The 52,060-nt window shown below is 38.2% G+C and overlaps 1 protein-coding gene across 2 annotated transcripts; it reads right to left on the bottom strand.

Annotated features, from left to right (window-relative positions):
• Nucleotides 1-21,255: 21,255 nt before the first annotated feature.
• PIK3CG (phosphatidylinositol-4,5-bisphosphate 3-kinase catalytic subunit gamma) lies at nt 21,256-47,548 on the bottom strand. Of its 2 annotated transcripts, XM_085298032.1 has the most exons (11): nt 47,330-47,548; nt 44,021-46,036; nt 39,613-39,678; nt 39,276-39,501; nt 35,710-35,813; nt 34,353-34,499; nt 33,532-33,622; nt 29,362-29,492; nt 28,706-28,817; nt 26,683-26,840; nt 21,256-21,628 (listed from the first exon to the last, which is right to left on the bottom strand). In XM_085298032.1, the coding sequence occupies exons 2-11, from the start codon at nt 46,022-46,024 to the stop codon at nt 21,347-21,349; spliced, it is 3,321 nt and encodes a 1,106-aa protein (XP_085154158.1). In that variant the 5' UTR covers nt 46,025-46,036; nt 47,330-47,548; the 3' UTR covers nt 21,256-21,346. The 2 variants fall into 2 exon arrangements, with proteins under 2 accessions (XP_085154158.1, XP_085154149.1); XM_085298023.1 differs by lacking the exon at nt 47,330-47,548 and having other exon boundaries at nt 44,021-46,257.
• Between the last annotated feature and the right edge of the window lie 4,512 nt (nt 47,549-52,060).

Here is a 52,060-nt window from a genome sequence, read left to right on the forward strand (position 1 = left end):
AAAAAAAAAAAAAAAAAAAAAGCAATGAAGCCCAGCGTGAAGTTTGCAGTGCGGCAGCGCTCGGCGCGAACCCTTTCTGCTCGTGCTGCAGCGCGCACCTCGGGCTCTCGTACTCCGTGCTGCTTGTCGATACTGGTCAGCTCAATTTTTTTAAGTAAACAGCAATTATGGATGCTGTGCKTCTCCGTAAGGCTCTGCTAGACACTTCCTGAGAGCAAGGTGCTTGGAATGCGCGAAGAGGGAATCGCTCCGTAGCTGCTGGTCGCTKTTGAAAATTTGGCCTATGTTTGGAGGGTTCAGAAGTTTCTATTGGAGTCTTCTTTCTGTGCACCAAGAGAATTATCTCCTAAAAAGTCTAAGGTTGAAACTACTTTCAAAAATTGATTTCACTAAGCATTCAGGATTACTCAAATTGCCTCAAAATATATTTCATCTGGGCTTGGGGTAGGATAAGCAGTCAAAATTTGAGTTCGTAATGACAGGGAGCTAGTGAAAGATCTTGGTGGCAATCTCTGCCAAGCTTTTCATGCAGCTCAGGATCTCCAGCCCCTTTTAAACGGTGTTAGTGTCCAAACAGAACCCGCTGCTCCCCGCAGAAGMAATTCCAGATGGAGCCTCTTTGGTAAGCTGGATCTCCAAACCTTTCTAGACCTGGCGAACTAGTGAAGAGAGCGATCCGTTCACGCACGGTGCTCGTGCTGCTGTGTCCTGGGCAGGACGTACCCCTCGCGAGGGAGCTGTGGACTACCTCTGAGCAACATCTCGCGGCCGGCCCTGCCTGCCCTTGCGGAGCCCCCGGGGGTGCTGCGGGCAGGAGCCAAGTGCGGCAGGAGAGCTGAGACCTGCGCGTTACAGACGGTTGCACGCCTCGGTCTTTCTCAAGGGTGCTTCAGGTAGAGGTACCAAACTGGATTTTGTTTAGAGATGTCTATCGGAACAAAGCATTTCTCGTTCTTAGTTTAAGTCTTGTTCTTGAAAGATTTCTGAAACTTCTGCTGTGCGTGTGACTTGGGCGGAAGGCTGCCACTAGCCTGCTTCCAAAACCTTTGCTCCAGAACAGTTTTTTTTTCTTGAAAAAGAAGAATTACAAAGTGCTCTAAGATCTGTAAGGATACTGAGATTGTTCTGAGGTGCCTTCACAGAGGGAAAGGTAAAAATTTGAGGTCTTTCAGCAACAGGATTAGACCATTGATGGAGCATCTGGTTTTAATATGCAACTGTTGTCCTGTTAGTGGTCGCAGTGTTAGTATGCAAAATTGGGATAATTAGAATAAGAGAGTCCTAATAAGTGGTRCTCTAAAGAATGTTTGTTCGTTTATTTGTTTTGATTTTCAAAATAGCCTAAAATGCACGTGTTTTGTGAGAGTTATCTTGTGTTTTGGAGTATCTCCAAGAATGACAGTGAACTTTGTGGCTCACATTGATGTCGTTTGGTTTCCTTAGAAACTTTTGGATCCAAGGAGTTGGGATGGAAAGAACTCACCCTAGAAAACAGATTAGTGGTAAAGTCTTGTAAATGAAATAGCTCCTGGTGTTTGTGGTACCCATTCACAATCAGTCCAACCTGACTGAGAGTTTTTTCCCCACCAAAAAGGCAACGCTGCCAGCCCTCGAGCCCAGGACGTACGGGCTCCGCGGCAGACAGCAAACTCTGCGTGCAGCTGGTACAGCTCGCAGGCTGAACATCCATTGATTTCTGTCAAAACCTATCGGTTTGTTGTGCTTTGTACTCAAAATCTGCTGCATGCTGTTTCTTAGAAAACCAGTCCCCTTTGTGTTCCTCAACTTGGGCACTCAGAATCACCTGCAATTTCAGAAAATTTTGACTAGAATTTTTAAAGTCATTACAGAGAGYGTGGAATTCGCCATTAGAACTAATCTTGTTTTAAAGGTAATGAGATCAGATGGCAGCATAGATGTAGGAAACTTACACTATGTGAAGGATTTTATTTTATTTTATGCCATGTCCTCCTCTGTTTACAAAAATGGCATTGTACATTGTCAGTGCAACCTGTTAAATGGCTAACGGAGACATCTCTGCAAACAGCTGACAACAGAAAATCATCGTATAATGGAGATGTTCCCCAGGAAATGACAGGAGGCTGTTCCCATTCGACATCTTCTGCAATCATTTGGAAATAAAATACAGAGCAGTCTGGATAACTTGTCCATTTAAATAAATGTAATTTAAATAAATTTTTCTTAATGCAGGCTTAATACGTAGATATTAGGTTGTTCACTTTGGAACAAAGAATGCAATATATTTCTACAGAATAGGAGGGTTTTATCTTGGAAAGCAGTGCCTCTGCAAAGATTCAGGGATCAAAATGGAGAAACAGCTCAGCTTGGACTCCCAGTATAATTCCGTACAGAAAGGAGCTAATGGGATTCTTGGGTGTTTGAAGAGGAATATCCTCTTGATAATAAGAGGATAATAGTAAGAATGGGGGATAAATATAAATAAATAAGAATGGGGGATTTTCCCTTTGTAAAGCACTAATAAGACCACTATCAGAGTATGGCATGTAGTTCTGGTGTTCACATTTTCAAAAGAATATTAAAAAGTAGGAAATGTGCAGAAAGAGACACAGGAATTATTCATAAGCTGAAGAAAATGCCTTAAGGTGAAATGAGAAAGTTTGGTATTTTTATCAAAAGGAAGACTGAAATTTGACTTGATTATAAGGCATAAATGCCTCTAAAGGAGGAAAACACCAGGTATGGGAGGTTTTTGAAAGTAGCTAAGAAACACAGCAGGAAGCAATGGTTGGAAATTGAAGTGCCCACACTTCAATTACCAACCATAATCATTGAGTCTTACATATTGAACAGAAAATATTTAAAAAGTGGAATCGGAGGTGCACGAGAAGTGGTAGGTAGATGCCCTACCTCCTGACATCAGCTTTGTATTCCTGTTTGGAAAACAGCTTCTATCCAAACAGTTGTTATTACACTCCATAGAAGAGGCTTATATTGAATGATCTGAGTGATAAAAAGTTGTCAGACTAGATAGTCTAGTGGTTCCTTCTGGTTCCTTGGGGCAATGAATGTGTAGATCGTTCTTGATCATCAGAAACAGCTGAATATCTTCTCTTGAAAAATCAAATTCTTTCATGTCTCTAGAGGAACATTCAAAATCATCAGTGATCTACTGAAAATAACATCTGTATTTTTCAAAACTCAGTGTAACAAGCTTTTCTACTATTAGTGCAAATAAAAATGGTGCAATAATTGATATGAGATATATGACATAGGAGTGGCTGTATCAAACAGCAAATTACTGATCTCTCTGAGGTGAAAGGAAATGCACAAATCCCAAAACAGTAAGTTGTTAGATCTCATGAAATATCAAGTAATAGTAAGAAAATTATGATAAAAATGTGTTTTAAAAGTTGCCACTGTGGATGCTAGGATATTATTTAAACTCTAAATAGCTTGTAATGAGTGGATAGTTTTGCTTTTCATTTTCCTTGAGAGAGCTCRGGAATCTCATGATTTGTGAAAAAATAACTCTCCCTGCAAATCTTCTTCTCTTACTACTCRTGGACTTAGTTTCAAAATCTTCAAATCTTCTGCTATGTGGCAAAAACAGGGAGCAAAGGAGTAAAAATGCATGTTGGATGGAAAAAGAGCCTATAATGCATGCTCTGTGTTATGTCTCATTAGCTCCCAGCACTCCTCCAAACAAGTCTATTATAGGACTTATTTTAAATGAYTTCTTGGAGGTGACTTCCAGAAGGAAAGGCTCAGAGCTGCAGAGTCTGACATTATAGCTAATACTTTCCCCTAGGGAAAAGAGAACTTTTTCAGTGGATATATTTTTTGTTTGTTTTGTTTGTTTTTTGTTTTTTTTCAGAGAAATTTAATTGCTACTCATTATTTTCTTGAAGACATTAGTATGTATTCTTGGCAAGAGGAATAAAGCTTAAGTATCAGTTCAGCAGGACATATAAGCACTGGGTGAAATATTTTCCTGAGTTTGAACCTCAATGTGCTGGCAGTGTTCCTTGCATCATATGAAAACTGGCAATGGTATTAGTGAGTGAAAATATTCTTCTACTCTAAACCTGATTAAGGATGTTTTTCTTCTGCACTCGCTTTGAGYGTCTCTACCCACCTCTGCCCAGCTTGTGTTCTGGCGGGTGGACAGACACTGAGCTGCAGGACAGACAGCTTTTGTGCATTAACTGGTGTGAGAGGAGCCCAGGTATTGCCTTGCCTACTGGGAAAGATGTGTGCCTCTACTTGGAAGAGTTATTTTTGATGGAAGAATCACAACTCAGTTCAAAACAGCAGACTTTAAAGGACAAATGTGGATGCTTCAGAGCTGTGCACAGGGGTGCCAAGTCTGCATTTGTTTACAAGTTCTTATAAGAACTTGTAAATGTGGATTTGATTAAAAAATAATCTAAATGTAATGACCTTTTCAGATTCTGGAAGAGAAACGCTGTCTTTCCATCTCTTTTCTCATATAAATATATGTGTGTGCGTGTGTAAATAAACACACACACACACACACACACACAAGCATGCATATAGGTCTGTATATGACATTGCTATTTCTATTTTGGCAAAATAGAAATCATATTAATCACTCTACAAATGCAATGTAAGTATCTTAACTTTGTTGACCTGTAGTTAATAAAGACTAACTATTTAATGCAGATTTGTGACCATCAAAAAAGCACGGGATTATTTTTGATAAAACACAGAAATATTTACATTTTTTAAGTAAAATTCATAATTCCACCACCCTTTCCATATTCCAACTTTATCCCCAAGAGTGGAGTATAAACACTGCCAAACATGCATTCCCGTGAGCTTTTTATCGTTGTTTTCAGCAAGGCCTATTTTTATTCAATTCTATGGGAAATGCACACACTTTGCGCAGTTGCCAGAACGTGATTTCCCAATGCCCCTTATTTATTTCCAAGTGTGCCTTTTTCAGACTCRAGTACTTTTGCAGCAGCACTGTTTTATGTTTGATCCTGCGAGTTATCCTTGCTCGTACTGAACCCATTTGCTGAGGACAGTACTTACACAGGCAGAGCCGAAGGGCCGACCGCACGAGTTAACGGAGGTCTCCCGCAGCTGACACTAGCAGTAGGTTTGTCCTTTCTCGAGGCCTGCTGTCATCCGCGCTCGTTCCACCTAAAGGCAGCGCGCAGGCAGCCCCGTCGGGAGCCAGTGCCGCCGAGTCTTTGCTTTGTTCGGATTCTGCTGAGCGTAGCAGAGCAGGGTGATGGCTGGGAGAYGATGCTTCGCTGAAAACCTCTCTGGGCCTACATTGTAGGACAATTTGGAGGCTGCCCAAATTTGTGTCAGATTAATCCATAGGAACGATCCGTCAGCTGGGGCAAGGCAGAGCACAACAGGCTTCAGCTTGATTCACAGCGTCGCAGCTGCAAAAGGAGCTAGAGAGGTGCGGAGGTTAAAGCTGATCATACATCCGTTTTACGAGATCATACATCAGCTACAGAACCTGCCCCAAAAGGACAACCTACATGAGCGAGAGAGGACACGGTCCTCAGTCAGCATATTGACTCAAATTTGTGTGGTGCTGTTGAGGTCAGCACCGTTCTCTGCCATAAGATCGCTTTCACTTTGTGAACATTTTTCTGATTGCCCTAAGGGCTTATTTGCCTGCTAAAATCAATCTCTCTGTGTAGTTACATTTGTACAAACCATGCTGTTAAAGCATTACCATTAGGCCTAATGGTCTCTCTCGTGTTGGGGGGCCCAGCTGCAGTCACAGCATGGTCCTTTACAGAGCTCCAAGAGTGCCCCAGCCATGTCCAGACTGGATACAAATGGGGCACCACTGGAGCAGAGCTCTCACAAACTCCTTCGCAGGATGCCATCTAAAGGTCAGTTTAATACCTGCCCCAACCCCAGCTCGTCTGCACGGCACCACAAACCCCACACCATTGCATCCTCTCTAAAGGTCCTATCCTTGTCACATCATTATCCAGCAGAGCCTTCCAGCAAACGGGGAAAGAGAGAGACATGGTCTAGAGGCCAGATACGTAGGCCAGTAGTCTTTCCCACTTCTTCTGTGGGGTCTGCCTGGATTTGTACCCAGTAGCCGAAATGTGATTTTGTTCCAAGAGGTTTGGTCTGTCTGAATGMTTGCACAGAGGGTTGTACTTTTCCTCCGCATCATATATAGTAAGGATCTGGGGCCAGGGTGGTCCCCTGGCCTTGTGGCATCCTCCATCAGCCCCCTGATGTCTAAGCTGGTGCAGATACTTTTTCTCTGAGGTACCTGGACCAGACGCAGCTGGGTTCAGTAGTGACTGGCAAGGCACAAGGGCTGCCAARAGGAGAGAAGGCGAGAAGAAGCTTCTCCTTGGACTGGAGTTAATGAATACGTGACAGGGGTGTGGGAATAGGTTTTGAAACTATGCTCTGCTGCCATAGCAATGAGTCAGGAGGCAAGATTGAGAGCTGCAAGTCATGCACACTATATCCTTAGCAAGCCCCTAAACTGTTATTGTTGTCCAGGCCTTTCAACTCATGCAGACACTAGGCAAAAAGTAACTCTTGCAAGGTCTGTCAATGTCGAAGTTTTCCAGAGCTGTAAAACCTGCAAAAGRAGGAGGAGAAATATTCTGAAATATGACACTTATGTGGAGCCAAATCTCCAAGGACAGGCACTGAAACAGAGATTTGGAAACAGGCACCATCAAGAGGAGCCTCCAGTGACAGGCCCTTCCACAGAATTAATCATGCCAACAACGCCTTTCCACGAAAAGCTAAGAACCCCCATGGTGGAAAGATGCAAAAATAACTGTCCTTCCTGGTCAGCCTTCAAAGCAACCATTTTCAAAGATGGTCCACAYGATCAGCTGGCCCAAAGAAATCTACATTAGACATCTACTGCAGAATGCCTCCTCCCTCCTGAAAGAACTAAAAAACCAGCACAGCCAAGAACCTTAAGGGCTTGCAGGCTTGTCCCTAGCCACCTCTCTGGCCCGTGAGAYGTTTTTAAATTTTTGCCTCTGAACRCCTCAGAGGACTGTGTCTGGCTTTGATATAAGACAGGCCTTTTTTCATRCATTTTGTATAGACTGTAACAAACAGTTGGCTCTGGAGCTCAAATGACTCTCTACAGACAGGAAAAAATCCAAATTTGTTATAGATCTAAGGATGCTTCTCAAAACTGTATCACCTCCTTTTTCTGAGTGTGTAGGTGCAAAAGACACAAATCTCTCTTAGCAGGGTCCATGTAGGGTACTTTGGAGTAGGGAACACTAATATAGACTTCAAAACAAAACCTGGCTGCGTTTTCTGTAAGAAAGGAAGGGGAGTGAAAGGGCCTCCGAGCAGTAATTTTCAAAGCCAAGAGAAGAAAAGTAAGGAGAGGTCTTTCAAATGCTGATAGTAGGGAAGGTTTTGTTGTAGACAAATTAGTAAGCACTAAAATTGATTGATTGTCTTTTAAAATGCCTACTACCTAGTAAAGCATTAAACGTTATTTAATTTTAAACCTGTGCAGCATTTAAGCCTTTAACTTTTAAAACATGTAAACATTTAATAATTATTCCATTGTATAAACAAATCCTTGTTTAGGAGGATTTTATGAAAAAAGACATCAGACTTGTACAGAAAAAAATGACATAATTTAATCGATGACTTTAATTTCTGTTTTTGTGTCTCAGTCATTGGCATACTGCAGTTTAGATGTCAACATTTCTTCTATGCCTGGAAGCTGAATAAAAATAGTTACGTTATAAAAAGGGGTGGTGCCCCTTTGGAGGGTGAAAAGTCCTGGTCCTGCAAGTTCTTACTCAAATGGAAAGTCAGTGGGACTATTTGGGTAAGGAGGAATTATTCACCCATCAGAAATTACAGAATGAGGCCAAGCTTCTCTACTAAAATGGAAGTAATTCAGACATGGAAAAGATTATTCACTTTCTCATGCAATAGGACAAGCAGGAGTGTAAAAAAAATCTGTGATTTGAAAACATGTGACCACAACTGAAACACACTGGGAATCTTCATTTTGAAAACAGATGAGAATCTCATACTRAATGGTTAGATTGCGGAGTTCTCTTAATATCTGGAAAGTGTTTTTAGAGTTCTTATATTCARTATAGATGAGCCACAGTGATTACAGTATGGTTTGGAAGCCAAGTGTTATTAACAATGCCTTAGGCTAGACAGAAAGTTTGAAAACTATGTATTAACATAATTAAAAATCACTATATTTTTGGATTTACTTCATTCTGTGGCCATAAAAAGAGTATCCTTGGCACAGTGAGGTGATCTGATCATTGAAAAAAACATGTGGTATGGCAGAAATATCTTTATCTCTACCATGAAGAAGGGTCATGGCACAGTGGGGCAGAAAGCCCACGTTTATTCCAAGCATTCCGGATCTCACATACGAAACCTGAAGAGAATGAACACGTCACGGCACCACGATACTGATTGCCGGACTCCTGAGATAAGGCTAAGTGCCTAATAGCTGTTTTCCAGACAAAGAGTACTCAGCTAAAAACCAGGGTATGTGTCGAGGAGATTTTAAAGCTGAATATTACTCACAGCTCGACAGTGATTAAAGAATGTTGAAATMGGACACAGACCTCTCTCTTCTTTCAGTACTCCAAGCAAAGGGGGGAAAAAAGCCTCCTCCAAACTATACAGCCTCTCTTCTCTGGCCTTCTTTTACCTGAACACCACCTCTTCTAATTCGAGCACTTCTGAACTGATCTGCACCTTAAGGCTGCTAGGAGAGGTGGCCCCCACTTCTGTGATTTAAGGACAGCACAGATGATGCGACTGTGTCCTGCGTGAGGACTCTTCGACACGTGACCAGTTTGAGTAGCCATTAGTAGCAAAAGATGTTTACTGCAGAGAAGGATCTACAATTCTGAATTCAGTTAAAGTAAAYTAAAACTAGTAGTTCTCAACCTGTGAAAGGGCACCTAACCTTTTAAAGTGCTGGTTCTTTGGAGCTCTTTGCTCCTTTTGTGGTATTTCTCATTTTACTTCTGAAAGATAAGGAATCCATGAATAATTACTTCCTAACTTGCTTCTTATCTCTTGATRTGGCAAATGCTCCCTAGCTGTAGAGTAGAAATGAAAAAAAATCTCCAGACACAAAACTCTTTGATTAGGACATCTTGGTGGTTCATGGAGAAGTTTACAKGCAATACACAATCCTTTTTATTGTCCCAGTACAATTGATTCCTCTTTTCCTCAACCTTTTCAATTTGAATAATGCTTCTTTGAACACATCCAGGGTAGTTCCTTTTATGGGAAATGATATACAATCCTCTTGTTGTGTACGTATAGTCAATGCTGAGTTCTTTCCTTAGTTCTGATGATCTCTGAACATATTTGTTGTATTTGGAATTACAAAGCAATTTCCTTTCCAAATCTGAGTTGTTTSTCAGTCTTGATCTTGTAACTAGATTTGTGCGTATGGACTTTTTTGTCTGATAAGTGAAAAGATCARGGGTTCTGAAAAAGATGGAAATTTTTGGGTCAGTTTAAAGTCTATTCTTGGACCTTGCTAATGACTAAGTTACTAGTCATCTGGACCAGTCTTACYCAATTTACTAGGATATAATCCATGAGAAGATATTCATAAAGAAGTGTTTCCATTTAACATGATTAGCTCCTGAGAAAAATGATCCCAGACATTACATTAAGTAGACATTCCACAATTTATCATTTATTAGACATCCTCTTTTTTGTAGAATAAGCCAATTGCTTCTCAAATGCTCCTTCTTCTCTGACCCAGTCCGAGAGCTGTGACAATGTTTGTTACAGAGTTTAATACAAACTAATTTATATTTTAAAAATAGCTGGAAGTAGAGCATTCTCATTTGTGGGCTTAGAACCTTAAAACACAGTTTGAAGAGTCACCAGGTTACTCTCTGTTTTTTAAGCAATGCTTTAAGGCATTACTTTTCAACTTTGCATTTCAATGAGTTCTCATACGAGAGTGACTCTTATATACAGAAAAAAAAACCCACTACCCTGAAATTTCCTGGTTATTCTCTAATAATACGTTGGAGTGAGAACACATCAGGCTGAGGCAGGTATGAATTCACCATTCTGAGGTGAATTGTTTCTGGCTTGGTACTATATGCCTAATGATGCCACATATTATCTCAGGAAGGACAAATCACTCTCCGTCATGTTTGGTAGCTCCTGTTGGCATGCCAAAGAGGCCTATATTTAGTGCTGGTACAGTTTAGCCAACAAGTTGGGGAAAATGTCATTTTGATGCAACTAAAGATTTACTGAATCTTTTTTCCAAGAGCTGAAGAAGACATGGTTGAAGTTAGCTTTCACATTCCAGCTCTGAATCTCGTTGTTGCTATTTTCTACTAGTACAGAACATCCCACTCCCAAGTACAGACTTGGCTTACTACAGAGCTGCAGCTAGAACTAGAGTTTATTTACTCTGTGATTTTGCACTGATTCTTACAAAACTAGCTACAGCTGGCTATAGCTTAATACCCCCAGATTTACTCTCCTTCTGTTGAAACCTGGCTGCAGCTTCCTCCTTCCTTGCTACTCCAGCTGCTCTTGCTTCTCTGGCACCATAGAACAGTCATGCTTCCACGTGGGTTGATAGGAGAGATCCAGAGAGCAACAGCGATTCTCCTSCTCACACCTTCTTTGCCTGACATTGGTGGTCTGCAGTGGGCATATGTCCTACCTACTGTTCAAAAAGTAGCTGAGATTGAAGGCCGCATGAGCCCAAATGCTCACCGTGTAGGAGTTTCCCCCCCACCGTTCTTTCCCCTCTTCAAACAGTGGCATCAATGGCCGTGAAGTGGGGTGATAACATGAGTAATCTTATTTCCACTCAAAACTGACCACAGGGACATCCATTGTTCAGTGAAAGCATYCGCAGTTCCTTCTCCCAGAAGGCCATTTCTATGGAAATGATCAYCATACTGAGATGAATAAATTCATACTGTTCTGAATACATGCTATTTGTATTTAAATTACATTTTCAACTAAGACTTACTCCATACTTCAGCTTTGCTGATATAGCAGCATTAGCAGGCATGAAAAAAATACTTCTTGACAAAAAAGGCAAAAATCTCAATGTAAACAAAATTTATTGGGTTTTTTTAGACTGTGCAAATAAATGGAGATCCATATGGGTGAGCTAAACTAAACAGGCTTTTTGTTAAAAGAAACTTTTCAAACACGCTGTGCTCACAGCAGCTCTGTTCTAGGTATTCTAGGTGTTCTAGGTACATGAAAAAGATGAAGGAGGAGTACTCTAATTTCCTTTTCCTTGCCAAAAAATCCAATGTACACATCAGACTACTTGTTTGTGTCTTGCAACACATTCTCATAAGCAAAGGAAGTTTGGAGGTGTTCTTAAAAAGTTGTGAAGACGTAYTGTAATCCTTCACTTTGGAGTTTAAATCTTCACCTTCATCTGAAGCCAGGGCTGCTTTTTGTTCTTGCAGATATGGCCAAATCAACAGTTAACTGTGCTGGAGCTGGTTGTAATGTAGTTTTCTCTTCTATATACTATGCGGGAGGTTCCAGGGGCTGTTAATGTTGCATGTGTTCTCCTCATTTGCTCTTTCAGTACTACCGACAGCATGCTGCGCTACTAACAGCAGTTCTAAGGGGGCTATGGTTTTCTCTGTAAGTTCCTTCTTTGTGCATAAAAATAAGGTTGTTCTGCTGATTTAATTACAGTGAGGACAGATCGTCTTCTTAGGTTTCTCATCATAGTAACACCGACTTTCCTGTCGAAATTTTAAGTGATACGACACTTTTTTTTAATCATAATATCCATCTCTTCTTCTAGTGAACAAATGTTGATTAATAACTCTTGGCATTAGAAATGATTCACAGCTTTTGCTTATTTTCAGTGATTTAGTAAACTGAGGAAAGGCCTTGACCATCTTAATTTGCTTTGATTAGTAGCTGATTGACTATTTTTGTGTCTTTCTCAGCTTTCTATCCATTGGCCAAGAATAATACAGAAAGCTGGTTGTGCATGTCTGAAACATCCATCCTTCACAAAACTGTTAAATCCTTCAGATGCTTGTTGCTGTCTATTACACAAATGAGTTCACTGCAAATCCCCTATCCAGCAAATCCTGCCACGCTGTGATTCATGGGCAGGAACATTCTCCAAGTCATGCTACATCTCTAGTCCACTTGGCTGCAAAGAAGGTATTTGCTTGCATCTTCCATAGGAGCTTTCTTTCCGTGAATGAAATAGCTTAATGAAAATTGCAAACCACAAACCAGTTGCTGGAGAGTAGGTGTTCAAGAGTAAACTAATGCACGCTCCTATGCTTGAAAGAATAGTTCTGCTATTTTCCTTGAGGACTGTGCTTATTTGGAGTAAGTGCTAATGAAAAGAATGACTCGCATTTTATTTTGGCAAATCCCTCAAGAAACTAAATTTCAGCAGGCAACGTTCAGCCCTATTCTCAGCTGSCAGGGCCTTGCTGTCACTTGCATTGAAAGTGGATTCCAGCAAGAAGTTGTCCCATTGTACCTGCTCTGTCAACTATCTCTTCCTTATAGGCCTTTTTAATCAAGAAACCATTGAGCACAAATGATCTGCTGGAGTAGATCCTGCCACAAAATTTTGAGACTAGTGACAGACATCATTTATTTCTTGCATTTATTCATACTCAATTCAGCAAGTCATTACGTGTTGGTTTTAGGCATTGGTGAAAATGCCAGAGAAGCATTTTGCAAGTTGGTTTCTAGAGCAGGCAGCTTGACTTTGAGTGTTGCAAATACGGAGTGTGTGCATGGGGGTGGATTCTTGCACTGGACTTAGCACTTCCACCATGGTTTCTGAGCTCACCCATTCTATGTCAGACAGTTCCCTTAGCTTAGGACAAGTCTTTGAAAAGCATAGATTTTAGGTAAAAGCATACAAACAGCCAATTACAAGATACATCTTGCTCCCAGCAATTTATAGAGACTAAATGTGACATACAAACATGGAAATGTATTGAAGGTTGAAAGTTCTCATATTGCACACCTTCTGCCCCTCAAACCTACCAACTTTATGGGGTTCTGCCACAGTGTGGCTTGCTGTATTGCTGGCTCCCAGGTTGTTTGACTGAATTTGAATTTGAAAAATTACTACAGTAATCACTATCAGCAGGTAATGCTTGCCYCTGAGATGAAAAAAGAGCAACTGTCAACTCCTACTATGCTCTGTTGGATGCATCAGACGTTGTTATCAGGTTCCTTCCAGTTCTAGACCTGGTGTTTTGCACAAAGGAAATGGTCTCTAAGTACTCGTGATCGTTCTTGCTGGGGAAGTACTCAGCCACCTTTCCCTTTGTGTACTATTCAAAGAGGTTCCCTGAGTATCATTTTCAGAACTATTTAAGTATTCTAATTATAATGTTTGTTTTCATAGACCATGCTGTATAGTCAATTGTGTTTTTTCATTCCAAAAATCTTTGGTAGCCAAGGAAACAGTCATTCTGCAAGCTAGCCAGACTTCAATAATTCTCCAAAAGATTTATTGTTGCCTTGATCTCTTTTTCTCATTATTTCTGGTAGACACCATGAAGTCTCTGTTCCTCCAAATGTTCTTTGTTCAGCCATCCAAACATATGACACAGGATTTTTTCTTTTGGAATTATATTTATTTTCTTGTCATACTTTTTGTCTTTTAAATTATGGCTTTTATGGATTTGTGAAATTTCTAACTTCTACAAATAYTTCCTTTTCTATTTGAGTGGAAACATTACTACATGAACTTCTGTGCTCTAGTCTGCACTCATGGAGCTTCTCTGCATTGCAGCGCTGCTCTAACGGACATCGGCAAATTGTCTACTTGTACTGAGCGTGATGTCTCCGTTTGCCCTGTGGCATTTTAAATTTTGTTTCAAGGGCTGTGGTATCCTTTGTGCCCGTGGGAGGTCTTGCTGTAATCTCTTTCTCTGTTATTTGCTTCATTTCAACCCTGACAGGTAGCTTCCACTTGTAGTGTGGTTTCCACAACTTTTTGAGGAGATGGTGCTTTTAATTGCTTCACTGTGAATCAGTTTCAGAATATATTCTCTTGATCTTATAAATAGCAATGATAGGTATTTCTTGTGCTTTATCTCTGATGCTGTTTTAAATTAGGATGTTGCCTTGATAAAGCACTCTTCCACGAATCTTTTTAAGCAGCTGATCTCTTGTGAAGATGATATACTAAGGGCATTCTCTGAACTATTCCCTTCCAGGCAGTACTGAAAGTAGCTAATTTGCTTCTCAACACTTCCAGTCGTTGATGCCACTAGCTAGAATGACTACAGTACTGGACAGGATGTGTGATGATACCAGTTAGTATAACTGGACTGTGGTAGTCCTGCCTTACTACTTTTTTTGCAGTCTTGGTGATACTGGAGAAGGGCTCTTTGATTTGGGTATTATTTTTGTGTATCCATATTACTCCTACAACTACTGCATTAACTGCATTAAGATTTCTCTACTTTTTCAGAAAGAAATATTTATTCATTATGATGCTCCRTCTCCACCTTGAGCCATATGGGCTGTATGCAGGAGGATGTATATGATGCTTCTTCTCCACCTTGAGCCGTATGAGATGCATTCAGGAGGATGCACACAGAGCATTTCACCTGGGGGACGCTTTCTTTTGCTGTCACTTTCCCTTTCTAAAGCAATTGCACTGGTTTAGCAAGTTTATGCCATTGCAGGTTTTGCTAGCATGTCTGTCATGTAGTTACCCAGATTTTTGACCCTTGATTCTTTTGCAAACATTTAACTGTGCATTTCCTGGCTATGAAAAGTGGATAGTCTATTTTTAGTTTTAGAAGTTCAAGCACAGGCAAGAAGAGAATAGAACTGAAGAAGTGGTGAGAAGCTCTTGAGTAGCAGGGAATAATCATTCACAATAATGACTTTATCTACTGGTAAAAAGAAATGCAAGTTGATGCTTTGCAAGCTGTATTAATTCTCATTGGAGAGTTCTCATCAGTAAAAGTTTTGCACTGAATTAAAGAATACGCTGCTTGGGTTGGGTATTTCCCAGTATTTATGTGGGACTCAGTGAGACTTGAGCAGAAAGTCCTCCAAAGCGATGCAGCCCTCCAAACCCCTTACAGGAGCATTTAACTAACCATTTAGTTAACTAATTGCAGTTGTATACAGCAGTTGTATGAGTCCTGTGAAAGTATTTGTTACTTACGGTAAAGCAGCTTATCTGCCACGGGAATGGTTTAAGCCCTGCTACTGTTGCCTTCAAGGGTTGCATATGGTTTCCATCCCTCCACAGACAGCAGGGTCAGTAGTCCACCGCTCTTTTCAGAAAACCCTGAGTTCCCAGGGCTCATCTCTGTCATATAAAATGGCTTTAGTCTGGCCTTTGACACAACATACCTCAGAGCCCCAGAGCAAGGTCGCTCCCCCAGCTCCTAAGGGCTCCTCTACTTAGACGCTGACTTCCAACCACCTCCTGCCAGGCCACTGCTGCAGGATCCTTGGCAGCCTGGMAAGAGGCAGCTTCACCCAGTGGCCACCCGCTCCCAGGAGCTGGCTTCAGTCTCCCCGCACCCGCCTGCCTCCAGGCATCCCAGAAGCCACTCTTCATGCTCTGTCCGATGTGCCACCATAATGACAGGTTCCCGAAGGCTGTACTCCAAAAAATTAACTCATTTAGCCTCTTCACATCCCCCCAGAATGCAAGGACCGCAGCTGTGGCATGAAGAAGAACTGCCTGTCTTTGCATGCAGCATCATTTTGAACCTTGGGGACCCTGCCTAGGGTGTTTCAATCCTGGGTGGACATCCAGTCTGCTTTAAACTTACTGCCATCGCTAGATATTTTTCTCGCTAAGCAGTCASAATTACTATTTTATAAGGTTTTATAAGGTTTGTAAAATGCATCATATTCTGTTGGAAAGAAAGAGGTTTGTAAAACAGAGAAGCTGCCATGAACTTCATCAAAATGAGGGATAACTTTGGCTGGAAGGAGAGCATTTCCCGAAGAGACCTGTTTACCTCCCTGCGATGCTCGTGTGTGGAGACATCTGGCAGATGATGCCATCCTGCACCAGCACCAGAGTCTGTCCAGTTCGGTATCTGGTCTCCAACAGGGACCAGCTTCAAATGCTTCCGAGAAAAACGCATTTTCACCCTCACAGGAAAGCATATGCTCATGTGATGAGTTCAGTGCCAATCCCAGACACTTGCTTGTTGATTTGGGAGCAGAAACACAAGATTGACTGTTCCTATTTTTTTTTTTAATCACAGATAATTTAACTGTAAAGACTCTTYGCAAAATTCAGCTTTGGCCATGTTTTGAATTGTTAATGAATGCTTTGTCACGAAAGCACACTGTGGCAGCAGATTTCTCAGGCTACTAAACTAGAATAACCTCTCCTAACCTTTTGCAAGATAATTGGTTTAGTCTAGATAAAGCAAGATATCTTCACAGGCAAAGCAAGATCTGGAACAAAATCTGAACTGTAATATTGAACTTACTTGGCCCTATAGGCCATTTACACATTTCTCATGGCTTTTTTCCCCCTCTTTTCAGGCATCTTGCCTGGCTATTCTTCATTACATTAGGTTTTACCCTCTTTTTTTGTGTGCGTGTCTATTCACAACTAATATTTATCTTTTCAAGAAATCTATCTTTTCTACAGATGAATGTTTTCCTGTTTGTCTCTTCATGCACCTACTGTCAGATTATCAGTAAACTCTTAAGACCACAGACACTACAGCTCTGAGCGTGTGATCAGTATTTGCAAACTCCTAATGCAGAGTATCAGGGAGATTGCACTAAGAGTGCGATGTACTCGTACTTACTAGATACCACTTACACCAAACGCAGGTCTCTTGTTATCTAAAATTAATTGGCATGTTTTTCTGGCAYTATGCTGCTTCTGTTTCCAAAGTGACGGCTGCTTCTTCTGCACTCCCAGGAGATGCCAGGAGTAGCCAATGCTATGTCTTTTTCTGAACGCTTTTTCTAAATACTCCCTGCATGTCTTTCCCAGGAAAGACACTATCAGCACTTCCAAAATGTGCAGCTCCCCTTCCCAGRGCTTCCCATCAGGTGCATGCTTGTTCATTATCAACGGGCCGACACCAACCTTTCTCTGGATGGGTAAAAGAGACTCACTGCTGCTGGGCTGCTTTCAGAATCTTTTTTTTTCATTCTTTATTGTACAAAGCAACGAAAAAAACACATCCCTCTGATTGCCTCTCTCTGCTGTACTAGAWCCAGTCACTGGTGCCTCTTTCCTCTAATGATTTAGGATGTATGCTTTAACTTCACATGGTTATAACCACGTCACTTACATCCTTTGATTAGTTCTTGTTGTTAATGGTGTAACCGCAGACAAATTGCTTCCTCTTCTCCAGCACAAACCTCGTATCTGTAGACTTGCAACAAAGTTCTAAAATATACTTTTTTTGACCAGTTCTGCCTCCAAACTGTGGGACAGGGTGAGCATCGTGGAAACCTCCTCTTGCAGACCTCTGTCCAGGGGAGTAGTTGAGTTCAGGAGTGCTATTGCCAACATGCATTGTACAAGCTACAATTAGAAGACTCATGAAAGCACACTGGTGTTTTTCAGTTACTTACTAGGATACTCTAAGGGCTCACTTTGTTAGAGAGATACTGTGAGAAAAACCTTGCAAATAGTTAACAAGACTCAAGGACAAGGGAGAGAGAAAAACAGTACTGCAAAGGATAACCAGCTCCGGCTAAATAACCTTGATGAAACCACAGCGCTTTGAAGAATGTGAGGGGTAGGTWAGACAAAAACAGCAGAATAATCCAGAAGTGACCTTCGTTTATTAAGGCTTATTAACATATTAAACTACACACCCCTAAATGAATAATGAGATGGAAATGACATGATAATGATGTTACCGCCTCTTCTTYGCTTCCTATGCTAATTAACAAGAATGTGAAAGCGCAAGCGCAGAGCAATTACCTGATGTAACGAAACTGTAACCAATAGAAAGATTTGTATAAAATACTCCCTGAAAAGTGTGTATAAATCAAGAATGAGAGGGGGAGAAGGTGTGCTAGCTTTGTGGATTTACCACCCAGCACCCATCTCTGCGCAGAAATGAAATAAACAAATATCTCGGCCCTGTGTGTCTRTTGGGCGCTTGCWCAYCAGGTAACAGAACCCAGATTTTGGACAACAGTTTGGCACCCCAGATGGGACTTGCCAGAAGGCCTTGCCCAGATCATCTTGCCGTTCCCAACAGCGGACTGGATCAGATCGGGCTCCAGCGCGCACCGACCTGTTGATCGGGGAGTCCTCCGACCTCCCTCCGAAGTCGGGACGACAAGAGACTCAAAGGTGCAACGCCAACCAGAGATATTGGACAACAACTTGACCCTGTAGACATTTTGGTATCCTAGACTTTCATTTAGAGAATTTCTTATCTGTGAGACTTTACACATAAACAGAACAAGAAACCCCATAGCACCATTTCCAGTCTATAAATCTGGGACTACTCATGTGGATTTGCAAAATGCTGCCGTAAAAACAGTTTATTGAAAAATATTCTATAAAACACCTATAGTTTCATTCATGTTCATGTTCATCATGTTCATGTTCAGAGAGTTCCCTCATATTCAGACACATAAATAGAATAATGTTGCAYACCTTCCAACTTCTCCTCCTGTCCTGGAACATAACTAGGTTGGAGCCAAGGGAACACATTCACCACTAACCAACAGCCTTTATGATCTTTTAGTGAAGCCTAAGTACATGTTAAGTTGCAACTGACTCTGAGGCACTTACTCAAGAACAGATTCAAGTTTCCGCTGTTAGGTGTAGTAATCATTTAATTTGAGCTTATTAAGAAAATGTAATATATCTTAAAAATAAATTCCTGAAAAATAATTTCTTAAAATCTTTAAAAAATAATCTTAGGGATAACAGGAGRAAAGGATATTAAAAGATCTACTCAAAAATTTAGTAACTGAGTCTCTCTGCATGCTATATTAGAGCCTGTGAAMAATGTGTTTAGTGACTAATTTACATTTCCTGTTGTATAGCCATTATAGAAAGGCTAGAACATTGTGAATACTGGGTGTACTTAGAATGTGTTTGTGCACTGGGCTCAAACTCTGCACAACATTAGGCTCAAACTCAGGAAACTGTGGTTCAGCTCCTTGCTCTGCTAGCAGCAGTTGTCCTAAAGTTACAGCTTGCAAGACCTTGGGCACGTAACTGCCACTGCACGGAGCAAAGCCCCTCTTCTGCACGCTTCTTCCTGATACCAACTGCTGCAGGAATACGGATTGGGAGAGGAGGACATGTACCCGCGCCCAAACTCCAGGGTGCCCCAGCCACCATCTCACCCGAAATGCAGTTCCGTTTTATTCATCAAACAGGAATAAAACGGTCCTATGAAGTGGTAATGTTCTTTGCATGCTTTACAATTATAATAACTGGAGTTCTAAAATAACAGACTCTTAAAATTTAAGATATCTCACTAATTCTACAGAGTTATTAATATGGAACTAAAACAATTCCTCTGAGTGAGACTTTGAATATAATTCCTTAATGAGATTACATAGTCTTTGAATAACTGGGTAAAAACATATTTACATGTATTTTGGGAAAAAATGCTTATTCATAAATGATAATCAAATGCATAGAACAGACCAATTTATTTCAGACCTACAAAACACATATCTAGAAATATTATTTTACAGCCAATATTCACCATTTAGTTTATATTTTAGTATCGTCTTAGGTCTATCTTGCACAGAATAATTAYGTAACCAAACAACAAAATATTCAACATTTTAAAATTTTAGACTTCTTTATCTAACTCTACATCAAAACGTTGTTGGCATAGTAACAAATTAAACATCTACATTTCAAAAAAGGATTGGATGTATCTCATAACTGAGACACCAATTACAGTACATTTATTAAAAATCCTTCAAGAACACACTCAGTAGTAACAGTGGTAGCAGTAGTTAAAATCTTAACAGTTCTCTGAAATGATCAAAGCAATGATAACAGAATTAAAAAATTCAGTTAATCACTTAAATGTAATGTAAAACCCATGTAAAACTATAATGAAAGATGAAAATACATGGGCGCAGGTGCAAAAAAGCAATACTGTAAGTCATCATCTCTCTTTGGTAAAAATCAATTAGCAGGAAGTATACCATAATAATTCAAGTCAAAAACTAATTCTGGCTGTATATTTTTTTTCTTTTTCCTACCATAGGCAGACTTGATTATTTGCAGGTATCCTACAGTAGAGAAGAAGGTAAAATTCTACTTAATACTACCCATTTTTTTCCTCTTTAAGTTTAAATATTGAAACTAAGAATAACAATTCTTTTTCTTTCATAAATAACTTTTCAGTAGTATAGTCTCTTAAACAATTTTAAAATAAATAGCAAAATATACACAATTTCAAAGATTACATTTAATTTCTGATAGGTATATCCTGAAAAATATATCATCAAAGAATAAATAACCTTTGGGTTTCTCAATATTTGGTAGAATATCAATTACTCTTATATAAGGAGTTTTCTCTGATGAAAAAGGAATTACCATTGCTTTTTCTACAGAGCTTTCACTATACAGGTGGAATTGCAGTAACTTTACAGTAAGACTATAACCTGTAATATAATATGGATAGTCCTCATTAAAAAGTACAGTATAAAAYTTTCAAAATTAAACCCTTCAAATTTGAGGTTCAAACCTGAGGAACTTCCAGGTAACCAYGAAGTTCTGCCATAGAGACAGTCAAACACAGTTGCGCATGTCAGGAGGCTACAGAAACAGTAACATAATTTCCTCTAGCAGTGGAGTCAGAGCTGCTTTCTACTGATAACATTATTAAAAATCAGAAAGAATAAAGTGTTATGGAAGGGACAAAAGGGAAGGATGTGTGCTACTTGAGAGTAAGCCCTCCTGAAAAAGAAAAGAAATTTCCTAMAGGGATTTCAATGTGACCATAAATAGACACTTCTCCACTTGAAGGGCTTGACTCTCATGAACTTATTAAGACAGTGTCACAGGAATCTCTATTTCAGTTGGGAGGTTACCATCTTACTCCAGTTCCTTTTTTCATATTTATCTGAAATTATTACTACAGAAAAAAGAAAACTGCAGGCCACATAAGCAAAGCAACTTGTTAACAGAATCCAGCAATTTTCAGTGTCATTAGACATTAAAAACAAAATCTTAACTACAGGAAGATCTCCTGGAGGGGCAAGCAAAATATCTATCTTGCCTTTTTAGAAGATCCRTTTCAGCTGCCAGCAAAGTAAAGGCAATTTTGACTGCTCATTTATTAGGAATGCATAAATAATAACATATAGATTCACTAAATCCCTATTCACAGCTACAGCTAATTTACATAAAATGTTAAGCAGAGTGCTTTTCTACTCCTTGCTTGATTCCAAGCACAAGATGCAAAAACCAGTTAAATTGCACAGTCCAGCCCTTATCTCTGCAAACCTCTATCTGATCAAGAAAATGCTTTTTAGCATCTTCTTCGCTCTTCCCTACTGTCAGTGCATCACGAATATATTCAATATCTTCTTTGCTGGTTAATTGGGGCATTCCAGTCATTAGCATCATGGAGAACAGGATGATCAGCAGGTTTGTGTGATGTCGAAGAGCTAAATAAGCCTTCACACACACGTCCTGTAAGAGAGAAGGAATGTTTTGTTAATTGATGAGGTGAACTGAAAGGGATGGTTTTAGGAAGTTCATAGGAACTGAGGAATGAACTATTCTCACTAACCAACCATATAAAGTTACTAATATATGTCAGAAAGAGGGAGATCCAATAGAACTGTTTATGCGAGCAGAAACATTAAGCTGACTTCTGCATCTGTTGCTCATTATGACTCCATTTATTAACATATCTTGGGGCACGAAGTACTGTTTTGGTGTAAAAACGAAAGACTTTTTAATAATATTATATGAATTATTAAAGCRTAAAACCTTGGCTTCATAAAGATTTCAAATTAATTTCCCTGTCATATAATCTCTTTCTGTGACTGTTAAAGAGACAGCAATAATTCATTATCTTCCTTTATGACTGGTATATTCCCATTTGAAGACACTGGCGTATCAGTGAGAGCAGCACCTCCAGGGGACTATTTCTTCATTTTCTATATGTATGTGTCTATAAACTTTGCAGAGGTGATGGCTTAATGAAGAAGATTTTTCAGGCTTGTCCTTCTGAGAAATTTTATCCAGTTCTATTTTTAAGGCATGCTGCCTCGCTGTAGGACAGCAATGTTTATGCACAGTCGTTCTRGATTCAACGGATTATTGGTTTTGTTATTGCTTTATCACTTCCATTTGTAAGTAACTTGTGCTTAACAAGATGAACTTTAGAAGAATGAAATTTCTACAGCTTGAAAAAACCTACGATGCCTTTTAAAAGAATATTTAATRGTAAATGACTAATACATAAACTAAAATCATCATTTACTATATTAAATTTGTTAGTCATTTGCTTTTAGAAATAACATTTTAAGGGAAAGAATGCAATGAAGAAATGAATTGAATAATAGAATGTTAAATTGGGCCTGTAATACAGTAATGTAAACAGATGAAAAATATTTCCAAGAAAGTTGCTGCTATTAAAACCGAAACTAAGCAATGTTGACTTTCACCCAATTAAATATTCAGATTAAGCTTTCAAAAAAATTACATGAATTCATTTAAAAATTCTAGAAATGCAACTTTTCTCATATAAAATTATACCAAATCTCATTAGTGTTGTACAGCTAGGTTTATTTCTGRTGAGCTGCGTGCTATTTTTCTTCCTTAGTAAGAATTGCACAAATAATGTTAATATCTATCCCAGTTCACATCAGCAATATCAGGATAAACAGAAAAGTCAGGAAGATACTGCTGAAGCAAGATGGTATGTTGGAAATCTGTCTATAGGGTTTCTTTTTCCCCTTCTTTTTCCTGGGCCCTTATATCTTTCACTCTACATTTCCAAATAAATCTTGCCCTAAATAAGACCACACTTACAAAACCTAATGTTAGTATAGCTCTGGCAAAGCAGAAGATGAATTGCAATGGTCAAAGCACAACTTAMAATGGAAAACACCTTCATCTCTATATAGGGATTACTTTCTCTCCGTAATACCAGAGAAAAAGAAATTCTGCTACATATATCAACTTCAAACAGTGAAATCTTGTCACAGAAGTTAGTGTGTATTTTGTTCCTCTTGAAAGAGATGAAAGCTCTTTATAGTTATATCAAAGAAGGTTCTACATTTCTGTCGGATGATATAGCTCACTGCTGCTGGGGTCTGAGACAAGAACAATTATGCAGTCAAGAAACTGGCATGCCTACATCTCAAAAGCAGTTYAAGGACTCAAAGAATTTAAAAATCTGCATCTACTTGTTACAGTTATTTATTSACGCAGGAACAGAACGGAATTTTGAATTAACACCTTGCAAGAAAACTCATTTTTACACTTCTGAGAGAGGCAGAGTGAACCAAAAATAATGCATACATATGTGTCAAGAGTAGATGTTTACCATGGGATTAGGAAGCAAACTGCTAACTAATCCGAGGTCATAGGCAAAATGAGGAGAGTTGAGGACTCGAAATCCCCTTGTGTAATAGGCAACAGAGAATAATTGCTTATTTTGAGATCCTGAAACTGTCGTAAGTATTAGACTCCTAAAGATCAGGCATTTTTATAATAGAAACCATCCAAGTTCACTTACGTATTACTTCCCAATACAGTATACTACAAAAAGTATTTTTCGATGATCAACTGTACACTCTTCTTTCTGTCACCTTTGAGAATCATATACATGGGCTTTTGTAGGTACTACCACAAGAAATTATTTGATTAGTACTGAAAATAAAGATCTCTGTATTATCAAGTCAGTAAAGCAATGAAAAATTAATGAATCAAAGAATAGATTCAAAATTCAGTGGAAACACTACCAAAGAAAAAATTTAGGTTAACTAATAATAACTAGGTATACAAAGCTCAAAAGGATAACAAGATATAAAATAGAACTCTCACAAGGGTTTCTACAAAAGAAAAGTAAAAATGTTGCATGTATATACTGSTAAAAGAGTTGCATGGATTCCAACCAAAGACTGGAAAGAAAATATATTTGACGCTTAAAATAAGAGAATTTTGGAAACTACGACAACAGCTGTAAAATTCACTGACRGGACAGAAAAATATTTGTCTTTTCAGATTAAGTCATGCTCCACTTAAATAAATTTTTGCAATTAGGAGAGAGGGCCATCAAATACTGCTTTCTATTAAATATTTCTGTAATGTCATTAATAGCCTTTGGCATCTGAATTTCATTAAACCATCATGAGGAAAAAAAACAAAAAGGGAAGCAAATTTCAGACTAAGAGCTAATAGAAATGAACTTTATTGCTAGATTAAGAACAATTGCTGTGCCACTGACAGTTTTAAAAGTTCACTGATAAGTAACTATATTGCAATGGTCGTTAATCAAAGTTACTTGTGTAGCTAGTTTCCTCTGACATATGCAATAGTTTTATGACTATAACATCTGTATGGACTATATCCGATAGGTGAAACCAAACAAAACCACAGATATTTTAAGAAAGTAAAACCACTAAAGCATGTAAAAATAAAGGAGTCCTCTAAAGTACAATATATTTTAACACAGCTGAAGTACAAATTAATGAGAGATGCTCTTAAAATTAATGACAGATAAATTATGAGACTTTTCCATTAATACTTGAATGAGTCAGCAGGCACAATGAATGAAATCCTCATTACTACGGAACATGATAAAATCAGCCAGTTGAAATGTAAAATTATCATTTTGCTTATTTTTGAACTCCAATCATATAAATAAAACAATTTTTTACAGCAAAATATCTTGCTCAATGTTACTACTTTAATTGTTTGGATACATTTTACTTTTAACTTTCTTTTTATTCGTCTTTGAGACAGCCTTTTAATGTACTATCAGAATAGCAGTTTATAAACAGTACCTACTGTTGCAGAACTGTACATTAACATATATTTTTCTGTCATTATTACTGTTGTCTGGACCAGGTTACACACCATGGTCATGAATGGAAAAAGTAAAGCACATCATCACATTTCATCTGGTTAATGGAACTAGTGGCAATGATACTTGCACTATCATGCCATTCCTAAAATGCCTGTATGAGTGGGATGGGAGCAGTATTTATTTTGGGAATTTATTCCAGAGTGATAAAATTTTGTATTCAAACTCAGCACTTGCTGCTATATTATGAAGGTATAGCTTATTGGAGAGAGGTTAAGACCAAGATCTCTTCCTATTGTTTTTGGTATTTGGGCTATGAAGTAAAGGTCAGATATTCTCTAAAAAGCTTCATGATCCATATCTACTAACATGACTTAACCTCACTGAAGACATGAGGGAGTTACTAGTCTTCCAATCCTTTATTAGCACACTTTCATATTTTCAACTGCTTTCTAATTCCAGACCGGAGGTCTTCTGTGAAATTACATATCTGAGGTTCAGTGTTTCAGCCTCCCACTTTCACACGGCCTACAGCTCTCACAAACTTCTTTAAGAACAGGGGCTTTGCATTTCTGTTTTCCACAGCAATAAACACCTCGCTTTTGATTTGTTTGAGCTACAACCCCCCTTGATAATATTAGCACTGTGATAAAGCTGATCCTTGTGCAAAATAAAGACTMAAAAATAGCAGCTGGTTGTTTACAGAATTTCAGAAGTTTGGGTAAGGGGATGGCAATTGCTTCATTACTTTCTGTATGATTATGTATATGTTCAGAGATACACATGTTCAAAGGGATGTTTTCACTGTCCAAGAATAAGAACCTTAACTAGGTACTTAGGTTAGAAAACCAGACTACTTACCAGGACAGGAGATTAGCTGATCTGCAGGGAGTTCAAAACATCTAAATTAGGACTCTGCTCTGACTCAGTCTAGAGGAGACTTTTCCTTCTGATAACTCAGGGAATGTACTTTCTAAATCAGATGCAAATTTAAAGCCCCTAAAGATGAGCACAGGAGTACCACCCCAGACCTCTGTCCAGCCATACTCTTAGCCATTCCGTTAAACCTAGTAAGTGGCATTTTGCTTTGTTCCCCAATCCCCTACAGAATCTTGCAAAAACATAAATATTTTTGAGGGGCTCACTTTCAAGTAGAAATTACAGTAGAATAAATTTTTAACATCATTCTGTTCTTTCAGAGGATAAGTCCATCTGTATCACACACCCAAATCTGATGCAGTAGGATAACAGCAAATTTTTATTCAAAAGCAGCAGGCTGAGTCCCAGAAAAAYAGGGCAGGATCAGGAGAGACACCACTGGCATAGCCATCTGTGGTATGCCTAACATCTGCTCATACTACACAGAAGACTCTGGTCAAGTCTGCTCTAACTTCCCAGGTACTGAAGTCCTCTACAAAGTWTTTTTCAATCAAAACAAGAAACAAAAGGACTGCCCATCTGGTGTGCTGCTAGCTGAAGCTTTTTGAAGTGGTTTTGTGGATGTCTGAATTCTAGTTCCCATAATGTTATAGATAATTTTTGCTCTTAGCTGGGTCTAAAATATCTCAGAATTGTATTATGATTCAGTGAAATTCTATTAACATAATCCTCAGAGCCTAGACCTTTGAAGACTAAGGCACTAATGTTCATCTCAGAGAGTAAAAACACTACTTAATTGATTTACAGCTAAGTATTAACTCTTTACCTGAAATTTATGGAAATGGAGGCTTGTCTTCTTTCCCGAAGTCCCCATGACAAACAGAAAATCTGGAGTTAGCACAAACGGAACTCTTTCCTTATTAATTCCAAGGAAGCTTTTATAATTCCCAAGAATATGTCCAAAATCAATATGAAAAAGGTTACCTTGATAAAGAAGAAGAGAAGTTAAGCTTATGCTGAAATAAAACAAACTTGCAGTAACATTTACTTGTATTCACAACACTAACAACAAACTGTTTTTGGTATACGTGCTCAGTCTTTACTTTTTTACATATATAACTCTGTTTCCTTGGCAAAGTTACTTCTATTTATCTTTGTCAGCCTTTAATAGGCTGGCAGAACTGCTGTATTTTCTAAACATACACAAACAACTTCTCAAGAATCAGTGAAGTAAAGCTTGTACATCCAATCCACAACAATACAGATCCCAGCACATAAGTATATGGAAAAAACTTGTGGATTATGTTACAAACTCCCTTAGGATTCTGGTACTATCCTGCTCCTGGGACTCAGGTGAATCATAAGAACATGCTTCTTTCTCACATTATCCATTTCTAAACCATCTTGTATATGCAGAATAAGTTTGTACTGTCACCCTTTGGATAACCTGGAGAGTCTAGTAGGTCATTAGGTTCCAAGAAAGTGACAAAAAATCCCATTTTAAGGATCACTACATGTACAGAAATGGAGCGCGAATTACTTTACTACTTTCATTGGCAGACAAAATGCAAGGATTTGCATTTGCACAGATTTGCAATAATGTATACTAAAACATCAAATGATATAAGCATATAGTTAATAGTGAATCTTAGATGAAACATCCCAAAATGTTCCACCATTTCAGACAGTTTCTCAGTCCTCAAAATATACCCTAAAACTAACACACACTGCAGAGTTGCATCCTTCTTTCTTCTATGGTTCAAGACACCTCTTTTGAGGACATTGTGGTAACCTGCTCCTGCTCATGACAGAATGACCTTTCTTTTTCTCTCTCCCTTCCTACTGACCTGTCCCCTATTCTCTGCAAGAGGGCACTGACATTATATAATGTAGTATATGTAATGCTATATGCAGTTACATTGATATTAAATCATTTTTTGGTCTTCTTTTCCTCAAAGACTTCCRGTGAGCTTTTGTATTGCAGTCTTCAATTAGCTCATTTCTGCCTTCAGGCTACTTTCTTCTCTCCAGCCTTCAAAGCACAACTAGTAAAACTTTTAACGATTCATATGATTAATATTAAGCATACAGTCTTCTCACTAAATTCAAAACCATTTTCTGTCTCTTAGCRTTATGTAAAGACTAATCACAAATTATCAAGATCAAGAAACTGGAAGAGAGTATCTTAGGCTAAATAAAACTCCCCAAGTACTGCTCATTCTTGGTCCTTTCTGGGGATTCCATAGATATAACTAGGGATAAAACAATGTGCAGCCACGGAAATAACTCCTCAAGTTTGCAATACAAAAAATAATCAGGTTCTTTCAAGAGGCTTTGCACCATCCCACAGACTTTAGTAGCAAAACACTACACTTCTAGGGTTTTCTATAAGGGTATATAAAACATTAATGTTCTTTGGAGGTGAAAATATTCCAGTAACATCTAAATTCTGACATCAGATACAAGTCCACTGAACACAGTCAGAGCCACATCCATACTCCAGATGGGTGAGTAACTGTCATTACATCTGGCTTTTACATTTTTTTGGCTTTTAGATCTTATATCTAGGTGAAAAACGAGTTTTACATTCCATGTAACAAACTCGCCCTTAGAAAATAATCACCGTAATGATAAATATCTAGAGCCTATTTGAAGGCCAAAAGGGGTGACAGTAGGTTTCAATGCCACAGGAGGACTTGAACTTCTAAGTAAGGCTGACAGAATTAGATTGTGTCCTTTCATTAATTGTTAAATTCATTATTTATAAATTAAAAAGTATACCTATGAAGTACAGCCAGCCCCCAATTGTTGTATGTAATTCTTGAAACAAGAAAGAAGAAAAAACTCACCTGCTTCTGTAATCATAATGTTGTCATTGTGTCTGTCTCCTATCCCAAGTACAAAGGTTGCTACACAGTAACCAGCACAAGAATAAACAAATCTTTCCACAGCTGCCTGGAACTAAAAAAAAMCCCCAAACTTAGAGATGTTTAATGTTTCAATGTTAAAAACTAACACTCCTTCAAAGTCATACACCTTTCTACATGTATTATATAAGAGAGTTGTCTAACTTCTGATTGATACACTTGCACAACAGAGATTAATATCACTACGCCACATCACACCTTATATGCTGCAACAAACAGCTGGCTCTACCCTTTAACAAAGATAAAGTAAGCATACAGAAGTTGCGGGTACCCAAGCCTGCACTTACATTCCCTACACCACACTGCCTTTCAGTGTTCCTAGACGTTCTCTGAATTTGCTCCCCATGTATCACTTGTAAATACCATTGACAAAAGAGTCAAAAAATTTTAAAGCATTTTGTTACTGACTAACAGCTGGATGCAGAAGGCTTTTTCACAGAAACTCACATCTGGGTACAGGGAAAAAGAATGAGTTTTTCAAATTCCTGTAGGTAACTCAAACACAACCTTATGGGTGCTGTGCTCCTGAATTCCTTTGGTGCATTTGAAAATCCTGCTTAAGAATTCAAACAACACACCTTTTCTTCAATCACACATTTTTCTTTGAGCCACTGGTTTAGTATTTCATCCTTAAATGCACCAGTGTTGCCAACTGTGCTCTGTTGAATTTTGGCAATTGTTGTAGCATCTTTCACAATTTCGATCATTCCTATAGAAAACAAGGAAGAAATAAAAATTTGTATTAAAGCATTTCAAAAATATGGAAAATTACATTTCAAACAGTGGGTTTTTTAAAACAAGCTGCACAATTTCATAGATTGCAGGCAGATATTTATTTTGCAAGCAACAGTTGTTTGTGACCATTCCCACTTGAAGCCAGCCAGCGTTCATAACTAACTTGGCAATCCTGAACTCTTCACTGACAATGTAAAACCTTTTAAATTGAAAAGAATCACATGATGAGGTAGGACCAGCTGAATGAGGCTTTTCCTGAGTACATTAACTACCTCTCCTACCCTGATCCCTTGCATGAGCCCAGGTACCATTCACGTTTCCAGCAGCTTCTCTCCAACTTCATAAATCTGGCTGCAGGAAAACTGAGGAGCTGAAGAGACACTGCAGCATTACATGTGTTGCCAGAGTTGTGGCAGAGGAGTAGAGCTGGAGGTACACAGAGAGATGTACCAGTGAGACTGTTGGTGGAAATCTCTGGCTTTTGCAACTCAGAGGTCAGGAAGAGTCAGTACGAACACACTGTTCTTCATCAGGAGAGAAACACAATCAAATAACCAGCCCATTCCCACTAGGCAAGGGTTGGTGAACAGTAGGCAAGTGTGAAAGTCGCTAAACTGAACAGATCCTCACAGAGGCAGCTCAGCACCTCCCAGCAACATGGTTTCAGAAACAAGGACTTACACTGTTCATGCTAACAAGGCATGCGATGAAGAAGCTGGAGAGAGAAAGCAGAAACTCTCCTCTGCAGACAGACTAGCAAATGCAGAGTGCCCTTGTGTTGGGCATGCCACTGCGAGGGAAGGTCACTTTTCAGCTCAATTGATCTGGGAACTGGAAATATGTTCTCCTTCTCAGGATTAAGTTCAACTCAGTCTTCTAGTAAAAGCTTGAGCTCAGCCCTAGCTCAAAGAAAAACAAGCAAGCAAAAATTTCCCTTCTTCCTAAAAGGGATTCAAATTAGTTTCTGATCTGAATTCATCTCTCTACCTGAAACTGATGAATTTCTATCTATTCACATTCTTATCCTTCTGCATTTACTGTACTTTCTGCACTGTTTCAGTAACAGAAGACAAAGTAGTAATCTTTTCCTGGCCTTCACCCACAGCTAATTTCTCCCCTGGATGTATTTCTCTTGAAAGTGATGAGGTTTTGTTTATAATAAAATTATGTGGAAATATGACTGCCAAACAACAACAACAACAAATTTAAAAGCTCTGCATTTTGGTCTGTGCTTGTCAAGCTGCTGTTTTCCTCCTCAAAGCAAGTTCCAGATCACATTCCAGCTATTAAAACACTTTCCTTGCCTGTGCTCAATAATCTCCCTCTACTGGCCAAGAGATTCTCAATTCCAGGGGAATGGAGCTATTGCAGGAAGCATCTTCTGCTTCTCTTTGCGTTTAAGATTCTCACAACACAGTTATGTTCATTAGCAGTGTGAAAGATCCAGGGATTTAAAGTAGATGCTAACAAAAACCCTGTACTGTTCATTCTGCAGTGCAGTGCCAGAAGAGTGGTATAAAACCTACACAAAATGTTGTACACCTTATTTTGCCCAAGAAAATACTTCAAAGGTACTGTGGTAAAAAGCTACTTGCTTATTTTCAGCTCTACTGAAAAACCTTTTGAAATACAAGTATGCCTCTTGGTAGGTTTACTTAGTCCTAGAGAACTGCAACAGAGGGCCTCAGCCGCACTGTATTCAATGGGAAGGAAGTGCTGGAGATGCGTGGTACTAAAGCAGGTGACTTTTACATTATGTGCCAGCTTGAACTTTTTTAATTTGGCAGTGATACAATACAGTAAGCAGAGTAATCACCTCATGGAGCCAGGAACATACATGGCCATGTCAGAGAGAGTGAAAATAGGGCATAATCATTTATCCATGATACATACAGGAAAAAAAAAATCTGCATACTGAGATCTATTTGGCAGCAGCAGTGGAGAGTACAGATGTTTCCAAAGTTGCAAATGGCACTGAATACAAATCAACAGATTGGGAAAAACCTGCACAGGAGAGGATGCCATTACTGGGAAATCTGAAAGACACCTGGCTGTCTCCCAGTGCTCAGTGTAGAATGGGGTACTGTCCTTGTGTCACTAAACTGGCTTGAAAACTGCCCCAAGTTTCAAGGAAAATATTAAGTGGGAAGGAAGAACAAGCCTGGAAGAGGACAACAAACGAATATTGTGGAAGAACATTTGCATGCCACTACTCTTTGGTTATGTTCCAAACAAGCATAGGCTCTACATCAAAGGATCCCACATTGAGTATTACTAACTAAGGCTGCAGGTATTCTCAGCAAACTGAACAGGAACCATTATGTGATTAACCATGTCCCTACGGTGGTGCTGAGAGGAAGCTTAATTCTTAGATCTCCCATATACATATAGGAAAATAAACAATTATTTCCCTGAAATAAAAGAATGGGGAGTCTATTAAGAATTCATGAAATAATAATGAAGTCTGTAAGTTGAATTTAAGAATATTATAATCACTGACATAATTTCTTCACCTTCTTCCATTATTCCAATGTATTAGACTGCTCTAAGATCATTTCTACAAAATTAAATTAAATCCTAAAATCTGTCTAAAAGCTTAGATATGTTATAACATACCTAAAGGATAGGTAATCCCCCCATCCCAGCTCTCCTTATATTTAAAGTGCAATTAGTATTTTTATATATCCTGTTCTGTATCCTTTATTATTAGAATTTTATCAATATTATTTATTTAATTTGAAAGCACTTACACTAGGAAAAGGAAAACTCTTTTCTGTCATACTATGTAGTGTTTTATCAGTGTTTTCTGCATTGCTGAGAAATCGTGAAGTCAAAAGAATGGATGATAAAAAATTTATCTGGCAATGTATTTTAGAGAAGAAGGATGTTACAGATATATATTAAAAAGAATTCTTAATTTTACTGGGACTTGGTTCATTGTTCTTCTATGCATAAAACCAAAGAGAGAACTGAAAAACTGATGATCATAGGCGATATGTGGCAGTATTTATTTTAATTATTATTTTATCAATCCATGTAGTTACTACCATACTGCCTGCTCCACAGATGACAGGATTTAACAAACTTGCTAATTTTTACATATGTTCAAGCTTTGGGTAAATTGCAGATCTGTAGTGGCAAACCTGTCTCACTCAGAAACTGGTTTATACCAGCCAAAGCATTTTTTCAGGACAATAGCTTAATTTGGTGATGGCCCATTTTTGTAAACCAAGGAGGCTTTCYTCTAGTCAGTTGTTCAAGGACTGGTCAGCATAATTGGCTCTACAGTCAATTCTGCATTATCAAGATACTAGGAAACTGGGATAATGYAGACATAACGTGAATGTGCTTGAGTGCATAATATATGAAGAATCAGCCATCAGGATGTATGAAATGTATACCAGTTTGGCTGTTTTGTATCTAAACTGATTCTTCCATACCTGATCAGGTTGCTCTACACATCATCACACTGTTCTTCAGGAAACWTTTTAAGCAACTCTTTGATCTCTCTCACCATGGAGTCTGGAAAATTGATCATTTGTGCTGCAGGAACTATGCTCACTAAGGAACACTGCCCGCACATGCGTTGAGTAGTGCAGTTGCTTCTACATAGTTTGGGTAGTATGGGCTATGAAGCTCAGGTCAGAAAAAAATGTGTTTTGCTATTTTAACCCTTTTTTCTATTTTATTCTTATGAACCTATTAAAATATATTTTAAATAGTCATTTGCTTTCACCACATTTTCATACCAAATGTTGTTATTACAAGGAAATTTATAGCAGGATCCAAACAGTTGGTCTTGCACAGGAACCTCTGTTTGTTTAGTTAGTCTAACAGTAAGATGATACTCATCAGAAAGGCAGAAACCACTGCTAACACACTGCTGAAGACTGCTTATCAAAGGCTTGAGAAGTGCCTGTTCATCTTGAGACTGCAGTCTATAGTTCTCCTATACAGAACTTCTACAATTATGGTATTCTGAGTTTCTACTTGCATTAAGTGTGATCTCATACCTATTTTGTTTCCAGTAGAAATACAACCATATGGTAACAAACAAAGGTCCAAAGATTCTGCCTCCCAGATGGATTCCATAATTCGAAGAATCTAGTTGTAAAAACAAATATATACACTTTATGTTATTTCAAGTTACTTGTGCATTAATTATTACTCACACAAATAACCCTACCCAGACTTCTGAGATGAGGCTAAACTTACTTGTCTATTTTACAGATTAAGAAAGAAACACAAAAAGCGTGCAGCCATTCAAAATTATCAGTTAGAGAACCAAGGTTTATATTTCCTAAACTGTCCTACATCCAGGCAATTTCTACTTAAAAAGAATCTTTTATAATTTCTACATGGGCAGAGATTCAATGCATTAGCAGGTATGCCCATCTTTTTTCCAAAAATATCCCCAAAGTGCTAATAAACTAGTTTGAGCAATCAGTGAAATATTACCAGAGTGATGGTACCTACCACTTTGTTTTTATTTTGTAACTTCATCCAATACATAAATAAATGATATTCATCAGAAAAACAGGTTATCTTGTGCTGTATAACAGATTCTTTCTCTAAGAGAAACTACCAAAGTGTGATTATGGCAAGAGAGAATAGGGTAACAGAAATAGAGAAAACAGTACAGTAGTATAGAAAAGAAAATCCAATTTTGATGTCAGCCACTGTTATACACAATTTAACAAATGAAAGAACTCATTTTATGTGGACGATAAGGATAACATACATACAATTCTGAAAAATAAAAATATATTTAATATAGAGATTTTGTTTACCTCACTCGCTTTAGACATTCAATACAGCATTTTAGCTGTCATACCTGTAAAATAAGCATGTCCTGTCGGAGGTCATCTCCATGTTTGAAGATAATGCCTATGGTTTCATTTGACAGAGCTGTGGGATCTGCACATTTAAATTCAAGCCAGAGGGGCTTCTTCTTGGATGCCATTACTTTGCATTTTTCTATCTGTGAAAGATAAATTTATTGCTAGGCATTGCACTCCAACATCAATACAAYTAACCTTTTTAAGCATCAACTATAGAGTAGTTTACCAGCTTCCAATTAGTTGGACCAAAAGAAACACACTGAAAACGTGTAAAGAATGGCACTCACTTGCCACATAAAGCCTCTGAACCTGCAAACTTTCAATGCTGTCTATAATAAAGCAGCTGGAAAAGTCCACTTTGACTTCTGAAATTGGATTTAGCTCGTAAATCTGGTTCAGGCTGAAAACTTGTAAACTGGCAAATATGGAAGCTCACAATAACCCTTTGATAGCTGTTTTGCAAAGCAAGAAAATAAAGAGTTGCCCAATGCAATTCACCAGATCATCCTCTCCTATGATTTYTAGTAACCTGGATAAGGGTGACTCAGATCCAAGACTGCTTGATTCTATTCAGTTCCCTCCACAAATTGTTCAGTCAAATTCATACAGAAAATGGCATTTGTGGAAGTAATTCAAGACAGTCATTCATAAAATAACCGATAAAACCTCATTTCGTTTTGTTACATATATAATCTTKAAAAATTCAGCATTGAAACTACTAGAATTGCATTATTGCAAATGTTTTCTCAACTAATTATGTCTAATACAAATGTAGTATATAACACTTCCTATTCTTGAATCCCTGGTTCACTGTCAAACATTATTATGTACAATAAAGCCATCTAAAACAGTAAAAGCAACCACATAAATGAGTGTTTGAGAGCTGACTGAATAAATGACATCAGAAAAGAGTATTTTGAAATATCCCCTTCCTGAGACTGAGATTCTGAGCTTGTAATTTAAAATAAAACAGTTTTATCATCCTTTTTTTTAAAAAAAATAAGTTTTTAAATCTTTGTATTTACTAGAAATACTAATTTTGCCTCAAATATTTAGGTTACACCAGTCAAATTTCACCCTGCAAGGATTTTAAGTTTATATACAATTAACATTTGTTGTGCAAAGTTGCACACAACTGCATTTGGAAAAATGCTTTTAGCTTTGGGAACAAAGACTTATTGAAGCCAAGAAATGTCACAGTATTCACAGTGAAATAACATATATCCACAGGCAAGAATCTCAAGGTAAATGAAAGCAAGATCTTTATTAGCAAAAACTTTCAGCAAATGAAACATACTTGCAGATAACAGATGTTTCAAAAAGCATTTGTAGAAACTCAAAYGTACTTACCACTAGTGCTCCTGCTCTTAGCCCAGGATCATATGGGACTCTAAAACTTTCTGGAAGTTTGCTGTTCTGCAGTTTTTCAAGCTTTTGCCTAAGCTGTGTGATAACTGTAATTGCAAGAAAGATATCCCATTGGAATCAAATTTGGACGGAAAAAAGTTACAGCTAATCACAGCTGTTAAGCATCATGATTTAGGTAAGCAAATCCTCAGGTTAGCTACTTTTTAAATTGCTTTCCTCATGGATCACCCAGTTTGAAGAATGGAGGAAAACTCTTTACCTTGCACTATTAATGATCAGGGTTGTTTCAGACACCTGAGGTTGATGTCTTCAAGCACCACACAAGCAATGAGCCACTATATAGAGCTGCCAGTGCTTGATGTTCCTCTTAAAGCTCCACATGCAAGGGCTTAGGAGATTATATTAAAATGTCACTTTTCATTCAATAAACAAAACAAAATATAGAACAATATACAAGAAATTTTACCTTTATAACTGCCAAGGAAACCTTGAACTTTTCACCCCAAAGGCTCAGAAGTAGGAGGCAATTTAAAGCATCTAACATTTTCCAATCTTATTTTAACYTACTTTATTGTTCTTGCAGCCTGACTCACAGCTTTTGAATACTTGACATCAATTATACTGTGATCATAAAGACTCCAACTACAGAGATACTGAATTTCCTATCCTTCTAAAASTTGTTTTATATTTCAGCTTTGTTCATCTCACAGTCCGATAAAAATAACATTTGTCATTTATTTATATGAATAAGATTTTTAATATCCATATATAAACTTAATCTGTAGAGCATTTTCATTCATAAAATCTGTAGGATTCTGAATCTTCAGTGTAAAACTGCATACACAATATGATACACTTTGTTCATCTTAGCTAGTGGGATTAGCCATAAGCAATACACTTTAAGGACAAAGACATGAACACTATGCAAAAGTAAATTACAATCACATAGCATAGGCAATAAAGCAATGCAAATATGTGTATAAGTATTTCTGGAGAAAAAAAWTGAAGAGAAAAAGAAACTTTTAAATGAGGAAAAAATCTGCTATCAACTCAAGTCAGTCAAGCCAGGAGAATTACCTGAGAAATCAGAGAACACAAATGTGGCACCTATCTTAAAGGCTTTTAGAAAAGATTTACCTAGAAATGACAGGAGACTAATGCAATATCSATTCTGGTAAAAAAAAAATCTGACAGCAAAATATCAGAGCTAATAAGTGAATACGATAATTAGTTACCTTTCCCAAAACCAAACCAAACCAAACCTAAGTTGTAGTAAACTAAGTCATGAAACAGGTTTCTGAAATGTAATTATTGATTTGCTAGACAATAGGTGCTGGATACAAATAGCTTGATTTCTTCTGATTATCACAGACAGTGTAATTTGGAAATTGTATACCAATCAACTGATGCTAGTAAAGATTAGGAATTAGGTGATTTTAAAGTACAACTGAAAGTGTTTGCTAAAAATATTTCCAAGTTGATCTAGCTTAAGAGCAAAGTGCTATGCATTTTAAGAGAAGAAAAACCTGCATAGACACATATTTGGAGGAGAGATCTCTACTAGAGTGGTGCTGAAAGTAGACTACCTTATATAAGCTGGTAATATTATGATCCTAAGAATTTATTTATTTCTGATCATTTGCTATATTTAGATATAAACAAAGAGCTTGCATGAAAAGTGAGGGAAACATCTTCAGAGTATGATTGCTACTAGAGTACTACAGACATAACAGGAAGAAATTTATTAAAGAAAAAAAAATCCACATACAGTAGAAGAAGATGATGTTCAAAAATTAAATGAGACTGCATGAGAGCCTGAAATGCAACAGTCCAATACATTTAGATTAAAAGTATAAATATGYATGAATATTGGAAACGCTAGAGCAAAGAAGGAGCACTATACTAAAGAAGAAAGTTGAGGAAATGTGTTTTTAAAAATTTAACAAGCAAAGGCTGCCTGTAGGAAAAATTATATTCTCAGTAATCTGAGCATAAATTGAATTAGATATATCATTAGCAGGACACTCCATAGTTTCAGGAAGCTTGATTCAGAGAAAATGTCAATTATRTAAGTAATCTTCCAACGTTCTGCTGTATATTACATACAAAGATTACTTAATTTCAAAATCTGGTGGGTGTTAATGTGACTGCTTTCTCTTGAAACTTATTTTCTTTTCCTTCATCCTTTTCAAAAGTAATGTATGATGGAAACCATTGCCAGTACAGACATGTATATCTGCAATAGCTGTAGGCTACTTTACAAAAAGTGGGATTCTGCCCAAATATGTTTATATTAYGCAGCACTTACTGATAAATTTAAAATGCTGTTTAGAAAGAGTATTTCATATGGAGCTTTAATAAAATCCCTAATTCACCCCATAAAAGATAATGATATATTATATATTGATGAATAAATGCATAATTCATTCAGATTCTCTTCCACATGACTATATAGTGTATTTTTAAAGCTAGATTAACAATTTTAATGAAAGACTAAAGAGAGTACCCAATGATCTGTCTTTATACCTCATTTTTGACAAATATCCAGTAATTTTTTCAACCACAAATAATATCTCCTAAGAGCCAATACAAGAAACAATAGTCAGCTCCTCAGGGGACTACACACTTCTCCAGACAAATCTCTAAGAGCACCTGCATCCTGAATACCACATTTGCCTCCAAATAACCAGAGCAGGAATGACTTTCCGAGCAAAGGACTTCACGGCCTAGGACACACTAGCCTGAACTCATAAGAAGAGCTGGTCTCTCTCTCCACAGCTTTTGGAACTTAAAGGGTGTCATGCCTTCTCCTTCTTATACTTAATTCCAAGCAACAATTAGGAATGATGATAAATAAGTTTTTAAGGAAATGAAAAAAAAAAGCAGAAAAACACAGAGGTAAACAGTCATTGCACAACCCTAATGCAGCCTCCAAAGCACTGCTTACAGGAACTGCAAATAACAATACCACATCTGTGTCTCACGGGACTCCTGCTCGTCACATTGCAAAGCACCAAAGATGCGCTCTGTATATTCACTGCCGATCCACAAGCTACTTTTGTGGGCTAGAGACTTCACTGGACTCCTCCTCAGCCCTATTGCCAAGAGCGTTTTAGTGACTGTTTAGGGAAAGGCTGTGTTTCTTGGCAAATGTYACTTTTTCTCTTTATTTCCTGTTAATATTTGTGTTTTGGGTTGTTTCTTTTTTCTGTGCTGGTATTCAGCTAAGGGTTATGTACAAGATCTTAACTGAGCACTTCCCAGTTGCATGGCATAAGAGTGCAAGATCAGCCAAAGCAAACAGTTGTACAAGGTGTCTATTGCTACCCTTCCCCACTTTGGGGAGGAAAGGGCAAACAAATATATTATTGGTTCAATCCCTATCAACCTACACTGACAATTTATAAGAAGTAATAATGATGCCCTTTACCAGTAAATTATGCATGAATTTTCTAAATAAACAGTAATTTTCTGCCGAGGTTTTCATGCACAGAAGAAAAAGAAAAACCAGTAGTATCACAAATGAAAAAATGCCGGTGTGTAAATACCTTGAGAAGTGACATCATACTTTTCTGCAGAAACTGATTTTATCTCCATTGTGACTTTATGCAGCAATTCAATTACTTGAACCTGTTTCATGAAGTCCTGCAACATTGCTTTCCCACAGCCCCTAAGATAGGCTTCTAGGATCACAGCAAACCTCTGCTGGTAGTGCATGGACTGTGCAATCTCGCTTCTTAAAAACCAAAATAAGAAGTGACCAATTCTTTTGTTCTAGAGGTAGAGAAAAACACTAGAATTAGTATGCATGGCAACTTCTTGAGAAAAGGTTTTTCATAATGCCRGTAGCTCTAACATAACTTGGCTATATTTTGAAGTACTTACTCTCAAACCTCGTTTTAGCAGAAACCTGGCTAATGCGCTGTCATGATATGGCTCAAATTTCACAGCCTGAAGAATATAAAAGCAGAAGACAAATGCTATTAACGTATTTAAGAGCTTGTTGCACTTCAAATTTACAGATGACATCTACTGACCACTGCTGCAGGAGGAGAAACAGTATAACAAAGCAGAAGCCTTTTGAGAAAGCAGAAAGTTGAGAAAACAAAGCAATGTTTCTTTGTATTTGATGTAACAAGCACTTTTTATTTGTGACAGGTTCTTTTCAGATATATTATTAATGTGACAGACAAAAGCAACACGAGAACTAACCAGTGAGACCAATTTAAGCTTGTGAATGTTAGTGAAACAAAGCAACATCYTTCTCAGCCAGTCTTGGCAGGCTATGAAGAAAAACAGCAAGAACAGAAAATAGTTTGTAGATGATTTGCTCAGAGAATGCTTGTAAAGACTATTGTCAAATGAATTTTTCATTGTAATTGTCCTTTAATCAAAAATTTCAATTAAAAACAATGTTTTTGACAATATTCACAACTTTAAGATTCWGGCACCACGGTTTAGTACCTGGTTCCCTACCATTAACAGCACCAAGCACAGCATACAGTAGCAGATTTCCAGTGCACATAATTTCAAGCTTTCTGGCCTTTAGCCCTTAAATGTACCATAAAACAAACCAAAGGCCCTGACACATATCCTGTATTACTGGAGTCCTATTAAGAGTAAGACTTCAGTAGAGCTTTTTTCTTTTCTTTTTTTTTTAAGAAAACTCTATGAGCATAGATGTATTTTTTCTCTTCCAACAGCCTCTCCCCTCCACCCAAGCCCACAGATACTTCAAAGCTATTGTCAAAAAAGGGTGGAAATAAAAAGTCAACAACTTTTYTAAAGCTTCAAGATTAAATTTTTTGGCTGTTATACCCTCCTGCCCCCTAATAAGTGGGTTTGTCTACAAAAAAAGCTGCCACACTTTCAGGTAGTGGGAGGTGAGGGGGAACTTGTCCATTCCAGGCAAGGTTTCTCCTGCATCTTGTGTCCTACTGCTGTCTGCCTGAGGGAGTTGAGTTGCTGGAGGATTATATTAAGACTAAGCAGGGAGAATGGTATACATGTAGCTCCTGTGGCATGGGAAGAGAAATACCTCTCTGGAACAGAGCCACAAAATGGGCAGAGCAGGGTGGTAAAYGGCTTCTGGTTCTGACACCAGGAGGAGCCGAGGAAGTGACACACAGGGAGATTAAGGAAAAACAAGCGGATGTGCAGAGAGCTCGGTGCATACAGTAAGCTCAGCTTTCAGAAGCACCAAAGTATGCAAACCTCTAGCGACAGTTATTCAAGAAAATATAATGGGTCTTTCAAGATTACTGTGGTCCACAGCTTGCTAAGCAACCATACCATCAACAGAAGTCTGCTAAATTCGTGAAACTAATCACGGGGTCTTATAAATGCTTAAAAATACAGCAGCACATAGTTGTCTTTTTTGTTATTAAGGTATCTGTGCTACTCTAAAATGTAAATCCTCTTGTGAGTTTACTCAACAGGAAAAAAAAAATTAAGCTTTTTCAGTCAACTTTCCAGAATGAAAAACCTTATAAACATGCTATAAAGATTTGTTTTTTTTTCCAGCCACTGACTAAGGAACAGACAAGAATGCCAAGCACCTGACCTGCGCTTCTCAGTATGGTAATTCTGCAAGAGCTGTCCTGACCACCTCTGCAAGAACATCTATCTTATTTCACCAAGCAACCGCATCRTAAGTAGGAAAAACAGTGAAAACTCAAAAGCATAAACTGGTTTTCAAATACATGGATCATTTTACTTTGTGTATGAGGTTAGAAGGTATGAAGCTTTTTTAATAAAAATTATTTTTCACTGCAATAAGGCCAATGATCCAAAATCCAAATGATCTAAAAGCCAATGATTATTACTTAAATTTAAATGAATTTGCTTACAGTTCCAAGAAAACCTATTAAAAATCTCATTCTGGTACATGTTTTGCTGAATGTTCTTAGTGTGTATCTCTGAARAAAATAATTTAAGAATGGAATGCAGCCAAACAATAGGTCATTGCTACAAAACAAACATCCTTAAATTAMGGTTGTAAATATATTTTAACATGAAAGAATATTAGAAAAATGTATTACGAATATCCTTATGATGCTTAAGGTTTAGAAATAATTATTTGAGAGAGTCAACTCCATTTTTCTTTACTTCCCATGGAGGCAAATGTCAATATTTGAACACCAACAACAAAAACTAGCAATTAATGGAAGTCTCCCAGCACTTCATCAGGGTCCCCACATGCACCTTGGCCTTGTCAATTCACCAGTAGAAGAGCTTTACTCACTGCCATATACATGCAATTCAGCCTTTTTCACTGACATTTGCTTTACAACAGGATTTTTTTGTATTATAACTATCCTTTCCATGTTTTATTAACTGCACAGAGAACCACAGACCTTTCAGGCAAGCTCTATAGGCTTATTGATAGCGTGAATACTTCTATTTGGGATAAACCAGGGGAGAAATAAAATGTCTGTTTGATTTCTAACTCTGTTGGGAAGCAGAATTGGGAAAATCCTGTGCACAGTGAAGTAAGCCATAAAGCTTTCAAGTCACACATGTAAAAGATGATGAGCATTTTCAGAAGAGGCATCTCAGATGCATCCATTCAAAGTAACCTGACCTCCATTCTCTGAAAAAAATGGATTTTCCAATATATGGTGGTATCAACACTTTGCTGCAAGACAGCAATGGCTTATGCACTGTAATTGGCCATGGGAGAAGAGACAAAGAAGCGGCAGAAGTAAAGACTTGGCTTTAGCATTTTTGCCTGYTTTGGGATTCAATTTTGGGGATTAATTTCTTACTAAAAATGATCACTGAAATTAAACTACTATGACTTTATACTGTGCTAATTTGTTTAATTTACTTTTAGAAAGATTTATGCCTTGTAAAATTTTCTCAATTTGTATTTCCTAAAAATAAACAATTTTTAAAAATGAAAAAAAAATCACCTCTTCTCTTATGCACTTACATATCAACCAAACACCACTCTAAATACCTAACTGGCATATAAAAGTGAGTAACACTGAGCCACACGTTTACTGCATAAGGTCACCACCAAGCACATACACAGTAGCAGCTACATGGGAGGTCCAATGAGGTAACCATACTGGATCCTTCAGTTCACGCGTATCTGCATAAATTCTGCCTGGGGAGTCTAATCTTCAGGCAAGCAAAGACAAGGCTAAAAAGGCTTGTTTAAAACACTACAGAAGTGCTTCAAAATCAAAGTTGAGTTGGCTAACTTCATTTTCCTAGGAAGCAGGGCTCTCTCTGAACAAATTAAAAGTCCCATCCCACCGGTTCCCAAGATGCAGCAATTCCTTTTTTTTTTTTTTTTCAAATGCCGATCCTGTCCTTTGATTCTCCAATGAAAGGATTGCCGACTCAGGGGGATGAYAGCCCCTCCACACGAACTACAGTCCTGTCGGGTCTGGGAAGCCTGCAGGGTGGCCTTGCTTCAAGGGACATGCTCACCACGAAGAACAGCAGTGGGACACCTTTCATCAGCCATCAGGCTTGACGTGGCTGCTGACAGGCTGTCCAACTCCGGTATCATTTTGTGAAAAGCCAACAAAATGATTTTCATGTATAACTGGCCCAAACTTTTCAGCGGTTTCATCYGTCTATCAGGAGACCACACACAAAGTGCTTCAGCTAGATAGAGCTGTGGTTCATTTCCATTAAAAACACATTTTTTCATGTAACTTCCCAGAATGAATTAATCTTAATATAGAGTTACAACAATTCCTTATTTACTTTTTAAAGGTTTTTATAAGTTTCTAGATAAATTCGGTCCACTTAACAGCACAAAATTGAAGGCATTGCCACACACTATGCAACTATACTGTTATTTTAACCTAAAACCCAACTTCAGATTTTACTTCAGGCCTTGCCTCCATTAACATCTGCTTTTCCTTTCTTTCTGTTGGGCTTCCAGCCTGTACCTAAATAACAGCAAAACTATGGGTAAAGGCCAGTCAGCAATTCTCCAGTGCTATGTATCCAGATTTGGTATGAACGGGGTTAGAGACAGCACAATTCGGATGTGCTCCCATCACGGCTGTGCTAACACTGAGCATTTCTGGAAGAATATACTATTGTAGACACAAGATGCAAATTGTGTAGACACAAGGCAACTGTAAAACAAAGATACAAACACGCAGACAAAAGGCAAATGCAAAGTGTGTTTTGGGTTAATCTGGTAACGAGCACTGCTTTGACTAAATACTGAAGACCTCAGAAATAGGGTCATTTGTTAAAACAGGAATGGTTATGTGACAATGTAAATATTCCCAGAAGCCAAAGTTCAAGAATACAAATACCTTACCTGCACAAGCTGCAAAAGGTAATGAAGAACATCATCGTCTTCTAAACTTTCCAGTTTTTGAACTGCCATTGCTCGTACATTTTCATCTGAAAAGTTGCAGTCCAGAAGTTGCATTGTGAGTCCAACATCCAAAGTGCTTTGATCCCACACCTCCCTTTTAGCTAGCAACTGGTATGTTTTGGCCACTATTTCTTGTTGTCCCCATTTCACTGAGCTAAGCAGCTTAGGATATGCCTTGGGGTGCTTTATGCTTTCATATCTAAAATGCCACAACAGTTCTTTGTCCTCAGGAGAAAGTGGATTAAGTGGGTCAGTTGCTATGATCTCTTCAAGTTGCTTGCGAAGTTGGTTGGGCATTTCGGCTCGTGTCCTGTCCCCCTGGGGGTCAGATGTTATCCTGTGCTTGGGCAAGGCAATTGGGTGACAATATTTGTCCAGTACAATAGAAATAGCCATTGAGTTTTCTTTATCAGGATTAGTTGCCGATGTGAGTTTGTCTGCATTGATACTTCCTTGTTCTTCTCCCTTGCCTGGGATTTTCCACATGTGAAGCACATACTCCCCACTTCGGAGCAAAAAACGGTGATCTATCAACAAAAGATTTACATAATAGAGAAGCTGAGTTTTGCATTTYGAATCGGTGTTGGGGGATTCATGTGACTGAAGGTTAGTCTTTGTGGATAGTCCCTGTGCTTTACCACAGTACATCTGAAGATTAAGAAGCGCTCCTTTAGGCAAATCCTTGATTTTGATATCAAACTCCAGCCAAATATTCCACAGAACCTCCTCAGTAAAAGGCTTTGATGAAGTCCTCCTCTGCGAAAGGAGCTGTTGCCCATGTTGAATGTTAGCTTCAACAAACACAGTGAGATCAGTATTTCTTGGCAAAACTGGGATATCAATGCCAATTATTTTCACCCTAAATTTCCTGTTACAATCCCACAAAGAGATTGTGAAGACTCTCTCATGATCCTTTCCATCTATTGTCAATTGTTCGTGATACCCTGTAACTCCTGTACAGTCATCCACCAAAGGCCACTCTTCCTTCTGAACCTCATCCTCATTCRGGTCAGGTGGGTTGTCTAACACAAGGTGGATCTCTTCCCCATTCTTAAGGCACTGTCTTACCCAGTGAAAATTTTTAATTGGTGTCTCTCCAGTAATGTACTCATCTCTGCCACAAATCCTGAGAACAAAATCCAGCTCACTATGATCTTCAGGAATATCCATCAAAGACTTTTTCTTTGCCATTTTTGTGAAAAAACTATGGAGAATCATATCTGGAGTGTCATCAATTGACACTTTTATTTTTTGGCTGGTTGTTCCTCTATGTATGATTATGAAAATGTTATTATTAGTGATCTTTTTAAACAAATATTCTGGGAGTGGCTTAGATGTAGTCCACGGGTGCATTGCATACAATTTAGGATCTCTACAGGCTACCTCTATCATTCGTGGAGTGACTAATCTGCGACGGGTAAACTCTAGTTCATCATCATGCACATTGCTTACATCAGTGACATCATAACCAATTAAATCATTAAGCTGTCGCTGAAATTCCTGAACTTCTTCTGACGGTTTTTGTTTCTGGACAACGTAGATCTTGCCTACTTTTTTCTGTAACACTTTCCAATATAGAATACAGTCTAATGTCTGTAAAACTTGATGTTTATCATAAATTTCATACCATTGCCCTTTCTTCTGATATTGGAGAATAAACTGATCGGGGGTGAACGCATGGTAGAAGTCTGTGGTTTGGCTCATCTCTATTGCACGCATCCAAATCTGTGCTTTCATTTGCTCAACTGTACAGTTGCCAGCTATTTCAAGTAACATCATTTCCGGTACTTTAGTATGTTTATTGCTTGTAGGTAAAATGAACTCAATAGATATCAGTTCCATTGAAGACAAATTACTCGATGTACAATGAGGTTTCATTCTTCTTCTCCTTCGTTTGTTCTCCTCTCTCATAACAACAGGCTGTTCATAATCCCCCAACTCCATGACAGAAGAAATCTAGCAAAATATACAAATATTTGATTGCCTTTTCATTTACTTTTCTCTTTACTCTTTTTTTAAAGCTCTTAGTTAAAATCAGAGGCCAGTCAGAACCCTGCTATATACTTTTTATATTTCCCATTCCTCTTAATTATTGGTTATAAATAGTTGTTTTAAATAAACCATCTCAAATCTAACTATTCAATTTGAAATCTAATATAATGAGAAGCAATGATTAAGTGATTAGAATAGAGCTTTTAAACAGTGATTTATAATTTATGATTGTAAGTGGCCTTTCCTCCCAGATTCAATGGAAGCTATGAGGACAAGCAGTTTGACTATGTATTTGCCATGCTGATTTGTTCCTGCTTGTATTTAATTGAACACTGATTCTTCTCCTGCCTCTTCTGTTTTGATGCTGCTGATATTATTATAAGTGGATTTTCATAGAAATCAAAAGACACATTACTGTGTACGAGTAGAACAATATCTTACCAAGCTCTAAGAAACACAGAAAAAAACAAAACAGGAAATTTCTCTGTAGACTGGATAGAAAGGTAACACTGGTAAGACGATTCCTATTCTCCTTCGCCTCTCTTTTTAGTGATAAAGAATAAGAACTTATATCAAAAAATTCTCTTAATATTCAAAAGTCAGTGGCTMTTTCCTAAGAAGGGTATCTAACGTGCATCTAAATCCTAGCCTAATATCCTTAGATGTGCTTCCTTTATTTAAAAGTCAATTCACCAGACTGGTAATATCCAACAATTCTAAAGTATAAATGATTTTTTTGCTAAGGAAGAAAAAAACTCACAAGCTGATGACATTATTACCCCATACATCAAGTCCCACCCAAAACAGCTGTAAACCAACTCCGAATGTGAGTACTCTATCCTATCGGCTTTCAAAACCAAAAATATTGTTGCTAACAATCTCCAACTCAATCTCCATTGAACAATATTAAAGTGGAAGTTATTCAACAAGAGTTTAARAGAGGAAAGCAACGCTGACTGGACATGCTCACACAAGCTGTCCGTTGAGCTTTCCTTCACTAACAATGCATTACAACAACATATTGAACATTTTTTTCAGACAATGCTTTCTATACATAAAATCTCTCTTTAACTTCTTGAAAAACTAAACCACACCAGTGGAATGATGCTTTAGAAAATAACAAAACAAGAGGATAAAAATWTACCATCTTAAACTGAAACAATATAACATGCTAACTAAAACTATTTTTGCGAGCTCCAGAAAGCAAACAACTGTAGACACCACCTTTATAAYTGCCAAAACACAATGCGATATTACCTGCTTATAAAATAAAGGCTGAATTGCTGAAGACGACTCATTTGTTTAAGTTTTGAAGTTTCTATTTTTTTAAAGGAAGACCATTCACACAGAAAATTCTTTGTTTAAGCTGTTCTGCTTTTCTTGCTCGCCTTCATATCCAGATGCAAAGGAAGTGCTGCACTTACCAGGAAGGAAGTTTTAACCAAGTTGATTATACATACGACTGCTCATTTTAAAAAAAAGTTAGAATGCTTTTCCTGTTACAACATTAAAAATACACATACAGTGCAGCAATTCAATTTTAACATGCACAGAAGGCATGCTCAGAACTTATAAAAATTGCTAAAAATAAATGATCAGAACAATAAATCTAATATATATGAATAAAATATTTTAAAACCAGACTAAGAATGAACTGAAGAGAATCTAGCTGCTATATATAAAAACTAGATAAAAGCTACTAGATTAAAGACAATTAAAGCTGCAGTGTTTCCTCATTTTTATTTACATTGTGGTAGCCCGTAAAGGACTTCCAACCTAAATTCATTACAGTTTTTCAAGCCAATCTCTATACAGACATCACATGCAGACGCATATCAAGTCCAAGGATCTTGCATGGTAACCTCAGCAACAAAACTGCTGGACAATCTTCCTTCTGGCATTTTTAACTCATCCGTTTGTGATTATAAATGTACACAGTGAAATCCAATAGATATAAAGACCCAAGATTTGGGAAAAAWTTAAACCATGGACTTTCAACCCAAATTCTTGTTCTTAACACTACAGGTTAATTACAGCCTGCAAAGCTGCTTCTTTACCAAAAAAAAACCCAAACAACCCCCCCCCCCAACACACACACACACCCGAAAAGAAAGGGCTTGAGAAAACAATCGCAAGTCAAAAAGAAAAGACAGTGAAAACTCAAATCTTTTCTTTTTTCCTTAAGACTTTTGCAGTGACATAGTGACTATTTTGGAGAGCAGTAAGCAGCACACATCCTGCAAAAATGATGGCTCTGAAAGGAACAGAAAAATATGAGATAACTGAATTTTTTTAACAAGTGAAGTGGTGGTATCTTTCTTTCTTTCTTTTTTTCTTCCCTCCTTCCTTTCTGACATACCCATGCTTTGTACCTCATAAGACATCAACTTTATGAAAAAGAAAAAAAAAAAGCTCCCTCTGTACAGGAAAAAGTATCCAACAGTCTCTTACCTGCCTCCAATGAACCACACAACACCTGATACTAACACTCTGCCAAAGTTAAGAAAAACTCCACAGTAGACATAACTCTGATTATTCAGAGCATCATTTTGCCTAGCAGTTAAGGTTGATTTTTTTGTAAAGATGATTCTTCTTTTCATTAGTAACTATTTCAGAAAGGGAGTTTCGGGAAAACATACTTTTACTCAGCTTCCTCGACCTTTTGGAATCAATTTTTGAAATTTCTCAAGAMAGTAGTGAAGTTGCCTTTGACATTTTCTCATGCCCATAAAATCTACCACTCTTGGCCAAACAAGACACCTTTAAAACTCGTCATTCACACCTGTGCACGAACAGTCTGTCAGCTTTCATCAGCTGATTTCTCTGCAGGATCTCAGCACTTCACACTACTTTCCTCCCTGCTGTTCTTCTCGGCTGAAGAAAGCACTCTGGTGCTGGGACTCTTGAGCACCCTGTCACCTTAATAACTGTGCCCAGGATGGTGCAGGAGTAGGAAGCAGCCAGTTTCAAAAATATAAGGGAAAGGAGTTGGGGTTAYCGGGATGGGAAAGGCGCAATGCTGGTGGAAAAGGTGTTCGTAGTACCTTTGTTCTAACATTTCCAGACTTCTGAGTGCTTGACTTTGCAACACTCTTACAGAGTCCATATTTTAACCAATAGTTTCTAAAATACATAATATAGTCAAGAATTTAATATATTTTGCTTCATTTAATACAAGGTATTAGCAGCGAGAGATTTTTTCAACAGGCTATAGAAGTTTTCCACAAATAGCCCTGGTTCTAAAAGKCTTTGCACTGACCCTCTTAAGTAAACAAGGACTCACTACAAGTATATTATTTTTGCCAGACCTAAGAAAGAATGCCGATTTAAAATGTGCCCTAATCTTGCCATGATGCGTCATACACTTAAAGGTTAATTTTTCAAAAACAAATATTCCATTTCCTGCTAAGCTGTTCCAGCACTACTCAGTTGATCAAGACTATGAAGACTATCAAAATAAGCTTCTCTACCTCACGCAGTAGGAAATCATCCTGTACGCTGCTGAACTAAAGTCACTGTTTGATCATTCACTACTTAAAAAGACAGGTAGAACAACACTGGGAAGCAATCAAATACATTCCCTACAAACTGCTTCAGATACAATGCAAAGTTTGTGACATCTGTGCAACGGCCTACACAAGGCTACCCCATCCTCCCAAATTCATTTGGGCTGTGGCTCCTCCCACACCATRTGTAGTCCAGTGTAGTCCAACCTAGATCCATCTCCAGTCCAGCTCTGACATCTTTTCAGCAGCTTCAAATGCCAGTTCTACGAATGATGACCATCTCTAACCTTGTGCCTCTACAAAGATAGACAAAATAGCATCCCCATTCCTAGGGTGACATCCAACTGTATCTACTTCTTAGTAATCCATGCCTGGACATGGTGCAAACATGCCTCCTCATGCATATGCATCCGAAAACCTTTAAATGTAGACTGAACATCATTTAAAATAATCTCCTAAAACCTCTGTCATGCCCAAGCATTGTTTTCAGTATTGATGTTTCAATACGCCTACTGCAATAATACTGACAAACATCAAAACATTTTCACATTTTTTACTTTTTAATTCTTATGAGCCTTCTCAGTTCTGCTTTTCCTATATTAGTAGAATTGGTCCATGATTCCCAATGGGGTGTGATGGAACAGAAGCAGATGGGAAAACAGACTTTTCCCTGTCTCCAATCCCACCTCAGGCATGTCAACAAACTGATCACATATAGAAAAAAGGGATTAAAAAAAAATTTTTTTCACATTAATTTTCAGCTGGTCAGTTCCTTGATCTGACTTAACACTTGCAGGAGTGTCTGGACCAATATAAGGGAAGGGAACAGAAGGAAAGGGAAGGGAATGCATCCAGGGTAGTTTAGGGTGACTATGAGATTGAAACTTAACTCACAGAAGCACTAGCAGATAAATTCATGAGTAAACTTGTTAAAAGCTTTATGAACACTATCTGAAAGACACTTTAAAGAGGCAAAGTGGTATTATCATGAACTACTCCATATATTCTGCTATAAAACATTCAAGAGATCTGTCAAGCTTCACTGCTCAGTTAGGATTGTGTTAGAGTTTTACCAGTTGCAYTTATTCTTTACTAGTTTATGCTTCTTCTGGCTTAATCCACCTTGTGAAAAAGTTGTTTCTAGATTAGTGTTTTCACTTGAGTATGAATTCCTTTCCAAACAATATAACCTGCAAGAAAATAGAGACTCTCTACTGGAGTAAGGATTACCTCATCCCTAGGTTATGCAAATGTAGTAACAACCCAAATTTACATTCACACTTTCAGATAAACAAACAAAAAAGCCACATGACTCAAAATTTTCCAAATAGCATGTTCCATTTACTTGCCAGCATTGTCCTGTGGCAGGAGACTGCTTTGCATTTGCTGGATTTGAATATCTTTTCTACATCTGTTATGATCCAGCACAGAATTATGCAGCCAAGACACAGCTTAAACACATTAAATTAGGAAATAACTACAAAAACTGTTTTGTTTCATTCTTGTGTCAAATCCACTAGCAACCACCTACTCTCATGGGAATTAAATCAATGAARCTTCCTATTAGCAAGTAAATTTGATAGATTAGATATAGTCATCGCCATTGGAAAGTATCCTAATGAGCAGATACAGCTTAACATTCCCTTCAGGAGAGTGTATACAGAATCGGACTGCTATTGGGGCTATGGCATTTTCTGGACCACTCTGCCTTCCCTACAGACCTTTGCATATTTTGGTTTCTACAAAAGGTATACCTTTGGGAGCGATTCTGGAACAATCAGTAACTTCGAACCAGTTCTAAAAGAATCAGAAAAACCTTCTTCTAGTTCTAGTTAACTAAAGTTATACGAGTGCTGAGGGGATCAACCTTAAAGCTGTTTTACAGCGTTCGAAGATACGGAGATCCTGCAGGGGACACACTATTTGGGTGCTGTCTTCAAGTTGTACCTGTTTTGGTTTTGTTTTTTTTTAACATTGAGCTTTAATTGTACGACGATCTAATCTGCACTGACAATCGACTCCAGACCGTTCCAAGCCACGTCTTGCRGAGGAGGAAGGTTTTGCGGTCTATGGTACAGGATGGACGGACRACATTATTTTTATTTGCTAGATGAGAAAGCGTCGTTATTTATTGCTTAGAAGCGATGGTACGGCACCGCTGACTCATACACCTTACGAGGGAAGAGCTGGAGACCGGAGCGGCCAGCGCCTGGCCGGACCCTTCGCTGAAGACAGCCCGGTTCCAGGCAGGAGCCGCCTCCCTCGGCGGCTGCGCGTCCCGGCCGCGGCGGGGCTGCGGCGCACGCCGGCTCCGAGGCCACCACGAGCTAAGCGCCGGCCGCGGAGCACAGCGCTGCCGCGGCCCCTCCGCGCAGGGCACGACGTGGCCTTCGAGGAGTCCAGCAGGCCCTTGCGGGGGCAGGGGCACGAAGCGCGGCAGCCCCGAGCGCCGGCCCCGCTGTCACCCCGCGCCAGGCCGCGG

This window comes from Rhea americana, unplaced genomic scaffold (assembly GCF_003343005.1).
Source record: "Rhea americana isolate MKP2758 unplaced genomic scaffold, rheAme1 scaffold_1, whole genome shotgun sequence".
NCBI lineage: Eukaryota > Metazoa > Chordata > Aves > Rheiformes > Rheidae > Rhea > Rhea americana.